This window comes from Rhinichthys klamathensis, unplaced genomic scaffold (assembly GCF_029890125.1).
Source record: "Rhinichthys klamathensis goyatoka isolate OS25496 unplaced genomic scaffold, OSU_Roscu_1.1 h1tg000329l_1, whole genome shotgun sequence".
Classification (NCBI taxonomy): Eukaryota; Metazoa; Chordata; class Actinopteri; order Cypriniformes; family Leuciscidae; genus Rhinichthys; species Rhinichthys klamathensis.
The window spans coordinates 2,203,152-2,275,240 of NW_026606844.1; the positions used below are offsets into that span (position 1 = coordinate 2,203,152).

At 40.0% G+C, this 72,089-nt stretch overlaps 4 protein-coding genes and 1 long non-coding RNA gene across 5 annotated transcripts in view; 2 read left to right on the forward strand and 3 right to left on the reverse strand.

The window, feature by feature from the left end:
* LOC130105811 (olfactory receptor 52E8-like) overlaps positions 1-166 on the forward strand; it is a 978-nt gene extending 812 nt beyond the window's left edge. The window contains exon 1 of the mRNA XM_056272003.1: positions 1-166. This exon is cut by the window's left edge and continues 812 nt beyond it. Within this exon, the coding sequence (XP_056127978.1) occupies positions 1-166 (166 nt within the window).
* A 22,175-nt stretch (positions 167-22,341) lies between these two features.
* Positions 22,342-23,328, reverse strand: or40a1 (odorant receptor, family 40, subfamily A, member 1). The gene has a single exon (XM_056272004.1). It carries the CDS (start codon positions 23,326-23,328, stop codon positions 22,342-22,344), a length of 987 nt encoding a protein of 328 aa, XP_056127979.1.
* A 5,867-nt stretch (positions 23,329-29,195) lies between these two features.
* Positions 29,196-29,510, reverse strand: LOC130105763 (uncharacterized). Its single transcript, XR_008809660.1, has 2 exons — positions 29,361-29,510; positions 29,196-29,237 (listed from the first exon to the last, which is right to left on the reverse strand). It is a non-coding gene; the product is annotated as an uncharacterized LOC130105763 (long non-coding RNA).
* A 13,534-nt stretch (positions 29,511-43,044) lies between these two features.
* On the reverse strand, positions 43,045-44,362 carry LOC130105825 (olfactory receptor 52E4-like). Its single transcript, XM_056272016.1, has 2 exons — positions 44,244-44,362; positions 43,045-44,139 (listed from the first exon to the last, which is right to left on the reverse strand). The coding sequence occupies exon 2, from the start codon at positions 44,128-44,130 to the stop codon at positions 43,186-43,188; it is 945 nt and encodes a 314-aa protein (XP_056127991.1). The 5' UTR covers positions 44,131-44,139; positions 44,244-44,362; the 3' UTR covers positions 43,045-43,185.
* Positions 44,363-66,848: 22,486 nt separating this feature from the next.
* Positions 66,849-67,787, forward strand: LOC130105824 (olfactory receptor 52J3-like). The gene has a single exon (XM_056272014.1). It carries the CDS (start codon positions 66,849-66,851, stop codon positions 67,785-67,787), a length of 939 nt encoding a protein of 312 aa, XP_056127989.1.
* Positions 67,788-72,089: the final 4,302 nt, after the last annotated feature.

Genomic DNA, 72,089 nt, shown 5'->3' on the forward strand with positions numbered 1-72,089 from the left:
TGCTCTGTCTCCCAATGTGAGAATCATCAGCACGTCTCTGGCATATGCTGTTCCACCAATGCTAAATCCCATCATTTATGTTTTAAACACAGCTGAAGTTAAGAACTTTATCCAGACAGTAATTAAAAAGAAGTCTGAATCCATTGCCCACAGTGTTTCAGATTGATTTCAAAAAGTTTTTTGTGCATCTTCTCAAATAAGTTGTTTATTGTGTTGGTCATTTTGTATTCATAGTTGTAATTAAGCTAGATACTGCAAACCTTTTTGAAATTAAAAAGAAAAAATAATGTCTGCAAGTAGGGCATGTCCTGTTTTTGTCATGCTGATTTGTACCATGCTGGTATGATTAACATTAATTTGGCTGTTTCATATGTATGTGTGCTACTGTACATGCTGTATTTTTCTGTCACATTGAAAGAAATGAATAACCTACTACTATAAAGTGTATAGTACATGTGATATACAGTATATCATAAAGCTGCTACTCTTAGTTTTTCATTTCCTTTCCTCTAAAAAAAGATGGTTCTTTAAAGGTTCTTTGCACGAAGTAACAGTTGAAGAGTTCTATTTAGAACCGTATAGTCTTGAAGAACCCTTTATATTCTGAAATGGTTCTTTGTGTTAGAGTTTAGGGTTATTTTTTCCACCGCCTTTTCTCTTTCAAAGCCACCTCATTACTGATTTTCTGGAGCTCAGCCATCCAATTACACAGACTGTCAACATACTCTCAACAGGTAAATCATTCCTTTCTTAAAATATCTATACATTTTAACTTTCAAATGGTAACTGGTTTCCTACCAATTATGTCTTTTTCTCTTTTTAGTTTAACAGAACATTTAACAGAACATGTAACTGTGAGCATGGGTTTTTCCAGTTAAGGATAGGCTACTTCTCTTCTCTTCTCTTCTCTTCTCTTCTCTTCTCTTCTCTTCTCTTCTCTTCTCTTCTCTTCTCTTCTCTTCTCTTCTCTTCTCTTCTCTTCTCTTCTCCACTAAGTAATGATTGAAATTATGATCTTAGATTTAAAAAAGAAAGATTGTTTTATGCATAAACATACCCAGTCACACAAAAGCATTAAACCTATTCCATGACTTTATATCACTTTTTCCTTTTAACATTGTAGCACATACTGTCCATTTTTGCTCATTTTGGCCTTCATAAACATAATTGTTTTTACATAGACAAATGGAAGAGACACACTGTGACTATAAACCCAATTGAGTATTTTAGATGCTGTCACATCACACAACCTCATCATCTGCAGAGAGAAACTTCCACTCACAATACACACAATAATGAATGTAAAGTCATCATAGAGGATTGAGAAAATATTCACTGGAACTTGGTCTTCATTACAGCTATATCATGTTCAATGTCAATTGTTAATTGTGTATTCAGTTAACAACTGTTAGAGCACTGTCATTTTTGCTACAATTTGTCATGTCAATTAAAAATAAGAGTACCTAATTGACACAACATGCTGTTTTTTTATGTAAACCCCAAATAGAGGCCACAATATATTTTATGACAAGGCAGATAGAGGAATAAAAACAATATTAATAATATATATAAAGATAATATTAATAATACTAATATTAATAAAATAAAGATACCAATATTAATGAAAATAAACTATTAATAAAAAGGTTATTTATTACACCATTAAGGTCCTACAGTATGAATGGTTCTTAATGGAACCTTGTAAAAAAGGGTTTTTGCACCAAAAAGGGTTCTGCTATTGTTACAAGCTGAAGAACCATAATTTGGTACTGTTTAGAACCATTTTTTCTTAAAAATAAAGTCTCTTGGTTTTAAAAGGGACTGTCAATCACCCGTTTTTCTGCAAATTGACAAGTACTGGAAAGTTCATATTTTTTTAATAAGTTTTTCTTGTACTGATAAGTATCTATTATTGCATATTGTTGACTTCTTTGCAGTTCAACATTCAATGTAACACCAATTTAGTTTTTAATGTCTTATTTTTCTCCTAAATTATAGCCTGAACCTGGCATCATTTAGTTGGGTCTATTTTGTGTTTTCGGTTATTTCATAGAACACAACTTTTTGTTTCTCCCTTGGATTAAACATCCTTCAAATTTATAAATAGCTTTTGATAACATGTAATTAAGAAACGTGAATGCATTCAAGGTTTAAAAAGTGTAATTGAAAATGAAAAAATAGATTTTTTTCATAGGCAAAATATATTCTGCAAAAATAATTTCCAGTATTTAAGATTACACTTTTAGATTTAAAAGGTTTTTAAGATAAAGTGAAAATATATAATAAACAGAAAAGTGTGTTCAAAATTGTTACTGATTGTATAGTGTAAAGGCTATTTGTCACATTTGTCACATTTTTTGTTGAAAAATAAATCACATAAAGGTGTTTATCTATTTCATGACGAAATACTCCCATTGGAAAAAAGATTAAATGGAAGTGGACCTAAGGTCTGGAGACTCTCTTAATAAATTATCCATGGAGATTATTTAGAATTCTCCAGATCCCTAAGCATCATTCAACTAATGATTTAATACAATTATGCACATTCCCCATGCTTGTTTTTAAGATGGCATTTTAAGCTAAACAATAGTCCTAAATCTTTGGACAGTATTAATGAAAATATAAACTATAAAAATAGGCCTACTTTGGAGGGCCACTTCCTGAAATTGGAATGTGTATACATGGTGGTTTAATAATGTAAACATTTAAAAAAAAAAAAAAAAATGCTTGACTATAAACTCTTGATTATAAATAAAAATACCTAATTTCATTCTTACTCTTTGTTCAGTATTATTGTGAACATCACTGATTCATTTTGCTGTAAGGCTTGATTTACAATGAATAGCAGGGGAATGGGTGAATGGCAGAAGCTGCCAATCAAGCAGGTACTGTGACACAATAACACACTAATGAGTCCTGTTTCCCCAAAGTCTTAATCTACCTGTTTTTTCCTCTTGATGAGCTGAAACCTTTTTGTGGATGAAGCCATAAAGAAACACAACCCCTCAGTATTCTCTAAGGATAGGGCACATCATTACAGCATTAAACTTTGAACTTTTTGACAGTGTTCTCTCACAAACACACGATTCAATGGAGTGAGTTTCTATTAAAGGAAAAATTGTCAAACAAACAAGAATCCCATTGCTATGGGGCCATAAATATACACATACATTATATATATATATATTATGTCATTCTTCCAGCATGCAAATGTCAGATCTGGGGTGCGTTTCCCGAAAGCATCGTTAGCCAACTATGGTCACAAGTTCCGTCGTTTCTAACATAACATAGTCCAACGATTTGGTGTTTCCCGAAACCACAGTTCAAACGAACATTCGCAAACTGCATCGCAAACTTGTGTGGTTGGAACGACAGCTCTTGACCTGTGGTTAGAAGCATAGTTCTACCAGAAACACTCGGGAGAGTAAATACTGTAACAATAAATACATTTATTGATAGCCCCGCAAGCAATAAAGTTATTTGGCGTAGGCCCCGTCCATAGCTCGCAATCCGAGGGTCCGGACTCTGCATTTCCTGCCTGAAGACGAAGGCAGGGGCACAGCCAACCCCCTGGGAGGTATAGGAAGGGACCATCCTGGTGGTGGTGGGGAGGATGGAGGGGAAGGGACCATCCTGGTGGTGGTGGGGAGGATGGAGGGGAAGGGACCATCCTGGTGGTGGTGGGGAGGATGGAGGGGGAGGAACCATCTTGGAGGTGGTGGGGAGGATGGAGGGGAAGGGACCATCCTGGTGGTGGTGGGGAGGATGGAGGGGAAGGAACCATCCTGGTGGTGGTGGGGAGGATGGAGGGGAAGGGACTATACTGGTGGTGGTGGGGAGGATGGAGGGGAAGGGACCATCCTGGTGGTGATGGGGAGGATGGAGGGGAAGGAACCATCTTGGAGGTGGTGGGGAGGATGGAGGGGAAGGGACCATCTTGGAGGTGGTGGGGAGGATGGAGGGGAAGGAACCATCCTGGTGGTGGTGGGGAGGATGGAGGGGAAGGGACCATCCTGGTGGTGGTGGGGAGGATGGAGGGGAAGGGACCATCCTGGTGGTGGTGGGGAGGATGGAGGGGAAGGAACCATCTTGGAGGTGGTGGGGAGGATGGAGGGGAAGGAACCATCTTGGAGGTGGTGGGGAGGATGGAGGGGAAGGGACCATCCTGGTGGTGGTGGGGAGGATGGAGGGGAAGGGACCATCCTGGTAGTCGTGGGGAGGATGGAGGGGAAGGAACCATCTTGGAGGTGGTGGGGAGGATGGAGGGGAAGGGACCATCCTGGTGGTGGTGGGGAGGATGGAGGGGAAGGAACCATCTTGGAGGTGGTGGGGAGGATGGAGGTAAATGAAAGCGTCAGCATCTGCGAACTCAAACATGTGTAAGTACCGGTCTTTTATACCGCAAGTATTAGGCACGATTGGATAGATGAGAAGGTAATAAGTGACGTAGCAATTGAGTCTTCCTGGCAGAACTTTCTTTGTCTATTAGGAAATAATCAGAAGATTCAATTGCAAAATGACAGATATGTTTATTGAGAGCTGGTCAGATGCTGGGAGAGTTAAGGTGTGTAAATGTCCGGTATGAAGCCTTTGGCAGCACAGGGACGCTGCGTGTAGAACCATGGAGTGCTGAACACGGGATAACACACGGAAAACGGATACAGGCAGGGAACAAACACGCAGGAAAAATCCACAACGATCTGACAAAGACAAGGCGACAACAGTAACACTAAAAAGGGTCGAATGCTGATCAGTTGCAGCTGGCGCGTTGATCAGAGCGGGCGTGCTGATCAGCTGCAATAATCAGCGACCACGCACACACGCACGCACACGCACACGCACACACACACACACACACACAACAAGACGAGAAAGGAGACAGCGAATTCATAAACCGTGACATTGTCTCTCTCACTGTCAAAAGAATATTTAAATAAGATACTTTTAGTTGTTATTATCTTGTTCTGAGTTATGTTGAATATGGAAATATAGCTATCTGTTGTGAATATGCGATAATTACGGGCTACTGATATTATTATTTATAAATGTATAATTAAACATGTACAGTTTGGTGTTGTTTTGTTTTTAAAAGATATCCTAATACAATAAATGCATTAATCTCTCAATTGGGTATTTATCATTAAAGATATAGAGATAGTAATCTAACGGTCAAAATGACCGCTTGTGGCAGTTCTTGTAGTTATGGAATTCTGGCACTTCTAGGGCCCTATTTTAACGATCTGAAACGCAAGTGTCAAAGCGCAAAGCGCAAGTAACTTTGTGGGCGGATCTAGGCGCTCTTGCTACTTTCCCGGCGGGATAAATGCCTCTTGCGCCTGGCGCAAATCTAAAAGGGGTTGGTCTGAAGTAGCTTCATTATTCATAGGTGTGGTTTGGGCGTAACGTGAAATAAACCAATCAGAGCGTCATCTCACATTCCCTTTAAGAGCAGGCGCGCTTGTTCTAAAGCGGATTCCTATTATAACGGCGGATTTGCCAGGCGCGCGCCAGGAGCGGTTCACAGCCGAGGAGAGCAACGTTCTCGTCAGGGCCGTAAAACACAGAGAAGTGACATTGAGGATGGAGAAACCCACCCAAATTAACTTCTGTTAAACAGGCGTATGCAGAGCCGGCCGAGCCACTAAGCGACCGTTGCAATTGCAAAGGGCCCCGTGGCCAGCAGAGGGCCCCCTAGAGTCACTGCTAGCTAGTGGGGGGGGGGGGGGGGGGGGGAATCGCACAACAAAAGTGACATAAAATAAATAAATAAAAAGAAATGGACCTACAGCGCTCTTTATCAGGCATCATGATAAGCACAGAGTTGTTATTTATTTAGTTCTGTATTATGGCAAATCAACCGGGAGCTCCCGGCCGCGAAGGCGCGCGCGTCTTGATCCAGACTGCCCCTATGATGTCACTCGTTGTCACTTGGTCAGAGTTAGCGACTCCGACGAATCGACGATGTCTGACAAGAAACGAAAATATCTTTCTGGCCAAGAAAAACGACAAAAAAGAGCCTGGAAGAAGAGAAGAAGCAAGAAGATAAAGGTACGTAAATCTGTAGGCTTAATTTTCCGATTTCTGTAATATGGATAATCTGCACTAAAAGTCTTATATTAACATTAGCCTAAATCGTGCTTGTATTAATTTTCTACAGTTGTTTAACTTACATGCTAATAACATGCTGCATACAATTGGTTTAGTATTAGGCCTATACCATTTGCTGTGGTGTTACTGTTAAAGCATTTTACACAACAAGAACAATATAAACCCAGTTTGGATTAAAGGGCTAACATTAGTTTACTCCTTATGTCCCCTTAGGAGCACTATTAAAGTAACGTTATATGCTGCTAGTAAGCAAAGCTCCAGCTGTTGGTGAGTATAAAGGGGCTGTAAAATGATAACCTTCTGCATTTTAAAAATTAAGTCTAACTTTATGTATAATTATTTTCTTTATTTGGATTGGATTTTAATAGTTATATTGAAATGTTACCTTATTCTTAATATTGTTACTATTGATCTTCTGTGTGGTGTTTTAGATGTTATTGTTAATTTTGTTTATTTGAAAAATCTATTATTTTATATAATATTATAGGCCTATTTAAATGTTATTCTATTTGCTCTATTTTATTTAAATTATATATATATATATATATATATATATATATATATATATATATATATATATATATATATATATATATATATATATATATATGTGCTGTAGTTTGTGACTCTTAAACTCTGGTGTCAATAAAAATGTATCTTCGTTCAGTGAAAATCACTTTATCTGTCTTTTTATTCAGCAAGTTAATCAGTGTGTGTGTGTGTGTGTGTGTGTGTGTCTTGCACTGCCATTCAGCTCAGTGGTATCATAATTTTCCTGTTAGACATCAAATATAGTATATACAGTATAATATAGTTATATAGTATGGTATAGTTATAAGGTAGTCATTGCTTTTCTTTAGGCCTTAAAACGGTCAAAGGGGCCTCCAACCAAATTTTGCTTAGGGCCCCCAAAGGTCTAGGGCCGGCTCTGGGCGTATGATAATTTGGGTAAATGTGTAAGCTACATCTATGCTTTTATAATAAATTGTCTATCTATCTATCTATCTATCTATCTATCTATCTATCTATCTATCTATCTATCTATCTATCTATCTATCTATCTATCTATATATCTATCTATCTATCTATCTATCTATTGTAATAATGTATGATTTGCAAAAATGAAAACTGCTGCTTAGATGAGAGAATCAAAGTGTATGCGCGTTGTGCACACGCTACATTGATTATGGCCAAGCATGCGCCCTTAAAACCCCCTGGGGTCGGCTATCGCACCGGCGCGATTGTCTCGCTTTTTTTCTTATCAGTGCAAAAGAGACTCAAAATACTCGGTTGATTTTGATCTTACATATAAGTGTGATACATCATTAGATCCTGTTAAGTTTCTTTTTTTTTTTTTGTGGATACTCACAATAAAAACAAAGTGTTGTGCTTTTCACCAAATAAAGATAAACAAACATGATGCGAGTTCTGCGTTCTCTCTGTCAGTGAAGTCCATTCTGAAACGCGTCCTAAGATTACATAACTGTAACTCCGCGATTACTTGTCACACAGGCACGAGAGATTTTTCTTTATGAAGCTTGAATTCTCTTCTTTTAAATGAAGTAATTTATATAAAAAACAAATATTCTCAGTTTATGCAATCTGTATGAAAAGAGAGTGCTGTCAGTATTTTTTTCCCCAGCTCATTACACTTCATTACGCGTTAATCTGACACGCCCACGGAGGACGCGTGCTATTCAAACGCAAATGTCGAGGCAAGCCATGACAATGCCCACATCAGCCGGTCCACCGCGGCGGTAAAATGTGTGGTGTATTTGCTGCCTTTTACCGCTAAGAGGCGCTACAATCATAGACTCTGAAACAGTGGCGGTTCTACATTGAATTACACCCAGGGTGAGACCCCCTTCAAGCGACCCCCCCCCCCAATAAAATCACATATCGTTCATTTGAAAAACACAGTTAAGAGAATCCAGTTATTTAACTATTGCTTTAATCTAACTTTCAGGGAACCATTAGCTCATCGGTTAGGCTACTGCCTCAAATTCTATGCATTATGCATTGTTAAACTATACTTTTTCACGAAATAGTGTTTTTAAAAGTGAAAGTGGCCGAGAGCTACTTATGTAGTAACACAATACTTAAATCTCTTAAATAATGTCTCATAACTCTCATATTAACAACTATCCAAACTGTTTTAGACCAAAATTTTGTAGGCCTATGTCATGCACCCTTAAATGTCAGAGAAAAGAACAGAATCAGAGATATTTTTTTTTTATAAAAAATTGTACTTTGCATATTATAGGCTACTGTAAAAACACATAATTATAGTTGATTTTAGTTAATCATAACTAGAGATGAAATGGTATGAAAATTTCATTTCATGAATAGTGACCAAAATGATCACGGTTAAACACAGAATCTTGTTCAAAAAGTAGGCCTACTAATACACAATGAAATCAATTCACCAAGTTAATAACATTAAAGATGATGGCCAGATTTTAAAAGAGTGTCTTTTATGTTATCTACTAACATGTAACGTTACACGTTCAAATAAAGTTTGGACAAAAAAGGTTTTATAAAAAGATAAACCTCACATAGTTCAGCCTTTAAATCATTTTTTATAAAAAATAATGATTTAAAAAAAGATAAATTACTGACATGTACAATGCACATCAGCTTATCTTTTATTATGAATAGTCAAATTCGGTCCGATTTTCCCGTGGCGTCTGTCGTTGCTATGCAACCATGCATGTGCTCTCCACAACGACAAAGAAGTTTTAGTAGCTAATGGATTACCACCACAGAAAAACGCTTGCTGTAGCTCTGCTACAAGATTTATTTACGGAGAAGAGAAAAACACCCACGTGTTTGGGTGCACCCCCATACTGAAAAGTGTAAAAAAAATTTCATCTCTCTGTCCCTGAAAAAAATGAGCGCGTCGCTTAAATTATGGACGCGCTTCCTGTGCGCCTACATTTGAAATAACGAACTCGAGCACGCAAAAGACGTGATATGTGAACGGCCCCTTGGTGAGCTACTCCAATCAGGAGACCCCCTTGACACACCTTCTCAGCAAGCAGGGGCGCCATTGCCAATAATTGAATTGAAATGATAGAAAAACCGCTTTGCGGAGCAGAGGATTTTTTTTTTAACTGCTCGTGCCGCCCCCCCATGTGACATGAAAAAATGCCGCCCCGGGCGACTGCCCGGTTCGCCCGTGCCTAAAACCGCTACTGCTCTGAAAAGTGTTCGTTTATTCCGGTTTATTCTCTCTAATGCGTAATCTGCTACCGCACCGCGGCTGATTCAGAGCGATTGAAAGCTGGTAGCAGATGAATTCAACAAGTGAAACGTAGTTAAAATAATTCATAATCACAATACTGAAATTAGGCTACTGAAATGTAATTGAATAAATAATGAAAACATTTCAACATAAAACATTACAATAAAAACATTTAGGCTACATCACTGAGGCTTTACAACTTTAACAGCGTACAGACGGTAGCTCAGTGATCAACGCAACAACACGAGCTTCGAGGAGCTTCAATCGAGCCGAGATCGAAACTTATGTAGCATACATGTTGTTAACCGATGTTGTCCTACAGCGTTTATATTTTACCACCTTGATGCTTAAATAAGTAACTGTTTATAACTGTTTACTTATTTAAAGTCAAGAGTTTTGTTTAATTATCATTACAACATAAATTTGCTACATTCCTGTAGAACCGCAGCCGCTGCACAAACGACAAAAACTGATGAAGGAAGATTGTCAGCCGATTGCATCAGAAAATGAAAATGAAGAAGCTCGTCTTTAGTCTGCTAAATTATTGTGTAATGTAAAAGAACACTAAAATTACTTAAGTTTGAAACCAAGTTCGAACATTTCAAGGTTTAAAATAAAGTGTCGGGACAGTTTTTTTAAATTTAAAACAGGGTTGCATCGGGTTTAGAGTTTATTTCTTTTGCGATGCAAAATAAGAAACACTAGGCTAATCTTATTCTTGCGACATTTTAAATTTGTATTGCCAAAGAAATTACAGCTAAATTAAACAATTAAAACAGTACAAAACGAAAATTGTCCAAAGAAACATAATTAAATTAAAAACATGCGTTTCTCTTTGCCTCTCTGGCGCTGGATCTCTTTTTAAGTTTATTTAGTCTCCCTCGCTGCGCGCGCCGGGTCTCTCTCGAAATTAAACATTTCAGGGTAAAAACACATCATACAGCTGATAATACTGTATATGTCGCTGCGTGTCAGCCATACAAATCACGAAAAAATTATTTAGCCTTTAATTGTTGCTTCAATAACACAGCATGCCTTGTTGAATTCACCTTACAATAACTTCAATTGAAATTTTGTGTGAAAAAAACTTTAAATAGGCTACAATAAATAAACTACAATATTTATAATTTAATAAGATATGGGGCCTACATTTAGACACAGATTTATCCTTACAATAATGTTGCCTGCTCATCAGCCTGGCTATCCGACACTCTCCATATGAAAGAGGAACATTAACACCTTTGTCCAGCAACTGTCCCTCCAACCCCCCACAGGCTATCGGAGTCTGAGGCTGACTTAACACAAAGAGAAGTCGCAATTCACACTTAAATCGCTATTCTAGACAGTGTTGATAATGAAGGAATTAAATGATTTAAGTTACATGTAGCCTAGTGATATTTCTGTCATAAAAGTTTATTACTAAATATTTCATTATTTCAATAATTGATGAAATAAAACTGGTTTGGGCCAGCTTTTTCCAAGCAAAACTAAATATAATCTGAAAAAACGCATGTTAATTTGTTGTCATGAACAAAATGTTCAACTCAATATTAAAGTCTACAGGGATCTTTGGATCCTTACAACCAGGCATGCAATTTGTGAATTAAGTTTTTATTTTTTGTATTATTCAAATAAATATCGAAACACGGTGCTTCGTGGTAATGCTGCTAAATTAAATAACATTTATAGAATAATTATGAACTTAAATGAAACAATATCGCAACATTTCGACAAATACATTATTTGATCTGTTTTTACATTTTAATTCAGGGCGATTTAGCCTACATTTAATTAGAGCGAGATTTTCACCCTTGTCTTGTCATTTTCTCATTGGGAAGCGCTTCCATTACATGTTTGAGTAGATCCTCTGTACCTCTCGTTTTCATATGGATTAGCCTACATAATCAGATAACATTTATTAGCCTAAATATTTAGACATTTAAAGGCTTTAGACATAGCCGATTTCTTATCGTGACTGAGCTGAAGTGGCTTTCGGTTCATTTTTGTGACACGCAGTTCCCGGAGACAGAGACGACAGATATACTGTTTTTGTCGTTAGCCTAATATGAATACAAGTTTACAGTTTTGAACGATGTAAGCTACTCTACTCTTATCTGTATGACCAAAAAATTACGGAGTCGCCTATTAAGTTATTTTAGCTGTAATAATGAGAAAAATAAATTAATCTAAATGAACGCGCCGCCGCGTTTGTCGAACACTAACTCACCATGCCAGAATAAAACCCGACTTTAGAAAAATGCATAGGGCCACTCGGCGTGGTGTGCCAAAACACTTAATTATAAACTTCAATATTTCATTCAAAATAATCTCAACACGCTTTGTGAAATTTTGAAAAGCCGTGCATGCATTAGGGCCACTGGAACTAATGAACAACTGAAACTCTGGTTTTGATTTTATTGTTTGTCGTTTAAACGTGCCTGTTGCATATCTCTATTTTATATATTTGATATTGGTGAAGTAGCCTATAGCATTGATTAGCTGTGGAGGGAGGGGTGTGGGGATTAAAATAATTCAGCAGAAGCAGGGATGTTTAGACCAGAAGGAAATCCCAATCCCCCCTGGCAAATCACACTTTACTTAAAACCATGTTTTTAAAAACTCTAGGTTGTAGGGAACAGACCTCTCTGCCATGAGCGCGCATGGTTTGGAGCACAATATCTGTCTCGCATGCACGCTCGCTCTAAATAGATTACGGGATATTTTAACTAATTTGCGGTATAACTAGTCGATCACGAGTGGCTCAACAGGTAGATCTATAGATAAACTATATCTTTTAGGAATTTGACCGACCGGGTTGACACTTCAGCGTGAGAAATCGGGGGTGTGGCGTGAGAGCGTGAGATTTGGGTCAATTGCGTGAGTCTCACGCTCAATGCGTGAGAGTTGGCAGCCCTGAAAAAAAAATATATAGTATATATATATATATATATATATATATATATACAGATGTAAAATCGTTCTGTTGGATACCTTTTTTTTTCCTTAGTGTAAAATGGAAATGCATGATAATTGTATTTTATAAATATAAGCAAAAAAACTGCATGGTGTAACAGAGTTTTAGAGCTAGACAAATCTAAATAAATATAAAACTTACAACAGACCATGTTTGTGCGGGATTTGAACCCGTGTCATGTTGATGATGAACCGTAAGTTCTACCGCTCGGCTATGAATTTTCTCACTGAGAAATACCCAAACGTCTGTTTCTGACATGAGCGAGAAAACGTTTTGTCTTTAGCCTGTGAGTGTAGGCCTATACTTTAGCCTTTTACAGTTTTAAAAGATTATATCTTATCTGTATGACCAACAATTACGGAGTAGGCTATAAATGTTTGTTGTAGGCTTATTTGGAAATTACCATAACTTGTAGTATTTCATCCTTAGGCTACAGACATTAGCCCCACTTACGTTTTGCTAAATGTCCCTTTGCGCCACCTGGCGGTCATTTCGCGAACGACTTTGAAATGCGACTGGTTTATTTTTACCGCGGTGGATGGCTAAAAATGGTATGTGGATGGCTAAAAGGTGTGACTAAAAATGTGCTTTTGGCTTTCATTTATATTTTGATTGTTTGTATATATATATATATATATATATATATACACTACCGTTCAAAAGTTTGGGGTCGGTACGATTTTAAATACTTTTAAAAGAATTCTCTTCTGCTAACCATGGCTGCGCTTTTTTGATTAAAAATACAACAAAAATCAGTTATAGTATTAAATATTATTCCAGTGTAAATCAGCTGTTTTCTGTGTGAATATATAGTAAAGTGTAATTTATTCCTGTGATCAAAGCTGAATTTTCAGCATCACCAGTGTCAGTGTCTTCAGTGTCTTCAGTGTCAAATTATCCTTCACAAATCAGTATAATATGAGGATTTGATGCTCAAGAAACATTTATTATTATTATCAATGTTGAAACAGTTGTTGGTCTGTCAGTTGTACAGTTTTTTTTTTTTTTTTAGGATTCTTTGATGAATAGGAAGTTCAAAATTCTTTTGTAACATTATAAATGTCTTTACTGTCACTTTCGATCAAATTAATTATTCCTTGATAAATAAAAGTATTGATTTCTTTCCTCCAAAAACTAAAAATTAAATTCTCACTGACCCCAAACTTTTGAACGGTAGTGTATATGTGTGTGTGTGTGTGTGTATAAATATTTATTTATTTCTATATATATTGTCCTTGCATTCTTTCTTGTGTGACACCCCTGAATGAAAGGCTCATTAGTATGCAGTCTGCTCAGGTGAGAACTGCCTAATTATTCATGAGGGGGTTGGGCCGTTCCGCCCATCCGCATATTGCCTTTGCAAACAAAAAAATGTTTTTCACAATTTAAAACAATCTATTGTTTTATGTGAATGATTAGGCAGAATGATTTTCAGATCAATTTAAAGCAAAAACTCTAGGCGACAACATCCACTAGTCAAAAGTCTTGTGGACAGATATTTAGTATGTTATTTGTGGCCTTATATTAGAAACTTTATTTTTTTAGTTTTTTCAATAACCACGCATAAACAATATTCCCTCAAAAATACAAACATGTACATACATGTTGCTCACATATTATGGTAGCCCTGTGTGTGCTATATAGAGTGTACTTTCACCTGTGCCATTAATATGTTTATAAGCAACTGAAAAAAGCAGAAATGTCAGAGCATGCCAAAACATCTCAAGGACCCCGAAAACACCTCAGACCCCAGAGGGTTAAAATAGCATTATGAACAACGCACAACGCGCCACTGACTTTAGACTAGGTTTTTTCTGGTCAGTGGCGCAATTGTTTTATAGAACAGCAAAATAGCATGAGGGAAAGTTTGCGCTGGAACACGCCTCCTCTTTGCGCTGAACCGCCCCGGGGAGCGCAAGTGTATTTCTTAGTTAACCGACGTGTGTCTGTGGAGGGAAAAGTCCGCTTTGCGCGGGTGCAAAATAGGAATGATACATGCGTCAGTGCACAAAGTAATTTGCGCCGGGTGCAAGATAGGGCCCCTAGTGTTAAAAGGGATATATTAAAATGCCAATAGGCACTCTTTAAATACACAGAATTAATAAAAATATTACAAACAACAGAACAGTGATCAGAAAAACCAACTGGAATTATTTTACATTCTCTAATCAGATTTGCTTGATAATTAGACACATAGAGCCTATCTAGTCTTGCCATAGAAATAAGATTATCTCTACTATGTGCCCAAGTATATTGTCTTTGGTTGTGATGCACATTCCTCCTAACATCACATAAATCAAATGCTCTTATCAATTGCGTGAGCGCTTCTTGTGAGGCAATATGTGGCTCTAAGTGATTTCTGTCTAATTTATCATTTTCAGTACAGGTAAAATCTCCACCGAGAAAGAATAATTCTTCTGAATTTAGGTCTTTCATAACACTAATTGTATAAAAAAAAACAATTCTTTCAGCCCCTTTTGTGGGGGCAAAAATATTTAAAAAAGTCATTATAGTGTTTTCAAACTTAGCTTTAACTTTTAAAAAACGGCCTTTAACTACTTCTATTTCACAAGAAATTGGTAGGGATTTCTTTGAAAACAGAACAGCTACTCCTCCACTATTAGTAGACAAATGACTCAAAACAATTTGTCCATCCCATTCTTTTTTCCAGTCTACCTCATTTAAGTCACTATGTGATTCCTGAACAAAAGTAACATCAAAATGTTTTTGTTTAATAAATTCAAACAAACACATTCTCTTCTGACTGTCTCTGGCACCATTTAAATTGAGAGTTCCAATTTTAAAATCTCTCATAAAAAATGATGTTTTAAAGTAATTAAAAGAACCAGTCAGCAAGGCAAAGACTTCAACCAAAAAAAATATGAATTTCAAAACTCTGGGCAAAATTATTTATTGAGGAATTCTGAATGAAATGACTGTCTGTCATGCAAACACGGAAATACAAATAAAAAAAAACCCATTGAACTCAAGTGTCATCATGAAACAAATAATACAAACACTGCGCTTTAACATCAGCAACATCCAATCAAATCACTCCTTGTGACTGCCTGCAGAGCATGAATTGCAAAACTCCGCACCAAAATTATTTACTATTTTAATTCCAAAACTCAACTGTCATGTAGGCTAAACCCGAAATTACAAATAGGCCTAAAAATCATTAAAATCACCAACTCAAGTCTTATTATGAAACAAACACAATGACTGCGCTTTAACAGCAACATCCAATCAAATCACTCCTCCTCGTAGCTGCATGCACGTGCTGTCACGTTACAGTTACAAAAAGTGGAGAGGAGGACTCAAGTGCAGCAACGGATGATTTATTAACAAAAGAAAACAAAACACAAAGCAAAAACCCACAAGGGGGAAAACACAATAAATGAGACACTAAACAAAACGGAAACTTGAAGAACAAACACTGACTCTGAACACGAAGACCATCACACGGAAACTGGGAAAACATATGACAACGATCCGACAAAGACTGCAAACAAGAGGAGACTTAAAAAGGGAACAAATCAAGAGGGAACAGGTGGAAGAACTCAAACACTAATCAGGTAACAAGGGGGAGGGATCAAACAATAACGAGAGCACATGGCCCAACATAACAAAGACACCCAAGTGCAATACAAGACAGGACAGACACGTGACATTACCCCCTCCCTACGGAGCAGCTACTAGACGCTCCATCAGGCGGGACGGGAGGGACAGACCAGGGTGGGACGTGAGGGACAAAGCGTTTAGTCCTGGGAGACCCGGGCGAAACACAAAGTCCATCGGGCGGCCAGGGCGACGCAGACGACCCCTCGGGCGGCCAGGGCGGTGAAGACCCCTCGGGCGGCCAGGGCGGTGACGACCCCTCGGGCGGCCAGGGCGGAGACGACCCCTCGGGCGGCCAGGGCGGAGACGACCCCTCGGGCGGCCAGGGCGGAGACGACACCGGCTCAGGAGCAGACACCGGCTCAGGAGCAGACACCGGCTCAGGAGCAGACACCGGCTCAGGAGCAGACACCGGCTCAGGAGCAGACACCGGCTCAGGAGCAGACACTGGCTCCGGCTCTGGAGCAGACACTGGCACTGGCTCCGGCTCTGGAGCAGACACTGGCACTGGCTCCGGCTCTGGAGCAGACACTGGCACTGGCTCCGGCTCTGGAGCAGACACTGGCACTGGCTCCGGCTCTGGAGCAGACACTGGCACTGGCTCCGGAACTGGCACAGACACTGGCACTGGCTCCGGCTCAGGAACAGGCTCTGGCTCAGGAACAGCCACCAGAACAGCAACGGCCACTAGGACAGACACAAACACAGAAACAAACATCGGCTCCGGCTCAGGAACAGCAGACACTGGCTCCGGCTCAGGAACAGTAGACACTGGCTCCGGCTCAGGAACAGCAGACACTGGCTCCGGCTCAGGAACAGCAGACACTGGCTCCGGCTCCGGAACAGCAGACACTGGCTCCGGCTCCGGCTCTGGAACAGCAGACACTAGCTCTGCCTCAGGTTCTGGAACAGCAGAGACTGGCATCTCCAAGATCCGAGCCAGACGCTCCAGATAGTCCGTCACAACCTTGGCGGCCACGCCAAAGGGGATCTCTGGCTCTGTCCCAGACTGGACAGACGTGACGTGACCCGTCTCTCGCTGGGCAGGCGTGACATGAACAGTCTCTCGCTGTGCAGACGGGACGTGAACAGTCTCTCGCTGGGCGGATGTGACGTGAACAGTCTCTCGCTGGGTAGACGGGACGTGAACAGTCTCTCGCTGGGCGGATGTGACGTGAACAGTCTCTCGCTGGGTAGACGGAAAGTGAACAGTCTCTCGCTGGGCAGACGGAACGTGAACAGTCTCTCGCTGGGCAGACGGGACGTGAACAGTCTCTCGCTGGGCAGACGGGCGTTTCCTCCTCCTTTTCCGTCCGTGACAGCGAGAAGTAGGCTCTAAGCTGTCCCTCACTGGCCCAGGATCGAAGGGGGGCCAGGATGGAGAGTGGTGTTGAACCTCTTCTCGACCCTCTCCTCCTCCTCTACGACATCCACGGGTCCCCGAGAACCTGTCCAGACGCTCCGACTCCTCCCTTTGATGAACCATAAAAGCGAGGGCCTGAAAAATATTCATTCTGCCGGATTTGTTAGAGGACGGAGTCATTCCGTCATGAAAGATAGTGGAAAACTGGGTCGATCCAAATGTAGCGATTGTGTAGTCTGGACAATCCAAGTCATCGTCATCCATGCAAGCGTCATCCTCCATCCAATCAAAATCATCGTCATCCATGCTGCTGAGTCCTCAAATGGTCGGATCGTTCTGTCACGTTACAGTTACAAAAAGTGGAGAGGAGGACTCAAGTGCAGCAACGGATGATTTATTAACAAAAGAAAACAAAACACAAAGCATAAACCCACAAGGGGGAAAACACAATAAATGAGACACTAAACAAAACGGAAACTTGAAGAACAAACACTGACTCTGAACACGAAGACCATCACACGGAAACTGGGAAAACATATGACAACGATCCGACAAAGACTGCAAACAAGAGGAGACTTAAAAAGGGAACAAATCAAGAGGGAACAGGTGGAAGAACTCAAACACTAATCAGGTAACAAGGGGGAGGGATCAAACAATAACGAGAGCACATGGCCCAAAATAACAAAGACACCCAAGTGCAATACAAGACAGGACAGACACGTGACACGTGCACTTTCCCTGGCCTCGTGGCTGCAACTTGCGCTCTCTTCATCTACTCTAACATAAAAAGGGAACAGAAAGGTTGTATTTCTTTGTGCGTATAGAACAACAGAAACAACAAAGGTGAAAATGCACTACGCTATACCTCCTCAGATTGGGTTGCGCTGGAGGCCCGGCGCTGACATATTTCGCGGAGGATTTCACTGCTGCCAACACTCTCGGCTTTCCCATTATGAATTTGTGGAATTCTCCACAGCTCATTTGTAAATTCATTTTTACTTTAATTTCGCTGCGGACCAGGTTAATTGAACATATGTTTCTAACATCAGTCCAGGCACCTTTCATGATGGAAAACACCCGCTCTGAGTAAGCATTGCTCACGGGAATGCTCAGGACGAAGGACAGCAGCTTAGAATACTGTGGGAATGCAGACCTGCTCTTTAGCTCTTGTGCCCAAAGCTCACCTACAGGGTGGCTGTGTGTCGCCAGTTTTGGCAAGACATCCTGCAGAGCACAATTCTTGTTATAGAGCTCATCCATGTCAAGATCCTCATCCATTTGAAGGGCGGATACAACTGTGGTCAATTGCTGGTAGCTTATGTCTTGCCTTTCCTTAAGGTTGAAACACTGGAGGTTGAACAGGTGCCCAGTTTCGGAGAAGTTGAACCATTTCTCCAGGCATTGCTCATAAAAGCTGATAAATTCTTCACGGAGCCTGTCAACCCTAAAAGTAACAGAGGACGCGAAGACACGGTCAACTTTTGCTCCGAAGAAAGCATCTTTTTTGCGCTGCTGGAGTTTGGTTCGAAGGCCGTTCATCAGCGCGTAGACTTCAACTGAGGTGAGATTGTCACTCTCAAGACTCAGCACAGCACCAGAGAAAATCTTTAGAACATTTTGCAAGAAGAAGAGAGTGACCTGCAGCTCGCTGGATTCATCTTCCTCTCCATGCTCGTTACCCCGGAGAGCATCCCAGATGACACGGGGGCACTCTTCGCCTCCCAGCGACAAGAAGTAGCTCTGCACAGCTGGCCAGGTGTTGATTACTCTGTCAATTGCAGGGAGCAGGCTCAACCAGCGTGTCGGGAGGTGGCGCAACAAGGTAAGGTAGTCCATGTCAGCAAATTCAAACATTTCTTTGAGGGTTGCGACTCTCTTGGCAGAACAGCTAAAATGATTAAATGATTTAATCACCATAGACTCTACATCTGTTTTCAGCACATTGCTGGCACGTTTTACTGCATTATGTATTATGTGAGCTGGGCAGTTTGCTGGCAGGATCTTGCTGTTGTGTTGTTTTAGATTTTGGTAAATGGAGTGCTTTCTGCCGTAATTCACTGCCGCATTGTCAGCTGAGAAGGCCGATACGTTATGGATGCTGAGTTTTTGTTCTTCTAGCTTCTGCAGTAAGGTGTCTGTGACAGCATCTGCGCTCTCGGCTGCCTGTTCAAAGAAATCCAGAACCCTGTTTTGGATACCTTGCTCGGGGGTCCAGAATCTTACTGAGATGGGGAATGTTTTCACATTGCCTTTATTAGAGGCATCAGTTGCAATAGAAAAATACATGTCCTTTGACTCAAGGCTCTGGGAGAAGTCAGACGCGAGCGGTGCCAGTATGGTTGTGACAAGTGCTTCTGCTTTTGTGCGACCGCAGCAGATGTGTTTAGCTATAGCCGAGTCAGAGTACAGTTTTGGCGTTAACTTTATAGCACAGTCAAGTGATCTGTATGACTGTTGGTGGGTCACACAGTGGAACACAGAGGTCAGCTCAGCAGCAGCTATTTTATTATACATAGAATAATCATCCCGTCTAAAGAAGGATGAGACCAAAGTGTTGGTCTGTACAGTTGTGCTGTTAGTTATATGTAGTTTGCTGCTAGCATGCAGCCTGACGTCACACTCCCCCCCATGCGAAATACCAAACTCCTTCCTACATACATTGCAAAACGCTTTGTTAGCATCACGTAAAACTGCAGTAATCCAGGGGTATTTCCCTACCCAGTCCTCCCGATACCTGCAGAGACGTTTTTGCTTTTTAGCTACGTGTTCATCGGGTCCCGGGACACCAGCCTGAGCCTCCATTTCAAGAATGAATGAATGAATGAAATTCGCGCCTTGCCGCCTACGTAGCCTACTGCAGCTCTCTACATTCTTTTACTGTCTATGGTTGCAATGAGCAGCCGACAGGAGCTGGCTGCAGGACGACCATGAGCAGTTTTTAATATTCTATCAGACTATAACTACTCGAGAGTCTGCTCTTGAGACTTTGTTCTAATTTTCGGGACAATTAGGGCAGGATTCGGGATTCGGGACAACTGCTTGGATTTCGGGACTGTCCCGAATTTTTCGGGACGTCTGGTCACCCTATCTGCGACAGACACAACTTCAGAACGATTACTCTGAGAGTTTGTCTGTACAGTAGCGTTTTCGTCAATTTTTTCAGGGCAAGCGCGTATCAGATGGCCAATTTTGCCACAGCCAAAGCATTTCATTATACTTTCAGACGTTGCATAAACTGTATAGTTAAAGTCCTCAACTTTAACATTAAAGGACAGGTTCAGCTCGTCAGCATTATTTTTCAGAATCATGTAGACCTGTCTCCGAAAAGATACGACGTGTTTCAGCAAGGGTGATTTACAGCTAAGAGCAATTTTCCTAATGGGAGAAACTATCTTACCAAAGGAAGACAATTCTTTAGCAATACTTGCATCAGAAACAAAAGGAGGAACATTTGACACAATAATCTTTCTAGATGGGCTACTAAGAGACAGTACATGTGTAAGCATCATCAATTACGACTCCCGTTTGAACAACCTCGTTGGCTTTTTCGATCGCGTTTAAAAATAAAACAACCGCGTTGTTCATTTTAGATGCAGAAACAATAGAGTTGTAACCAACTACATTACCAACCTCTAAAGCACATTCCTCTACACTAAATTTGCACAAAATCTTAATCCCATGACGCCGAGTTAGACCATCAGTATCCTACTCGTAACACCTGAAGCAGCCATGCTTCCCGGCAAAAATAAAGACGCCGGGAGGCGGGAGCAGACTCCCACAACTTTCTCTAAAGAAAACTACTCCCCTACACAAAATAACACAAAAAAAACATAAGCAAACAAACAAAACACAAAAAAGTTAGAAAACACATTCAGGCGTCACTCACCGCACGCTCTACTCACTCGCTCCGCAAACGCTCGCACATAGAGAGAGAGAGAGAGAGAGAGAGAGAGAGAGAGAGAGAGAGAGAGAGAGAGAGAGAGAGAGAGAGAGAGAGAGAGAGAGAGAGAGAGAGAGAGAGAGAGAGAGAGAGAGAGAGAGATTCATTGTCATTATAGTATACCCTGATTCGATAACATTGTTTGTTTGGTCGAACATGTGTTTTATGCATATTCAAATTAGTATACATATTTATTTTTTATTATATAGCCTATTGTAGGACAGTGAAAATGGACTATAGTACAGAATTGCATCAAAACATGATGCATGGTCTCCTTGCACAAACACCACAGCTCTAATGGCAACCACTTTAAGAAAACAATATTATTGTTTTGTGATACGTAAAGGATAACAGTCAGCTTCAGTTACCCAGATTAGCAGACTAATACAAAGCATTGCTAAACTACGTTGAATGCTATATCTGACCACTGAATGCCAACACTAAACAATCAGAATGAAGAATGTAATGTTCTTTGAGAATGTAGCATAAGGAATGTTTTTATGAGAGGACAAAGGCCTACTCATAAAAATTGTGAACACTTTTCATATCTAAACAGAGAATATAGCAGTCAGTGCAGGGACATTGTTTCTTGTCTTTCTCTGCCATCTAGTGGGAAAGCAAGAGTATTCATTTCCGTGATTTTTCAGTAAAATATGCAATGAATTGCATTTTATTTTTAGTACATTTTAAATGTATTGTTTTGTGCTCCATTCTGAATCCACAGACAATAACTTGCAAAAGATTACTGTATGAGAAGTACTTTTAATGTGTTTGTTTTTGCTGTGTTTAACTCATTTTAAAATCACAGTATTGCTAACTATTTTCTAAAGACAGTGGGTCTTACCTCTTTTCACAAAATTATGAAACACTCATTATTTTGATTTCCTTTAGTCTTCTGTAAATGACTGAATAAAAAATCTAGATATGTGATATTTATAAATGGCAATGGACTTGAATCAAGGGAATATGAAAAAGATCATTTATCCTTGGGAAACATTGCCATCCTCATCTGCTGGACATCAAATTAATTCTAACATAGGGCTGAAATCAAAGAAAACTAAACATTTTATACAATAGGATAAATAAAACTCTTATTAATCACTGGCCTCATTTTTAATGATCTGTTGTGCCACTTTTGACTTTCCCAGAAGCTTGACTATCTTGTCTCGTAGTTCGTCAGTCTTTAAGCTGTAGATGATTGGGTTCAGCATTGGGGGGAGGGTAACAGAAACAGTCAGAATTGCTGTGAAAAGATCCACATTCTGAATTAAACGCAGGTTCCCTAGTACATATGCCAGCATGACTGGCATGTAATAGAGCAGGACCAGCAGTAGGTGAGTGAAACAGGTGTGAAAGGCCTTCCAGCGCTGTGTTGTAGATGCAATCCGCATCACAGCAACTACTACAATCACATAGGTGAAAATAATAAAAATCAAGGGGCCTAGCAAAACGGTCAATGACTTAGCTGTACCCAGCTGACGATTGTAAGAGGTGTCTGCACAAGCCAAGTTGTATACTGGACTGTGTTCACAACAGCAGCTCTGTACCTCTCTGGAGGCACAATAAGGAAGCCTGGCAGCGAGGCTGATTTGGAAAATCTCCAGCAGAATAACTAGAGACCAAATCCCTCCTATTATAAGCAGCATCCTCAGGTTGGTGTTTATGGTAGAGTAAGGCAGGGGCCAGCAGATTGCAATCAGTCGGTCATATGCCAAAAGAGCAAGAGAGAAAGATTCCATGTCACCAAAAAAATGCATGAAGAACATTTGGGAGAAACATGCTCCAAATGAAACATGATTTTGATTGAACACAAAAACAGGCACCATTTGAGGAATTATAACACTATTCATTGAAATGTCAACAATAGCTAGATTACACACAGCAAGATACTTGGGATTCTGTAAACTGGAGTTCATTAGGACGACAATCAGAAGAACAAGATTTCCCAGCAAGGTGATGATGTAGATAATCGCCAAGGCCAAAATTAGATAGTTTGTGTTCGCCAAAGAGCGGAAGGCAGTTAGATAAAATCCCTTATTGAAAGAATCAGTTCCATTGCTGAAAGCAAATGAAAAATTCATTTGAACTCTTTCAAATCTGAAAAACAAAAAGTTAAAATGTTTTCAGCCCTAAAAAATTCGGTTTCAAATATAACATTTTATGAAAAGCCACTTTGAAAAGTCAATTAAATTTTTTGTCTTTCACTAGACACTCCCCTGTGAAGGCCTCCTTCCATTCCATTTACCTCTGTGATAAAACGTTATCAAAATGATTCCAGTTCGCATGGATCTGCGGAAACAACTAAAAATTCTGTATTATTCAGGCCAGACAAGTAATTTAGCGATGTCAATTTGTAAAGAAAGACAACGCGCCTGCGCACATACATATTCAAACGTGCATATCTATAGACTAAACACGTAAAATGGATATGCACGCCGTCACCGTTTTCACAGATTCACGTTTTTGAAGTTTACACGGAGATGATAGCGTTTTAAAAAAAAATCTAAACTTGCACCTTGGAACCTATTTCAAGTTTGCATTCTCATTGTCGTGCAAATGAACGGCCAGAACGCAATACAAGTTTTCTGCTTTCATTTAAAACGGTGTTTTTATTTTCTATTATATTGATTACACATCTTCATACAATCATAAGAAAAGTGATATTGTACTGTAACAGAAAACACACAGACAAAACCTGGCAAATGGAAGTTAAATGAACAAACAAATAAAATACCCACCGATCTCTCTTGAAATCTTGCTTTGAGTTTGGATTCAAATCGGGTTGTGTCAAAGGAAAAGAGATTTTTAAAGGCCTGCTAAAATGATGACCAGGGTCTAATGGGTCTAATTAACCACTGTTGTGCAAACAAAAATATAATTACCTTGTTTGAAGTTTTGTCATTAAACTAAATGTTTCTCTTGTGTATTTAATTAGTGTAATTATGCCCAAATAGATTTTGTTGGTCTTTATACTTTGACCCATAGAGACAAACAAATTAAAAACAAAATATTTTTTCTCTTAGTAACAAAGGAAAGATGTTGTCATCATTCAAGACAATAAAAACATATTATAAAAGCACAGGGCCGTGCAGAGACCTTTGGAGGGGCAGGTGCTCAAAGTATAAAAGGGGCACATGGAACAAGGCATTAAATAGCCGGTGCTCAAAATATCAATACAGTAATATATCGTGACGCATTCCTTGCTGATTCGCGTATCGATAAGGATGATTCTGTAGGCTATTGATATGGCAGCAAATGCTGTGATGCAGTTTTGGAAAAGAAACAGGGCCCGGTTCCCCAAAACGTTCTTATCGCTAAGTAGTTCTTAACCTATTCCTTAACCTCTCTCTTAACCTTATGGCTCGATTCCCGACACGTTCGTACGCTAAGTATATCTTCTGTAAGTCACACTTTCGTAAGGTTGGTCTGGACCATTCGTAAGCTCTCTCTTAGCGTTGTTTGAGCTCAAGACGCTAGTCGCCGCCACTGTGCAGCAGTCTTTAGAAATCAACGCAGCCCAGTACAAGTCAAACTATGGTATATTGACAATGTTGTGTCTCAACAATGATTTTTTATTTTATGGACATTTTAAGACTAATAATAAAATAGGTTCGCAATAGATACAGGCCTATTTATGAAGTTGACTTTATTTGGTATCAGAACTAATATGGTGGTAATTAGCCGAGGCTATTTCGTAATGTCATTAAAGAGTTTAAATTGGCCATCACTTTTGATAGGCTAATTAAAATCTGGCAAACAATTTGGCTCTAAATGGCTAAGATCTATAAATGGGTAAGCATGGTGGTGTCTAGTAACTGACCAACTATGTCACATTTTTTCAAAACTCTACACACAATTCCCAAAACTTCACACACAAAATGCAAAATGCCTCACATCTCCTTCAAAAATGTCATAAACACATGTAAGAATGAAACATTTGCATCAAATGGCAAACATTTATTTTATAATAGTGCATTTTTGGATATACCTTGTAAACATTGTTTTTATTGAGCGTCAGCGTCAGTTCTGGCAGGCCAGGTAGTCAAGCCGCTGCTTATGCTATTTACTATCAACACTGTCCCGTCAGCTGATCTGCTCCAGCTGAGCCGCATTAGCTGGTTAACTCCCCTCGCTGTTCAATGGCCAAAGCTCAAACAAGGCGCCCTATTTAAAGCTCATTCACCTTGCTCATACATGCTTGCTGCTCGCTTCTGCTGCCCGCCACCTCCCCAGCTCCTCCTTATGCATAACGTGGCATTTACTATGTCATGTTGCCTGCTCTGTTCACAGGGGGATATTCTAGCTCTCACAGTCTAAAACTGTGTGAGCGTTCCCTAATGCTGCTGCTGCTGTCCTCTGACTCTCTGCTATTTCATGGTGCTCATGAAAGGTCAGAGGACTCCCTGAACAGAGCCATACCGCCAAATTTCAATTCAGGAACATCAACCTGTTTGCAATCTATTCAAATAATTCTTAATTATTTTGTCTGTGTGTTCTTGACTTTATGGACCTGACAGAACTAAATCTAAAGCTCTTTGGTCATTCTTACACTTATATCTACATTTCAATACAATGTTCTACAGTGAAAGTAATCTTCTGAGAGGGGTAACAAGTACACTGTAATCACCAATGCAATGTAGAAACAGAAAATATTTATTAGGCCAAACATTACTGTTGTATACAGTAGCATACAACAAAACCATAAACATATGTAAACCAAAAGTATATTCTTTAGAATACAGTAAAGAACACAATTGAGTGTGGGGGGTCTCTGTGTTGGCATCCATTGTTCAAACAGGTAATCTGACCTTTGACCTATTATAGGCTTATACTACAGTAAAGCAGTGATTGGTTAGTGATCAGTAAAGCAAGGAGTGTGTGTGTGACCTGGTGAATAAGTGTAGCATTTCGATTGGTTGTGTTTGGAAAAGGAAAGCAAGTAAATTCCTGCTAGATTTTTGTGTTTTAGGTAGAGAATTGTATGTAGTGTTTTGAAAAAGTGTTTTATGCAATTGAAAACTGAGTCAAAGGCTGAGAAATAGCTTATGGTTTTGTAGATTTGGTGTGTAGGTTTGCACTTTGAGTGAGAGGTTTCAGGGCCGGAGTGGGACTTATTTTCAGCCCTGGAGTTTCATGCCTTAGACCGGCCCACTTTAGTTACCGACTGTCTATATTAAAATAATGTAATTAAAACCTCAGTATATAAGTCTGCAATTGTGCACTCTTCTGTACAGCCTTGTAATTCATTGTATTTTTCAAAAATATAATTTTCTATTTAGTGCAAAAGCCGTACACAGGGTTTTATAAATACAGAGGTCCCAAAAGTGATCTTGCCCGGGGGCATATTATTTTTCCACTGTCATTGTCAAATAACTTAGGCTATGTATATCTGTGTTAAATGGGAATCCATTGCAATAAAGTTATTCTCATTCTGGGCACAGTATTGCTTTACCTGCTCTCCTCTCTCATCTCCATCTCTCGTTCTTCTTCTCTCAGTATCTTTACCTGTAAATATCCCCTTCCCGAAGCTGAGCTTTGATTGATACAGTCTTTGCAAACTGATTATTTATGTCGGTCGTTTAAAACTTCTATCGTAAAACAGCTGTTTAGTTTTGCCACTTGCATCTTATCTCGTGAAGCTTCGCGTTGGGATTCGCGCGCGGCTCGCGCTTCTGTGAACATAAATCCTGCTTTGATCGGTCATCTCAAACATTTTGACATATCATAATTTGTTAATTTAATTAATATATTTTACTGATAACTTAAACTATGTTAAAATAAATATTACTGGAATAATTTGAGGAATGTTTCATTTGCATATAACGTGTTGTCTTTCTTAATGCCGTAATGCACCTTCGCGTGAAGTGGAAAATCGATTCCTGAGCAATCGATGCCAGCTAATTCAGCACCTTCACTTGGGACAGCGCCTTTGTAACGTCGAACGTAAGAGGCAGCGTGTTAAGAAGCTTCCTAATGCCGAGTTCAGACTGCACGATTTTCAAAATAATCGGGTCACTGTTGTTTTCACACTGCATGACTATCTGGGGTAACATTCAATTGCTGCTGTGTTCACACTGCACGATGGATCGGCGACAGGAGGTTTCACACTGCATGACTTTACAAAAGAAAGAATCGCCGACAACTTCTGCCTGGTCCGCAAACTACGTTTTACAACCAAACAAACGCGAGAAGTGATAGGAAATAACGGAAGATCACGCGTGCGTGAGACCGGAGTTCTCGCGCGACACTGAATTTGTTATTAAAAATGATAGGCTACAAATTGTCTGTGCACTGATTTGTAGCGAAAATGAAAAAAAATAATAAACAGTTTATGCAGGAAATGGTTGGGAGACGAGGGGAGCAAGGACTGTGTTTTGCAAAGAGAGTTGGGGGTAAATAAATAATTTTGCAAATGTCCTGCTGTTGCTGCTGGTCATGCAAATGTTTGTGCTTTGTTTCTGTTTGATATAATTGTAAATATAGGCCTATCTATTAAAATACTGATATTCTGGTCTATAACTCCTCCTCCTCCCTGTATCTTGCCCTCTCATTGGCTGTCGGTCATCGCCGATGTAGTTTTCAGTCAGAACACATTCACACAGCAGGATTGTGAATCGCCGACAGGTCCAGATATTTAGCATGCCAAATATCTCACGGGCGTCGGCGACTCGTCGGCGATTCTCTCAGATCGCGTCTTTGCTCATTCACACTGCGTAATTGTCACTCGCGTGAACGAGCACCGATTTGCCTGTGATTTCGGGCATTTGTCGGCGATTTCTCAAAACCTGTCGGCGAGCCAAAATCGGGGCTAAAATCGTGCAGTCTGAACTCGGCATAAGGGACACTTAAGCCTAGTTCACACTACATGATTTTAAGCCTGATTTGCAAATCGTTGAGCTCGCCGACAGGTCATGGTGTTATCGCGTGCAAATCGCGGGTGATTAGCGGGCGATGAACGCTCGCCAATCTGTTAGTATGAAAGAGCCAACAACGCATCAAAGACGCTCGCAGACGCCTCGCCGAGCCAAGAAAAATATCTAGCATGCTAGATATCCAGAGCTGTCGCACGACTCAAGCTCACGTGATGTCATGAGCTACAGCCAATCAGAGCAAGGTATGTTCGCGTGTTGTGTTCTTCTTCGTCTTCTTCGCTGGGTATTGGCGCGCGTGCTGTTTCGCGTCATTTCCGGTTCGTTTTATCGCGTGATTTTTCGTGACAAAATGTGGTTTGTAGACAAGATAGAATCATTGGGTGACAGAGTTGTTGTCAACTCGTGTAGTGCGTTTCCTCCTGTTGCGGATCAATCACGTTGTGTCGTGTGGTGTGAACTAGCTCAACAACTTGAACACTCCTGATTTCACAGAGAGCAAGTCATGTAGTGTGAACCGCACAGTTCAGCCCGACGTTTTAAAATCATGTAGTGTGAACTAGGCTTTAGGGGAACACACTTAGGAACTTAAACAACTTTGGTAAGATATATCTTTCGAGTCTTCTTAGCGCGCTAAGAGTGAGCGTTATCGGGGAACCGGGCCCAGAACAGAAAAGACAATTTTAAGTTTAAAAGTTAAAAAAATATTAATAACCTATTAATAATTAGAAATTGAAGTGTCTTAAGTTGCCCCAACCTGATGGCTTTTTCTTCTCTGTTATACAGAATAATTAAGAACAGCCGTTATAGTAAAAACTATAGTAAACGTTGTAGTAAAATCAACGTGGCCCATGTTTCGTAGAGTATAGTTTTATTTAATGTCAGCATTTGTGGCTATTTTGATGGCAAAAACTGAATTACAAAAATACAAGAGTTACATTAATATAATAAAAACAAAAACAAAGCAAACAGAATAAATACAGCAATTTCTTTTTACAGCAAATACAACAGATTTTTTACATTAATGTGATACCTGTTCTGGTAAAATCTTACTAAATTCCTTGAGTGAGTATGCTGCCTTTGCTGTTGTTGTTGTTTCTGCTGCTGATACTGGAGTTGATCTGAGATACTGTAGACATTAAAACAACAAACATATAGGAGATATATTAGCTGATTAAACAATTGTTATGTTACCATGACAAGGTGTAAAGATTGCTGAGAGTGTTTGGAACTGGCTCACTGACCTGCCAAGGCTGACTGCTCCAAGAAAATAAGAGGGATATGCTCACAGAGGCTGCTGCACACCAAGAGCTGCAGGTATAGAAAATAAGATACCAGATTCAAAAAAGTAAAATGATCTGAGAAAAAAAAAACATTAATGGGGGATAGGATGATGGTGGCCATGGCAGGGGTAAGAGTGAGACACAAACATCTATATAGACAGAGGTGTGTGTGTTTGTGTGTCTACAGTACACAATACTGTGATCATGATTTCAAGTTGCATTTTGATTGATTATATCTAATCAAAAATATAAATAAGGAAACTAAACTGTATGTGTGTGTTAATTCTGTTGGCACCTACTAAAAATCACAATGTAGCATTAATCTGATTTATTATTGAGTTTATTAACAGAGATATTATTGAGTTTACAGGCTATAGTGGTCTTTGCTGTTGTAGAAAGAAAATATTTTTGTCATATTTAAAATATTATATTTTAATCCTGTTCTGAATTGTTTTATTTTTATAATGATAATTCAGAGAATGAGAAAATTAGTATAAGCCTTATCAGTATTGTTGTGATAATTATTTTAAGGCACTCTACATTTTTTTAAAATAAATACTGTAATAATAATAATTTAGTCAAATGGCATAAAAAAGACAAGACCCCTCGACGCCTGTGAGTGAAACTTTTCTCTCTCAAACAGCAAGCTAACGTAACGTTACTTCAGGCTACACACAGCAATATATACAACATATCTGCATGCTGTCTTCACATCGTTCTAGTAAAATAATAATAATAAGTAAATAAACATCAAAATCACTTCACTGGGAATGAATCCACTTACCAGCTGCCGCGTTCGTGGTGTTGAAGATATCTTCCGGTAATTAAAAAATGCGCGTGTTGCGGCCATGGTTGCGGCCGTGCGGCGTGAGGAATAGGTCGGATGAGGTCGTCGTCAGGTGAAAGGTCATAATCTGGATCATTTTATTCAATCCTAAATTATTATTCATACATTTTACTAATATTTAGATTTGGCATAGGCAGGCATTCACAAAAGGGCCTTTAATAAAAAAAATTAAAAAAATTAATAAAGAGAGGAATTTTTTCTTTGACAAAATGGCACTTTGGGCACCAACAGGCAAAGGGGCAGGTGCTCATTTGTAAGTTGCAAGACGTTTTCTCCCTCGGGGTAATTTTTGTTTGTAGGCGACCGTTATTTTAGAACATAGCCTATCAGCTTGTTATTTCCATGGCGGCGCATCATGCTTCTCATGTAACACACCGCAGCCACAATAGTGCTGTATAAAGATGTATTGCTTTTATTTCATTTTTCCTTTTTTATTCAAAATATTCAGAAATTTGTTAACTATATCATGAACTTTCAAATGTTTTCATATATATTATTTTTAATATATTCTCAAATATGTGTACGTGAATGTGTTTTGGCATTTAAAAAAACTTATTGAACATGTTGTCAGGGTCCTGCCCTAACAGTCTTCTCTGTCTTGTCTCTGTTCAATGTTTCTTTGTTTGTCTTATGTCTGACCACATGGCTCTGTCTTTGTTTGTGTTGGCCATGTGTCCATGTAGTCCCACCTCCTTGTTTCCCCTTACCACGCCCCCTTGTTTAGTCCTTGTCTAGTCCTTGGCCGTTTCTCAATATGCGTTCATAGCTGTGTCCAAATGTGAAGGCTGCATCCTTCGAAGGCTGTATTTAAAGGCCGGTTGGCCGTATTTGAAGGCCGATTGCGTCACAGCGGCGCGACGAAGGACGTCCCAATTCAAAGGCTGCACCCTCCGAAGGTCGCATTTGAAGGCCGATTGCGTCACCGCGGCGCGATGAAGGCTGTCCCAATTCAATTCTGCATCCTCCGAAGGCCGTATTCGAAGGGCGTTTGTCATTGCGGCGCGACGAAGGCTACCCTGATTTAAAAGCGACGCCAAATGCACCCTTCGTTTCCCCGTGAAAGAGAGGATACATAAATGTATCCTAAGCGGTCTATCCTCCTACCCGATAAGTCATTGCGCTGGTGACGACAGCATTTCTATTTTAAAAAAAGGGCGGCCGAGAGCTCGGTAGTGGACGGCAAATTCACTAAAATGTAAGTATTATGTTTTCATTTACTCAAATAGCTAGAGAAACCAGAGTTAAAAGCCACAAGTTTTTCTTTCTTATTCATCTTAACTCATTCGTCACCATTGGCTTCATTTGTCATGTGGTTTGAGGCAAAACTTGTGCTAATATTAGTTTAATAATTGTTTCAGGGAACAAGGAACAGACAGCTAAATTTATTCAATTGCGGTCTGAAAATGACCATTTCTTTACGGGGCGAAAAACTCCGCCAGCGTAAGACAACAACCTATTTGTATTATAAAAAAATATAAATGGCAATGGGGCACTTTTATGTGTTTTTGTAGTGCTGTCCTGCAAGCTATGTCTACAAAGGTTTTAACCAAATTTGAGTATCCAGAAATATGATTTCTGAAGTATTTTGTATTCATATTTTGTAATGTTAAGGTTGCACTAATGTTAAGATTGCACTCCTGTCTTAATATTTTTCATAAGTGGTTCCCTTTTGTTTTGTTTTAGGAGAATTCTGGAGAAAATGGACCTGCTGGGGAAGGTGACTCCCAGGCAGGACAATATATATATATATATATATAAAGTAAGAAAGTTTGACAGATCTTTGTTTAAGTATTGTGTCGTTGTTGTTGTTGTTGTTGTTGTTAACAGGCATGCTTTATTTGCTCTGCCTTAGGACGGCAAGTGTCCTGGGACAGGTGAGGGAGTGAGTGGGAAACCCACTGCTGAAACTTGGCCCTGGTTTGTACTCATGGATGAGGTGTTGGGACAGAGCACTCCACCAACCGCACTGTCCTAATCACCTCCATCCCTGAGGACAGACCAGGGCCGAGTTCAGCAGTGTGCGACCAAGAAGAGGACGAGCCAGCAGCACCAGCAGGAGCACCAGCACCAGCATCAGCTCCAGCACCAGCATCAGCACCAGCACCAGCACCACAAAGATGTCGAGACAGAGAGGACGAGTTTTTGGACATGATTAGAGAAGACATGGGACTGCAGAGGCGAGGAGAGTAGGAAGAGGATGGACAGGCTGTTTTCTCTTATTGAAAGAATGATTGAGAATTTATTTATTTACATATATTCTTGTTTAACTTTTTTTCACTTATATTTTTTTAAAAGGAAAAAAAATAATTTCTGCACATTATTTCTTTATTATTCATTATTTCATTATTTTATGCAACTTTAAATGTGTAAATAAAAGAGAATTAATGGCTCTGGACATTGTTTATTTTTGTAATGGTCTCTGAGTGTTTGCAAGGTCGATACATTTAAACTATATACTTTTGTGTAGTTTAATGTAAAACAATGCGTAGTGTTGCTGTCCTGTGAGGGAAAAAAGTAGGCTACTTCACATTTGTACATGAATACTTAACGAAGTATGTAGCCTAGTTCCTTACATTCTACCACTCATTATTTTGAAAATTAAAGTAACAAAATATAGGTCTATTGTCACAATATTAACAAATTGTTGCTAACTACACTACAGCTGCGTCCCATATCAAAGTGCGCATCTGAAGCGCTCGGACCGGTCTAGCCTACGGATTGATCTTGTCGCCTAGCAACTGTGACTGACAGGCTGCCGATGACGAGCGGGAGTAACGTTTGCACTGGACTTTTTTATATTCAACTGGTTTTAAATATTCAAATAGGGTTGAAAATCTGTGTAAATATATTCACCATGGTCTATTTCTGTACATAATAAAAAGAATACACTATAGCCTACAAAATCGCATCAAGGTAGCCTGCGATATAAGTGAACATTTGAACACACTCACCTAAAGGATTATTAGGAACACCTGTTCAATTTCTTAATGCATATAATTTCTTAATGCAATTATCTAATCAACCAATCACATGGCAGTTGCTTCAATGCATTTAGGGTGTGGTCCTGGTCAGTTTTAATGATCAATATTATAATGTTCTTTATGTATCATATTTTTAAAATGAAAACAAATAGAGTCAGGGTTGTGTTTTATATTTTGTGTTGTTATAAATATATGCAGTGAAGATAATCAATTACGTTGCCTGAACCACATTTGTGTGGCCATTAATATGTTTAAGATTTTTTTTAATGAAAATGAAAAGGCAGAGGCAGAGTGGTGTTTTATAACATATTTTGTTTTATTGTAGCCTAAATATACATAAAGAGATAACCTGAGTAGCCAGAGCGAGCTGAGTGACGCTATCAAGAACGCCGCAGTTCCAGAATTATCGGACTTGCGTCCGACTCCTCCCGTCCTCGGGAGTTTGTTCTCCTGAGTCGAACTTGTCAAGTCCGAACTACCAAGGACTCAAGTCCGAAGTTTGCGTACTTGGTATTGAGAAACGGCCCTTGTTTGCCTAATTGTGTTCACCTGATCATCATGGCCCTCATTTATCAAAAGTGCGTACACCAAATTTCCAGCGTACACCTGGCGTACACCCAAAACCACGGTGACTTTGAGATTTATCAATATGAACGTTGGCGTACGGCACGCTCAAATCCTACGCCAGCTCAGGAGGTGGTGTACGCACGTTTTGAGTTAGTGCGGAAATGCGCAGAAAAACAATTCCTAACACCACAAAACGCACTGACAAACTAACTGATCAACTGCTCAAACTGACATAACTAAAAGATATGATATATTGATATATGACCAACAACAACAGTAATTATAAACTTCAGTGTTTATTTTTGTGCAACATGGACTTCAATGTTTAATTTGTGTGACTTTACCAAAGCATTTGATTTATAAGCATATGTATTCCTTCAGTTGCGAGCCTGTGCGCTTTACCCTGACGTTTCATGGTTAGGCCCGGCAGGTGCGCACGGACTGGGTTCGGTAACGAAAGGCTTTCAATGACCAAAAAATAATTCAGACTGACAAAATAATAAAAAAAACATTCTTCTTCTTTTAAATAATAATAATAATACAAATAATAATAATGACATTCTTCTTCTAAATAACAATAAGCGTCATTAATAATACAAAGCATACTAATAATACTAAGAATAATATTACAAATTGTCATGCAATTATTAATGTGAATGAATGGTACTCCACATCACATCATCATCATCACTATTGTACACCCCATACATGTAACGTGATTCGAAATTGAATGCTAATTCAAAAGACGTGCTGTAAAATATTGCATTGTGATAGGTCATTTCGGGCTCCACGTCAGAGAAGTTTCTCTTCTTTGCCGTCTTCCGTGTGTCCATGGCGTAAAATGAGGGCGTGGGGGAAGCATAGACAGTAAAAGAAATGGACAGAGCGATCTCATTGGAACTCAGTTGAGACAGTTGAAGCCCACTTTGAGCGATTTTTGAGAACTTCCGTTCCTGACGCGCAGACTCAGACCGACTCAAACTAAGCTTGATGACGTGAGCAACCTGTCTGACAGACGTTACTCTTCTAGTAGCTGTGCGTGAAAATTGCCAACGTTAATCTTGCAGAGACGGGGAACTTGAGCAAAGAGTTCTTTGGCGTGAGTGAGCAGGAGTAAGTATTCCGTTGCTTTTATGGACTCATTATCTATGGGCTTCTCCCTTGACGGGACGTGCCCCCGATTGCCTGCGAGCTTCTCCTGCTGTCTATACGGTAATTTCTGCACAGCGCGACAGAGAGTCGAGTGGTTATGACGCAATCGTTAGCTTATTTTTACTAAATCTGTTTCTACGGGGCCATAATGTAACATAGAAGGTAATGGAGCCCTTTATACATTGTCGTGTTTCTTTAGAAATAAATAATGGACAAATGGAGTCTTTAAACGCCTCAGATGTAAAGTTATTCGCTGTCAAAGTGACGCCAAAATGAATGGGATTCAATGGGAATGCTAACGCAAGTGAAGTTCTGCTACAACATGGCGGCACCCGGCGGGCTTCAACATCCGGTCGATGGATTACCCCCTTGGGGGGAAGCGGAGACTTGAATATATAGGGGCGTGTTATTCTAATGACGATCGTTTTCAGCCGCGGGATTTATCAAGGGCAGGTATTGCGTACACCTGGATTTCAAAGGTACGCACAGCTTCATAAATCAGGCGGTGAGAGGAGTGTAAGCATAATCTTACGCCAACATATACGCTTGTTTCTACGCAAGAATGATAAATGAGGGCCAATGTGCTGATCCTTTTATATTGTGCCTCTTTCCCACATGTCTTTGCTGGTTTGTTGTGTGTGTTATTGCTCATAGTCAGTGCTAGATTCAGTGGCCCTCATTTATCAAAAGTGCGTACACCAAATTTCCATGCGTACACTCAAAACCACGGTGACTTTGAGATTTATCAATATGGACGTTGGCGTACGGCACGCTCAAATCCTACGCCAGCTCAGGAGGTGGTATACGCACGTTTTGAGTTAGTGCGGAAATGCGCAGAAAAACAATTCCTAACACCACAAAACGCACTGACAAACTAAAAGATATATATATTATGACCCACAGTAAAAAAAAAACAAAAAAAAAACATAGTAATCATAAACTTCAGTGTTTATTTTTGTGCAACATGGACTTCACTTTTTAATTTGTGTGACTTCACCAAAGCATTTGATTTGTAAGCGTATTCCTTCAGTTGCGAGCCTGTGCGCTTTACCCTGACGTTTCAGGGTTATCCCCGGCAGGTGCGCACGGACTAGGTTCGGTAATGAAAGACTTTCAATGACCAAAAAATAATTCAGACTGACAAAATAATAAAAATTACATTCTTCTTCTTTTAAATAATAATAATAATAACGACATTAATCTTCTAAATAACAATAAGCGCCATTAATAATAAAAATCATAAATGGTAATGGTAAATGGTAATAATAAGAACAATATTACAAATTGTCATGCAATTATTAATGTGAATGAATGGTACTCCACATCACATCATCATCATCATCACCATTGTACACCTACATGTGAAGTGATTCGAAATTAAATGCTAATCATAGACTGTAAGATGCTAATTCAAAAGACGTGCTGTAAAATAATGCATTGTGATAGGTCATTTCGGCTCCACGTCAGAGAAGTTTCTCTTCTTTGCCGTCTTCCGTGTGTCCATGGCGTAAAATGGGGGCGTGGGGGAAGCGGAGACTTGAATATATAGGGGCGTGCTATTCTAATGACGATCGTTTTCAGCCATGGGATTTATCAAGGACAGGCATTGCGTACACCTGGATTTCAAAGGTACGCACAGCTTCATAAATCAGGCGGTGAGAGGAGTGTGTAAGCATAATCTAACGCCAACATATACGCTTGTTTCTACGCAAGAATGATAAATGAGGGCTAGTGTCTCTGTCAGTTCTACAGTAGCTTTGTAGGCTATTTATTTTCGTTTGATTTTTTTCAGTCTTTTCTTTGTTCCTGATTTTTAGTCAAGTCCTAGTCTGTCTTTTGCTCTAGTTTTCCAAAGATTTATTTTTGGTTTATCACTTGTTTTTGCTTTTGTTAACTAACCTTTTATTTATTTTCTCTTTAGCTTCCCTTCAAGGTTGTGGTCTTGTTTTACTACTTTGTTTACTAGTTAGTTATTCATTTATAGAATTTATTTTACTTTGCTATAGCTCCAGTTATATATAGTTTCTTATTTTGTTTTCTTTTTGCCAGTTTTTATTTTGCTCTTGTTTTTTATTATCTCTTGTTGTCTTGCCTTGTGTGTTGGTTCCTGCCTGCTCCCTGAGATTCTGGGATTCTAGGGAATCTAGCCTCCCTTCCTTCTGCCTGGCCGTTAGACTGGTTCAGAGTCTGTGTGCAGCAAGTATCAGATCTCTGCTTCATGGTTCTTGCCCTGTCTTCACCACAACCATCTGCTCGGCCTGGTCACGTCCTTAGGAGTTCTTTGACCTGTTGTCCTCTGGAGTTGGTTCCAGCAGTCACCCACAGCTGTACTGTCATTGTTTCCCATTGACCCTTCTGTTTGGACTGTACCTGCCTCACCCTATCTTGTATTGTCTTCTGTTAATAAATTTAACTCCCTTGCTCATTCTACGTCTGGGTCTCCCCATCTGAATCCTGACATGTTAGCTGATCTATAATGTGTGCGATGGGCGCCGCCATGTTAGCTTGCTCTGCACTCCAGAGAATCGATCTGTCAGATTTACATCACATAAATCCATCCACTTCTCCTGAAATACATGAAAGTAAGTGACTGGTAAACTATACAATGTGTATCTGATAAGAATAAAACACATCGTCAAATTATAGAAAGGATTATTATTGCTGCTTCCATAGACATCAGTGTGTATTTTACAAACTATAAATGTATTGTTTTGCTAGTACTTATGTGCATTTAAATGTCTGAAACCTAAAATAAACATTATGTGGTTGAAAACACTGAATAGTTGTCATATATTTCAAGTGCTGAGCGCAGGCTCAGCGCCAACCAACGCATGGAAGCCAATTTGAATTTAGCAGTTGATCACGTGATTCACTGGACGTTCTAATCACCCCCATGTGATATGCTCCAGGGGCCAGCCAAGACTGATCACACCAGTGTGATCGTACGTGTCAATAAAGAGCCCATCATATCTCCAATACTTTACCCACAACGCCGACAGTAGGCTATGCTTTAAAAGGCTGTTGGCACATAGCATACTTGTACCTTTCAAATAATAAAAGGTAAAAGAACGTAAAAAAGAACATTTCTGCAAATTATATTTGCATGAGTATATTTCAGATAATTTGATTTTTGAGCTTTATAAATGGTAAATGGACTGCATTATATAGCGCTTTCACAGACCCAATGGCCACCAAAGCGCTTTACAGTTTGCCTCACATTCACCCATTCATACACCGATGGCAGTTATTGTTATAAAAGGCCATATGTAATCAAAAATATCAAAAGAAAATTTAAATGTCAAATTTGCCCCAGTTATTGTTATGCTTATGAGGACTTATGTCAAATGAACACAAAAAAACATCAAAAAAAGCAGTTGTATACATCAAAGCCTAAGCATTGAGTCTACTGGCCTATAAATCGTAATAGTTTATATAAAGACAATAGTTAAAATAGTCCTTCAAATAGCCATAACAGATTTAACAACTAATAGTAATGTAAAAGTATTCTATCCTCTTAGTGAAACTTTTGATTCATCATGCATGTCCCTAAGAAACTCATTATATTGTTTTGAAAAACCTACAGTGATTCCCTATAGAGACCCCCAGAAACAAACATGATTAATATAAAGAAAGCACATTCATTAAACTAATGACTAATTACAGTTGCTACAGTATACAAAAGGTTGACATGCAAGACTAACATCTAACAAGTCTCCAGGTAATAAGTTGAGCTCCTGATGACACAGTATTTTGAGATCCAATAAGAGTAGAAGTCTGCTGTGACACAAGACAGTTTTTGCCTATACGGATTTATTATTATTATTATTTTGATACTATATATTTGGACAGAAATTCACACCAACCTTAAAACACTGCATGGCATAAATGTCTCTAATATCTGTTTGATCCATGTGTATTCTGGATTAATATGATGATTCATTATTTAATATAAAATAAAATTTAAAGCCAAATGGCAATAAATAAACTAACAAACATTTAAACCTCTGATGACAATGAATTCAGTAACCTAATAAAATAAAAACCATTGCTTGACCTTCACTGAATGATACTAAGGCCTACACCGGCAATTCCCCTGAATAAATTTCTTCAAGTAACACATCAAACCTGAGCTAGTTTATATCATATACAGTGCCCTCCACAATTATTGGCACCCCTGTTTAAGATGTGGTCGAGGACTTCTGAAAATTCTCCTTTTTTTTAAACAACATAGAACCCAAATGCAAAAAATGAGAAAAAATCCAACCTTTTAAGTACATTACTTTGGTGGTGAAAAAAAAAAAAATCACACATTTAGAAGAAAAAAAAAAACTTGAAATCATGTGTCCCACAATTATTGGCACCCCTAACGATTACGCTGAAAATTTTAATAGATTTTTTTTTATATATATATATATATATTTTTCTGTAGTTGCTAAAGTTGGTCAGGGTATCTAGGAACTTTTAATTAGTAATTCATGACTTCCTGTTTCCCTGGGGTATAAATATGACGTGACACTGAGGCCTAATTCTCTTACCCATTTGTCAAAATGGCAAAGACAAGAGAACACACCATTCAAGTAAGGCAGATGTGTGTCGACCTTCATAAGTCAGGCAATGGCTACAAGAAAATAGCCACTCGCCTTAACTTGCCCGTATCTACAGTCAGAGGAATCATTAAGAAGTTAAAACAACTGGAACAGTGACAAACAAGGCTGGAAGAGGTCCCAAGTTTATCTTGCCACAACGCACAGTGAGGAGGATGGTAAGAGAAGTAAAAAAAAGTCCTAAGCTCACTGTCACAGAATTGCATCAAAGAGTGGCATCTTAGGGTCACAAAGTCTCCAAAACAACCATCAGACATGCCAACAAGCTGTTTGGGAGGCATGCAAGGAAAAAGCCTTTTCTCACTAACACTCACAAACGTAAACGTCTGGAGTTTGCTAAGCGGCACTGGGACTTCAACTGGGATCGTGTGCTTTGGTCAGATGAGACTAAGATTGAGCTTTTTGGCAACAAACACTCTAAGTGGGTCTGGCGTAAAACAAAAGATGAGTATGCCGAAAAGCACCTCATGCCCACCGTGAAGTATGGTGGAGGATCTGTGATGCTGTGGGCCTGTTTCTCTTCCAAAGGCCCTGGGAACCTTGTTAGGGTGCATGGCATTATGAATGCTTTGAACTACCAGGACATTTTAAATAAAAACCTGATGGCCTCCGCCAGAAAGCTGAAGATGGGTCGTCATTGGGTCTTTCAGCAGGATAATGATCCAAAACATGTGGCAAAATCTACACAAAAATGGTTCAGCAGTCACAAACTCAAGGTCCTCCCATGGCCATCTCAGTCCCCAGACCTCAACCCAATCGAAAACCTGTGGGGCGAGCTAAAGAGGAGAGTGGATAAGAGAGGACCCAGGACACTGGATGATCTAGAAAGATTGTGCAAAGAAGAATGGTCAAAGATCCCTCTCTCTGTGTTCTCCAATCTTGTGAAATGTTATAATTAATAATAATGATAATTCATTACATTTATATAGCGCTTTTCTAGGCACTCAAAGCGCTTCACATGGAAGGGGGGATCTCCTCAACCACCACCAATGTGCAGCATCCACTTGGATGATGCGACGGCAGCCATAGTGCGCCAGAACGCTCACCACACACCAGCTTACTGGTGGAGAGGAGACAGAGTGATGAAGCCAATCAGTGTATATATATATATATATATATATATATATATATATATATATATGGGGATTATTAGGAGGCCATGATGGACAGAGGCCACTGGGCAAATTTGGCCAGGATGCCGGGGTTACACCCCTATATAACCCCTAAATAAGAGGAGATTAAGTGCTGTCTTGTTGGCAAAAGGGGGTTGTACAAAGTATTAACATCAGGGGTGCCAATAATTGTGGGACACATGATTTCAAGGTTTTTTTTCTTCTAAATGTGTGATTTTTTTTTTACCACCAAAGTAATGTACTTAAATAAAAGGTTGGATTTTTCTCTTTTTTTGCATTTGGGTTATATGTTGTTTAAAAAAAAAAGGAGAATTTTTAGAAGTCCTCGACCACATCTTAAACAGGGGTGCCAATAATTGTGGAGGGCACTGTATGTTGGTACACTTACACCCACAATTCTGCTTATGGTATAACATATTAACTGAAACTCAAATTCAAAAACCTCAAATAACACGGGTGTATACTTAATTTCATGTATAGGCCTATTACTTTTTTCACATAGCTTTTTCATTCTTGAGAGCAGAGAGCAAAACACACATTTTCTCCTGACATGGTCAAAGTATTAAAACAAAACCATTAAAGACATATAATGTTACAATAATAATAATATAATTTGTTGTGCAGATTTCCTCAAACTGGACCACTATAATCCTTCACATACTGTATTAAGCAGAATCTAGTCACTACTTTAGAAAAGAAAGGAATCCTTTTTTTTTCTGGTCTGTGCTACACTGTCCAGCTTTAGCTTCCTTTATTCCCTGAACATCTTACTGTGAGCTATTTCTGCACTTAGGATGTAAGGGTATAATTATATAAATGTTTTCCAGAGAAAATATCACCAGCATAAGGTATGTTTTTCAAGCTGGGACCACCATGCTGCTGATTTGCTGAGCCTGGTCCCCATCATGGCAAGCGGGAGTGCTGGTTGCAGCTCACCAGCTTAGTTTTGCTTGAGAATAGCATTAATATGCCGGACCACCGGCTGGACCAGCAGTATATCAGCATTACACCGGCTCTAACCAGCCTGAACCAATATGATTTCATGCTGGTTTAAGCTGGATTTTTTCAGCAAGGAAGGAATGAAAGACACGGCATATATAGTGGCTGAGTAAACAGCACTGTAGCATCACAGGATGAATGTTCCTACAAAGGATAAATGGTTTACAGAATGGATGATTGCAATGAAAAAAATGATATTATAAAATCTCACGATCTTAAAAAAAAGAATACTGTTTAAATCGATTTTGCTGTTATTTTTGCAGTTCTATGCATATTTGAATGGGTTAGTTGCTAAACTAATTCTTTGTTTAAAAATATTATAATGGTTTTGGGTAGCTAGAAAACAAATGGTTTCTTTCTTTCTCATAAAGATGGGATTTTAGGGACATCAAATTAGTAGATAATAGCAGTAAACAACGTGTAAGAGCTTGTAAAAAGATTACAGAAAACACAAATATAAACAGTATGCTGTGTGATAAAACTGCACATTTTAGAGTGGCCTTTTATTGTGGCCAGCCTAAGGCACACCTGAGCAATAATCATGCTATCTAATCAGCATCTTGATATGCCACACCTGTGAGGTGGATGTATTATCTCGGCAGAGGAGAAGTGCTCACTAACACAGATTTAGGCAGATTTGTGAACAATATTTGAGAGAAAGAGGCCTTTTGTGTACATAGAAAAAGTCTTAGATCTTTGAGTTCAGCTCATGAAAAATGGGGGAAAAAACAAAAGTGTTGTGTTTATAATTTTGTTCAGTGTATGTGTATGTATATATATATATATATATATATATATATATATATATTGTGTGTGTGTGTGTATATGTGTATAAACTGTACGTAGCCTATGTAACAATGCCACTGGTACTATTGCAAAAAGAAATTGGTTTAGGTTTCTTGTGGTCATAAATTAGAATTGCATCAAGTCCTTCTTTAATTATCAATCAAATTAATTCCAGTAGAAAAGAATATGTCAGGATTTGAGACAACCTGATAAATTGGTAGTTTGTGATTCTAAAAATGCAAAGAAATCCTACAGGTTTTACCACAGTAGAAATTTGATTTTTTTAACATTTTAAAAAGTAAACAAACTGCTGTTACTGAAATGGCTTATAAAGCAAGTGTGTGTAATTTGTATAAATACATGGGTATTACACTGGTGTTACAATGTAAACGTGGTTTATGAGAACATTTCCTGAGTCCTTGTAATTAAAATGGCTTTACAAACATGCTAAACAATGTTTTATTAAAAATGTAAAAATGCCAAAAGTTTTCTGCGATGGGTAATGTAGGGTAAGTGTAGCGGGATAGATTATACAGTTTGTACAGTTCAAAAACCATTACGCCTATGGAGAGAGAAAGATTTGACAGAAAGACAGATTCATATGTTACATTAATGCATATACAACTAAAAAGTTTTGTAAGTTTTATTCAAATGATATTTAGTATGACACCTTTCTAAAAAAAAATTTATTCCAGTATTCTCTCTAGTGTTATTTGTTCATGAAGCAAAAACTTTTTGCTTGAAAAATTTGATCCCTTTGACCCTGATTTCTTTAGTTCTCAGGCCATATATAACAGGATTCATCGTCGGTGGCAATATCATAGCAGCAACCGCAATGAATTTTCTTAAGTGAGGAGAAATATCTTTTATCCTGTATGAGATTATCGTGAAAAGACCCAAACACTCAAACAAGATAAAGACAACTAGATGTGTACCACATGTCTGCAGAGCTTTACTCCTCGTGTCAGAGCTTTTGTTGCGGAAGCAGGCTATGAGGATCCTTAGGTATGTGTACAAAATCAGACCCACTGTTACCACCTGACAGACAGCTGTCAACAACAGACCATAAACGTTATTAATGGTCGTGTCTGCACAGACCAGCTGAAGCAGCGAGGGATTGTCACAGTACGGATGGGTAAGGTAAGACCTACAGCGAGGCAAACGCAGGAGGAGAATGAAAAGCACGGCCATCAGTGTCAAATTAGAGAGCCAAACCAATGAGATGATCTTCATGATGTGAACGTTGCTCATAATGGTAGTGTATCTCATTGGCTGGCAGATAGCAACATATCTGTCATATGCCATGGCAGTCAAGATGAAGACCACAGATACGGCATATACATGTATAAAGAAAGCCTGAGTGATACAAATGGAGAACGACATGGTCCTGGTGTCAAAGAGGAGCTCCCGCATGATGTGAGGAAACAGGCAAGTCGAGCCTATGAGGTCATTAATAGGCAAATTTAACAGGAGAATGTACATTGGTTCATGAAGAGCCTTATTGGTAATGATAGTGAACAGGAGGAAGGAGTTGCAGAACAAAATTATTATATAATTCAGAGCGGCAAGGACAAACGCAACAATGGCCTTCTCAGGAGACAGATCAAAGCCCTGAAGAGACAGATCAGATGATACATTGTAGACATTGCTGGCTGAAGACATGATATCATTCTAAACAAAGAAGAAAAGAGCAAATATAGCAAATATATTACAGCTCGACCTATATGGAGTATAGTATACTATATGGATAAATGTGTAATATTTAAAATACTTACAACAGATTCTGTACATTTAGAAATGCTTTGCTCTTCTACATAAAAGACAGTGACAATTATGAGCTGTCGATAACATGGCAGTTGCTAACTGTCTGACAGATTGACCAAGCAGTCATGCAGCAACCTGACCTGTCCTAACTAGTGTGTATGCGCTTTCATCTTGGGGTTTTTATACTGTCTTTAAGTCATCTGTCTGTGTGGATTATAAACCTGAGGGGAAAACCCCACTAAGACAATGTCATTGTCAAGATGTTATATGGACATGGTCCCTGGAGCACAAGTTTTATCAGCTGACAGTATCAGTATTAACAATGAACATTTGTGCAGTTCTATCACCAACACATAATATTATGAACTGAATTATGAAAAAGAGGTCCACATCTTCTCAAGCACACTTATCTTCCAAAACCTTTGTCGAACTTAGGCTATGTGCTGTATCAGCTTAAATGCATGGGAAAGCATCCAGGAAGGGCTACAGGACAAATATGCTTAAAAGAAAAAGAAAAAAAGGTTAATTAACCCTGATTTTTTTTTCTGACATACACAAAAGTAAGTCAAGTCAAGTCATCTTCATTTATATAGCGCTTTTAACAATGGAGATTGTTTCAAAGCAGCTTTACAGAGATAAACATACAATTTACGGTAACAGAGATTGTTTTGGCTTTATAGTAGAGGTGGGCATAGATTATTTTTTTTAATCTAGATTAATCTAGATTAATATTGAAATTAATCTAGATTAATCTAGATTAAAATGGCTCATTTGAATTCTCCCAAAGGCATTCAGAATATGTGTGCTATACCCAAATAATGACTAAAAGTAAGTCTTTGAGAATAGTTTGCCTCGCGTAGGGATGGGCATTTCTGCCAAAAATGCCATTCGACAATCGAGGAGCAAAAGTCGAATATCGTATAAAAAAAATAAATAAAAAAAAACGCAATGACAGAAAGGGAGGCCAATTTCATCTTTAGCGATTTGTCATCAAACAAACTGTTTATTAATTGAACAAGTAACATGTTTTCGTCCTTTTTTTAACATAGTAGGCTAATTGGAAGAAGAAAAAAAACAACACGCACGACAGTCCGTTTTTGCATCGCCAATGCTCGTTAGACCAAAAAATAATGTAATCATATGTCATAAGAATTTTATGTGAACCTGCCTTGTTACTGCAATAGCCTCATTTTTAAACAAATTAGTTTCAATCAATGTAAACTATTCGTGTGATTATGCCACTGCGCAATACACGCGCAATACACACACAATGTATACCTGAATGAAATGAAATCGAATGTATCGTCCTGTGGAATCATTCATTCACAGACAGCTTACGAAGATGTTCAACTAATAAAGATATTCATCGCTGGCAAAAATATGATGCATTTGCAGATTTGCATTCACTAGACTAGACTGTAGATCGGCCACTTCATCCAACGCTCTTGATGCTCTTAAATCTTCCTGTTTCGACTCCGAGTGTGAATTGAAAGCGCTTCAGACGATTCAGTGCGCGAGGAACTGAACAGATCAACTGATTCGCGAACCGATTTAGACAGATCATCTGACAACTTGTTTGATGAAGTCTTTGAACAGAATCGACTCAAAAGAGTGATTCATTTGTAAATGAGCATCGCTCATGCCCATACAAAGGACACAGCGCGCTTGGAATAAACTAATTTAACAACGTATTGCATTAAAATAAAGTAACGAGAGGAACGTCGCCCAACGTAACAAAGTAAAAGTACACCTTGTGTCCCTGACAGGAAAATACCCTACTGCGCGATCTGTGACAGTAGGCGCGGCGTCATAGGCTACACATTAGAATTGCGCGAAAATATAACGATATTCGAAAAAGCTATTTATGATCCCAACCCAACTTTGATTAACGGCGATATTTTTTTTTATCGCCCGATAAGAGTCTCACGTTAACGCAGCACGTTAACGCCGATAACGGCCCAGCACTACTTTATAGCGATTTTTGAATAATGTTATTTCCAGCTAAAGTTGGTTTTGATTGATTCACTTCCAGCAAAATGATCATTTGTTATTACATTAGGGGCCACTAAGACGACGGCGTTCTCTCTAAACAGACTTTAAACGCGAAACCTGCGACCTGATGGCGTTCACATGCGCATTAAAAATTTATTCTATAGTTAAATTCGTTTAAATATGTGTGCGCAGGTTTGTAATTTCCCAACAAACCATGCTTAAAGAAACTACTTGTCTTGCCTATAAATTTGATACAGAATTTTATTTTATCACTTCGAGGTACGCGAACCGGATTTTCAACAACGCTTTATCTGTAGAGTGGGAAAGGGATCCTCCATAGGGAGAGGATAGTTGACACTTCAGCACTGCATTGTCATCGGGTCCAGGCGAATCTCCTTCGTCAGATCTGGATACGGCCTGGATCCGGCAGGCTGCAGGAAAACCTCGGGATAAACAAAGACACTAAAGTTAGCGTAGATGCCATTCTTCTAATGATGTAACGAGTACATCTGTATTTAAGGGAAGTGTTCCCAGTTCCGGCTGACCTAATCTATGCAGCCTAACATTGAATTATCGAAGTCTATAATGTATTATGTGTATGCTAGTGTGATGCAGAGTCAGAGACAGTCGGATCCATTTGCAGTGGTTTATTCAGGATAGTCAAACAGGCAGGAATCAGAAAACAGCATAGACAATGTAGCAGGCAGTCCAAGAGCATAAACGATACCAGGCAGAGATCAGGGCAGGCGGCAATATCCAAAATCCAAACGAGAACAGGCAAAGGTCAAGGCAGGCAGCAGACAAGGAGACGGGAGTCGATAAACAGTCACAGGTCAATACACGGGGAATCAAAAGACAGTAGATAAACGCTTGGTAATGTTAGCCGGGGCAGAACAAGACTTCGCAAAGTGTGTGAGTCAGAAAGCTGTTTATATAGAGGAGAGAAGTGGGAACACCTGTGCAGATAATTAGACCTAGGTACGGGGCCTCTGGGAAATGCAGTTCAATACTCTGGTGAAGGTGTTCTAGGATGAGCGGAGAGAGCCACAGAGGTGCGATCTATGACAGAGCCCCCCTCCTGCGAGCGGCTCCGGAAGCGAGGACCAGTGCGGCGCGGAGGTCTTCCACGGGGTCTGGGGGCAGGTCTTGTGGGGTGGTTTTGATGAAACTCGGTGGTAAGTGCGGGATCCAGTATATCCTGTGATTTAACCCAGGATCTTTCTTCTGGACCATACCCCTCCCAGTCGATCAGGTACTGTAGCTCCCTGCCTCGGCGTCTTGAGTCGAGAATCTCCTTTACACGGTAAGCCTCCTCGCCCTCGATGATGATAGGAGGGGAGCTTGCCTCCGCAGCCTCGTCCTGGTCCCTCTCTCCACTCGGAACTCCGGCAGGTTTGAGCAATGAAACATGAAAAGTGGGAGATATGCGGTAAGTGGATGGCAATGCTAGACGGTATGAGACTGGTGTAATTTGTCTAAGAATCTTAAATGGACCCACGTACCTAGGACTTAGCTTCTTGCTGGGAAGACGAAGACGGAGGTCCCTGGATGACAGCCATACCCATTGTCCCGGAAGGTAGTTAGGTCCCCCTCTCCGGTGACGATCAGCCTGTTCTCTGACTCTGCGAACTGCTCGTTGAAGGTGTACGTGAGCATTATTCCAGGTCTCCTCACTTCTCTGTAGCCAAGCGTTAATGGCCGGGAGATCCGTGGGTTCTCCAGACCAGGGAAACAGAGGGGGTTGATAACCTAGCACACATTGGAAGGGGGTGAGGCCAGTAGAAGGTTTGCGCAATGAATTCTGGGCATACTCGGCCCACATGAGGAAACGGCTCCAATCCTGCTGATTTTGATGACAGTATGTACGTAGGAAGCGGGTGAGCTCCTGATTTAACCTCTCTACTTGCCCGTTGGACTGTGGGTGATAGCCAGACGTCAAACTGACATTAATGTTCAGCTGACCACATAACGCACGCCAAACCCGAGAGGTGAACTGGGGACCCCTATCTGATACGATATCCTCAGGTAATCCGTACAGTCTGAAAACCTGTTGCACTAAAGCCTCTGCTGTTTCTAAAGCTGTGGGTAGTTTGGCCAACGGAATGAATCTGCAAGCCTTCGAGAATCGATCAACCACGGTCACAATTGTCGTATAATTCTGTGAGGGAGGTAGATCAGTTATAAAGTCAATAGCAATGTGCGACCATGGACGTTGTGGTACAGGAAGTGGTTGAAGTAATCCGGCCGGTCTCTGATGGGATGATTTGGAAATGTTACAAGTGGTGCACTGATGCACGAAGGTTATCACGTCGGCCTGAAGTGTCGACCACCAGAAACGATTCATTACAAGATGGGTAGTAGCTGTGATCCCAGGATGCCCTGCGCTGGGAGTATTGTGCACCCATTGTAATACTCGTGTGCGTAGACAGGTAGGCACGTAGGTACGATCTGGAGGGCATTCAGGCGGTGATTGTTCCTCACTCTGTGCGGATGAAATTTCGGTCATTATGTCCCACTGTACCGGAGCAAGAATAAGTGTCGTAGGAAGTATAGGATCAGATGAAAGAGGGCTAGAGGAGCTGTCAAACTGACGAGACAAAGAGTCGGCCTTGCCATTCTTGGAGCCTGGGCGATAGGTTACCTTGAAATCAAATCTGGTGAAGAAGAGGGACCACCTGGCCTGTCTGGGGTTCAGTCTTTTGGCAGCCTTAATGTATTCTAAGTTACGGTGGTCAGTTAGTACCGTGAAGGGCAGATGAGCTCCCTCCAACCAATGCCGCCATTCTTCCAATGCTGCCTTCATTGCCAGAAGTTCCCTGTCACCTACATCATAGTTGCGTTCAGCTGGAGTAAGTTTGCGAGAATAATAGGCGCAGGGGAAAAGTTTCGCTGGATTACCATGCCGTTGTGACAATATAGCCCCGATTCCTGTATTGGAAGCGTCTACTTCCACAATAAACTCTCGTTCAGGATCTGGGTGGTGCAGAATGGGGGCTGTAGTGAATTTCTCCTTGAGCTGTTGAAATGCTGCAATACTCTTGGATGACCACTTTAACCGATGTCCTCCACCTTGAAGTAGGGATGTGAGAGGTGCTGCGGTGATGCTGAAGTTTCTAATGAACCGACGATAGAAGTTCGCAAAGCCCAGGAAACGTTGTAATTCTTTCACATTGGTGGGCTGTGGCCAATTTACAACTGCTCGTACCTTGCCGCTGTCCATGGTTACCCCCTCAGCACTAATGATGTAACCCAAGAAGGTAATCTGTGTTTGGTGAAACTCACACTTTTGTAATTTGGCGTACAGTTGGTTCTCAATGAGGCGTTGCAGCACTGCTCTTACATCTCTCACGTGATCTTCAAAAGTCTCAGAATAGATAAGTATATCATCAATGTAGACGATGAGGTTCTGATTGAGCATGTCTCGGAAGACCTCGTTGACAAAGGACTGGAATACGGAAGGACTGTTGGCCAGCCCGAACGGCATAACGTAATATTCATAGTGCCCAGTAGTGGTTGAAAAAGCTGTTTTCCACTCGTCTCCCTCTCTGATCCGAATGAGATTATAGGCGTTTCGCAGATCCAACTTTGTGAAGTACTTTGCGGTACGTAGCTGTTCGAGGGCAGCTGGAACTAAAGGCAAAGGATAGCGAAACTTAACGGTGATCTCATTGAGGCTGCGGTAATCAATACAAGGACGCAATCCTCCATCCTTCTTTTTCACGAAGAAGAATCCGGCTGAAGCAGGTGAGGTGGATGGTTTTATGAATCCTCTGGAAAGCTGTTCCTCTACGTAAGTTTTCATGGCTTCGGATTCGGGCTTTGAGAGAGGAAAAATTCTTCCTCGTGTGGGAGTGGCTCCTGGGATGAGATCAATAGCACAATCATGGGATCGATGAGGAGGAAGTTGAGTGGCTCGGCTCTCACTGAAGGCTAGAGAAAGATCGTGATACTGAACAGGAATCTTCGGCAGATCGGGACTCTCAGAGTGAATGGAATTTGGAGTGATTTTGGTAAGAGAGTGCAGACATTCTTCTTGACAGGCTTTAGACCATTGGGTTATCTGCTTCTCGGTCCATGAAATTACGGGATTGTGCTTCTCCAGCCAGGGTAAACCAAGAATGATGGGGTGTCGTGGGGATTCAATCGTGAATAGTTGAATGAGTTCAGCATGAAGAGTACTGGTGTGTAAGATGACTTCTTGAGAGATGTATTGGATCTCTCCTGTTCCCAACGGGCGCCCGTCTAACGCTGCCACAGCCACCCGAGATTTACATGGAAGAAGAGAAAGATGATGAGTTCTCGCGAAAGACAGATCAATGAAATTACCTGCAGCTCCAGAGTCTATTAAAGCGGTGGTATTAACCGTCTCATTATCAAAACACATAGTAACATCAAGTTCAAAGGATTTTGAAGAACTGAAATGAGAACTCACCGCAGCAGAATCTCGGGAGATGGGTCGCTTAGGACAGGTTGCCCTCATGTGCCCGGATTGTCCACAGTACAAGCATAAGTGATTGCGTAATCTTCTCTCTCTCTCTTCGGGCGTTAGGCGAGTGTAGCCGATCTGCATGGGTTCGGTTTCTTGACTAACGGCTGGATATTCAGTGACTCTGTGCATCTGCGGAGCTCGCCGAGCTCGCATCAAATTGTCAAGACGAATGGACAGATCCATGAGCTGATTGAGTGATTTCCCCTCATCCCGACATGCCAATTCCCCCTGTAGATCAACATTGAGACCCTTGCGATAGAGTAATTTCAGCGGACCATCCTCCCAGCCAGTTTGTGCGGCTAGTGTGCGGAACGAGAGAGTGTAATCTGCAGCCGAAGATCCGCCCTGATGTAGCGAAAGCAGAAGTTCGCCCGGTTCCTTTCCACCGGTGGGATGTTCGAACACCTCTCTGAACTGTTGAAGGAAACTGGTATATGATGGAAATGATAGATGACCACCCTCCCAAAGTGCCGTTGCCCACTCCAGAGCTCTTCCGGTCAGCAGTGAGCAAATGAATGATACGCGACTCTCGTCAGTGCGGTAAAACTGTGGTTGTTGATTGATAAAGATTGAGCATTGCAACAGAAATCCTTTACATCTGGAGGGACATCCATCATATTTGTCTGGAAGGGATAGCCGAGGATTGTTGGATGGATTACTCACACTTGGAATAGGTGGATCCGAAGCTGCCGCGACAGTAGCTGGTGCAGCGGTACGTGCGGTGAGTGTCTGCATGGAACTCACAAGCTGTTCGGTAAGCGCAGTCAACTTGACGAGTTGTTGCTGGTGTGAAGCTAGAACAGACGCTTGAGATGTAACCTCAGACGTAAGACGATACATAGCTGCTGGATCCTGTGTTGGCGAAGTCTTCTGTGATGCAGAGTCAGAGACAGTCGGATCCATTTGCAGTGGTTTATTCAGGATAGTCAAACAGGCAGGAATCAGAAAACAGCATAGACAATGTAGCAGGCAGTCCAAGAGCATAAACGATACCAGGCAGAGATCAGGGCAGGCGGCAATATCCAAAATCCAAACGAGAACAGGCAAAGGTCAAGGCAGGCAGCAGACAAGGAGACGGGAGTCGATAAACAGTCACAGGTCAATACACGGGGAATCAAAAGACAGTAGATAAACGCTTGGTAATGTTAGCCGGGGCAGAACAAGACTTCGCAAAGTGTGTGAGTCAGAAAGCTGTTTATATAGAGGAGAGAAGTGGGAACACCTGTGCAGATAATTAGACCTAGGTACGGGGCCTCTGGGAAATGCAGTTCAATACTCTGGTGAAGGTGTTCTAGGATGAGCGGAGAGAGCCACAGAGGTGCGATCTATGACAGCTAGGTCAAAGAGATGTGTTTTTAGTCTAGCTTTGAACTGACAGAGTGTGTCTGCTTCCCGGACAATGGTAGGAAGACTATTCCAAAGTTTTGGTGCTAAATAAGAAAAGGATCTACCGCCAGCAGTCGATTTTGATATTCTAGGTATTATCAACTGGCCGGAATTTTGAGATCGCAATAGACGTGAAGGACTATAATGTTTTAAAAGCTCGCTCAAGTACTGCGGAGCTAAGCCATTTAGTGCTTTGTAAGTAAACAACAATATTTTAAAATTTATACGATGTTTAATAGGCAGCCAATGCAGTGTTGACAGAACCGGGCTTATATGGTCAAATTTCCTGGTTCTGGTAAGAACTCGAGCTGCTGCGTTTTGAACTAGCTGTAGTTTATTTATTAAGCGTGCAGGGCAACCACCCAGTAGAGCATTACAATAATTGATGTCATGAACGCATTAACTAATTGTTCTGCATTTGTTAATGAGAGCATATGGCGTAATTTAGATATGTTTTTAAGATGGAAAAATGCGGTTTTACAGATACTAGACACGTGACTTTCAAATGAGAGATTGGTATCAAAGAGCACACCCAGGTTCCTAACCGACGACGAAGACTTAACAGAGCAGCCATCAAGTGTTAGACAGTATTCTAGTGTGGCAGGAAGGGCGTTTCTGTCTTTCTTCATCATTGTGATCGATGGCCAGCCTAGCCAATCATATGTGCTCCTGGGCTTTAAAACAGTCACGCAGTTACCGCTAGTCAGGCGTCACAGTCGAATTGTTGCGTCACTAATACGCGCCCGTTATTGCCTCCTGGGAACTGGACGTGAGCACCCGAACCGGTAAGAGTATGCACTGTTAGTTGTTTTTTTAGCTCCTGGAGTGTATGTAGTTATGAGAAGTGTGTTCTTTTAATGTACCTTTTAGAAACACCGTTTTGCTCTGGAGAGCGTGCTGCTGTCTTCTGCGGCACAAGCTCGCTACAATTGTTATTGTTTGCGTGTACTGGATGTGGACGCTGGAGGAGGTAGGGAGAGTTTGCTAATCTCTCGCTAATCGGCTCTGTTGAAATGCGTGTTTTTGAAGTGCTAGTTTGTATTTAAGGATGTGTCCTAATCCATACCCTTTCTCAGTGGTGAGAACCTGAGTTCCCCTCCAGAGAAAGCTACGTTTCACTTTCCTCGGCGATCGGTATGTATTAGTTTTACGTGCCTGCATTAAGTTAGAGAATTTATCTAGCAGTAGAGAATTTATCTAGCAGAGTAACAATCCTGTTGTTTATAGGGCCCTGTTATAGGTCCGTAAAGGACTGTAACTACATTCCAGTCGGGGTGCTCCGCGTTCAATTCCGGCCGCAGTGCTGTCCTGTTTCGGTCCTGTTTCGATCCTGTTTCGGTCCGTTTTCGATCCTGTTTTGGTCTGTTTTCGATCCTGTTTTGGTCTGTTTCGATCCTGTTTCGACCCTGTTAACTGTCAACTGATTCCATTGCAATTTGGGACTTTCAGTTGATATTTTCTTTAGTTTCTTTTTGGCTTTCATGTAGTTTTCATTTTCTTTTGAACTGATATTAGCTGCAAGGATTGGTGGTGGAATCTGAACTGTAATCCTTGCTCTTTTCTCATTCTAATTTATTTTGATGTTTCTATATGCTTTCTCATTTGTATTTGAATTTGCTCCTGAAGTTGAATTATCTATTTTTCAATTATTTCTCTGAAATAAGTTCATTTCTTTAGATTGCTTTATTTTGCTCCCAACTGCTTGATTTTTTTTTTTTTTTATTAATAATTTTGACTGGAGTTTGGTTTGTTTTCTTTATTTATTTATTTATATATTTTGCTGCCGTTGACATTTGGGTTTAGTTTCAACTAACTGTTTATTCCAATTTATTAATATTATTATTTTGGTTTCCTTGATTTGAGCGCTAATAATCCTCCCAGCTATCGAAGTGATTCTTTTTATCTGATTATTTATTTCTGTATCTGATGTATACCCTTTTTGTGTGTTAGCAGGGCCTGAGCACCGGGGGCAGAGGATTCTTACTTGGGTGACGGTATCCTTCTCACCGTGTGCAGTGCTTGGTGTTAACATCTGTGTGTGTGTGTGTGTGTGTGTGCGTGTGCACAGTGAAGTGCAGTGGTCCTGCACCTGCGGGTGGCATGCTACGACTCTCTGCCTCTGTGTCTCTCGTCCCTGTCTAGACCTGGTCCTAAACCTTTAGGGGTTCATTGAATTTGGACAAAGTGCTTTATATCCTTTTTATACTGTTCTCTTTTAAGAATTGTTAATAAAACTCAATTTTGTACGACGACCCATGTCTCTGACTCTATTAGGTGACTCGAACCTGTGTGTGCCTTTTGTTGGGGCTTACTCTAATTCTTTGGGTGAAATTCCCAGAGTGGCGTAGTCGGAGTATGAATGATACAATCCTATTAATTATAAATCTTTAAGAAACCCCTCCTCTTACTGCCCTCGTGTCGCCCGCCACACTAGGTTATTACGTGTGGAAGTTTTTTGTCCAATAATTAGAATCTCTGTTTTTTCAGAATTTAGTTTTAGGAAATTACTAGTCATCCAATTTTTTATATCGGCTATGCATTCCGTTAATTTTGTGAATTGGTAAGTTTCGTCGGGGCGTGAAGAAATATACAGCTGAGTATCATCGGCATAACAGTGAAAACTAATTCCATGTTCCCTAATGATATCTCCTAATGGTAGCATGTACAGAGTGAACAGCAACGGTCCTAGTACTGAGCCTTGTGGTACGCCATACTGAACTTGTGATCGAAAAGACATATCTTCATTTATTGCTACAAACTGATAACGGTCAGATAAGTATGATTTAAACCATGCTAGTGCAACTCCACTAATGCCAACATAATTTCCGAGTCTATTTAAAAGAATGTTGTGGTCAATAGTATCAAATGCAGCACTAAGATCGAGTAACACTAATAGAGAGATACAACCACGATCAGATGATAAGAGCAAATCATTTGTGACTCTGATGAGAGCGGTCTCGGTACTATGGTACGGTCTGAATCCTGACTGAAAATCCTCGCAGATATCATTTCTTTCTAGAAAGGAGCACAGTTGTGAGGATACTGCTTTTTCTAATATCTTTGATAGAAAAGGCAGATTCGAGATTGGCCTGTAATTGACTAATTTTGTATGATCAAGTTGCGGTTTTTTAACAAGCGGTTTTATCATAGCCAGCTTAAAGGTTTTTGGTACGTATCCTAGAGACAAAGACGAATTAATGATAGTAAGAAGAGGATCTATGACCTCTGGAAGCATCTCTTTCAGTAGCTTAGTCGGTATAGGGTCTAACATACATGTTGTCGATTTAGATGATTTAACGAGTTTAGAAAATTCGCCCTCTCCTATGGCAACAAATGAATCAAATTTTTCCTCAGGGACACTACAATGCACTCCCTGATGCGATACTGTGGTAGACGGTTGCATAGTTATAATTTTGTCCCTGATATTATCAATCTTATAAGTAAAGAAGTTCATAAAGTCATCACTGCTGTGTTGCTTGCACACTTCTGGGGTTGAAGCTTTCTTTTTCGTTAGTTTAGCTACTGTTTCAAATAAATACCTAGGATTATATTTATTTTCTTCTAATAGGGTTGAAAAATAAGCAGATCTAGCAGCTTTTAAAGCCTCTCTGTAAGCAATCGAGCTCTCTTTCCATGAAATCCGAAATACCTCTAGTTTGGTTTTCTTCCAGTTGCGCTCCATTTTTCTGGCTGCTCTCTTAAGGGCCTGGGTGTGCTCGTTGTACCACGGTGTTGGACTATTTTCTTTAATCTTCTTTAAGCGCAGTGGAGCAACTGCGTCTAAAGTGCTGGAAAAGAGAGAGTTAAAAGTTTCTGTTGCAATATCGAGTTCTTCTAAGCTATCTGGGATGCTGAGATGATGAAACTGATTAGGAAGATTATTGAGAAAGCAATCTTTAGTGGCAGAAGTTATAGGTCTAACGTATTTATAACACGGAGTCGGCTTTGCAGCCTTGGCTAAATGTAATTTACATGAGACTAGATAATGATCTGAGATGTCATCGCTCTGCTGCAGAATTTCAACGGCATCAATATCTATTCCATGTGATAGTATTAGATCTAGAGTATGATTACGACAATGAGTTTACAATATCTTTAAATGCCAATCCCAATGCATCTTTTTCATTATCTACATGTATATTAAAATCACCAACAATTAGTACTTTACCTGCAGCCAATACTAATTCTGATAGAAAGTCCGCAAATTCTTTGATAAAATCTTTATGGTGCCCTGGTGGCCTGTACACAGTAGCCAGCAGAATTCTCAAATGTGATTTATCGTTTACACTATATATTTTTACATTAAGAACCAACACTTCAAAAGAAGTATATTTAAAACTAGATTTCTTAGTGGTTTTGAAAATATTACTATAAATTACATCAACACCTCCCCCTTTGCCTTTCAGACGAGGTTCATGTTTATAACTGTAATCTTGTGGGGTTGACTCATTTAAAGTAATATAATCGTTTGGTTTTAGCCAGGTTTCTGTCAAACACAGCACATCTAGATTATAATCTGAAATCATATCATTAACTATGAGTGATTTTGGAGTAAGGGATCGAATATTCAGCAACCCAAGCTTTATCATTTGCTCATCTGTATTATATCTGTTTTTTATTTGTTGAACATCAATTAAATTTTTAACCTGACGTTTTTTGGATTTCCAAATTCGGGGAACAGACACAGTCTCTATATGATGATATCTAGGTGAAAGAGGCTCTATGTGATGGGATTTATCTGACCTTGGTGACGTGAGGCCGCTAGCAGACGGTCGGTTTAGCCAGTCTGTCTGCTTCCTGACCTGAGCCCCAGATTGTCATGTTTTAGCTCTAAGACTATGAGCCAAATTACTAGAGAGAAGAGCAGCACCAGCCCAGGAGGGATGAATACCATCTCTTTTCAACAGGTCAGGCTTGCCCCAAAAACTTTTCCAATTGTCTATGAATTCTACATTATTTTGCGGACACCACTCAGACAGCCAGCGATTCAGTGAGGCCAATCTACTAACTATCTCATCACTCCTGCGAACAGGAAGAGGGCCAGAGCAAATTACAGTGCCTGACATCATACTTGCGAGTTCACACACCTCTTTAATATTAATTTTGGTGATCTCCGACTGGCGGAGTCGAACATCATTAGTGCCGACATGAATAATGATCTTAGAGAATTTACGATTAGCATTAGCCAGCACTTTTAAATTTGCTTTGATGTCAGGCGCTCTGGCTCCCGGCAAACATGTGACTATGGTGGCTGGTGTCTCTATTTTCACGTTCCGTGTGATCGAATCACCAATTACAAGGGCACAATCAACAGAATTCTCAGTGGGTGTTTCACTGAGTGGGGCAAATCGATTTGTTATGGGAATCGGAACGGAAGAGTGGTTCTTTGATCCGCGACTAGAACGATCTCTGACAGTCACCCATCTGCCCTGCTGCACGGGCTCTACTTCAGCCGGAACCGTATCATGTAAAGAGTTCACTATGCTAGGCGCATCCAAAACACTATCTAAAGATCTAGCATTCTTACCATCCTCAATTAAAGTTTGGATGCGTGTCTCTAGTTCTGAAATCTTCTCCTTGCATTTATCACATATAAATCCTATATTGCCATCGGAGAAGGCTATACTAAACATATGACATGTGACACAGGTGACAATAACAGGACAAGACATTACTCACCGTGTTTGTTGACTGATTCTTACTTACCTGGACTTATGAACTCAAAGGCGCGGGCGCGCGAGAGAAAATAAATAAATAAATCGCACGGGGTGCGCGTTAACAGGCTAACGTTAGCGAGTTAGCGTGCTGTGTTAACAATAACGGAAGCTAGAGATGTAAGGTTAATCTCAGATGTTGGGTAAGCTGTATTTAGTAGTATAAACAACTAGAAATGATAGTAAATGATAAATGATGGCTCAAAACAGAAAGAAATACGAGGCTCAGGCGGAGCTTACAACCTCGAAGCAAACAAACACACAGCAGGCAGCGAGGCAGACAGGAGCAATCGATCAGCGATCCAGACAGGAGCCTAAAGACTAAAGACTCATAACTCCAAAAACATAGCAAGGATAGTCAAAAGGTAGGTGTTGTTTGATAGAAAACGTTTTAAATTTTTTATTATAATTTTACATAATCTTTGTTTTTTGATTTGCAATAACTGCAATAGGTAAACTAAAAAGGTAGGAAGAAATTTCTATTTTAGTGAAGTTCCCCTACAGGTGAGCTGCATCTGGATCAAATGTTGTGGTGATAGCATAAAATAATCAAAAGTTACAGCATTTGGAACCAATGTAGCCTTTTTGTTTAGACTTTGACACCCACTAATGGGTATTTTTAAAATTGTTCCACCTCCGTGAGGAATATATAGTTATCGACGCAATGGATTATGTCGATTTGGGACTCATTTCAATTGGGAGCATCCACTGTAAGTAATGATATGCCACTTTCTACGATCTGTGCATGTTTCATGAAGTTATGGGAGAAAATTCCAAGCGAAAGCTATATATATTTGTTTTTAGTTAGTGCCTGTGCGCCTGTGGAATTTTTTTAGTCATAACTCCAAGAGGAATATCGGTTTCACTTTATTTTGATGGTCCCTTTAACACATTCTGTTGACTATAAGTAACATTGCACCAACATGTTGTAACAGAATGAAAAATCTCTAACAGTTATTTTTGTAATGAAAGAATGGAATGGTGTAGAAACACTAGAAGCCATTAGAGGGCGCAATAAAGGCTCACCTGTTTGGCATCTAAGGGGAAAGCTGACATGAAGAAGTAAGTCAGTTTGGGTAGTGGGAGCTTATGTTTTTTTGTGTGAAATGAAAGACTCAGGCTGTGTCCGAAATCTCCACTCAAACCACTACTCCCTAACCCCTATGTAGGGGGTAGTGAGTAGAGCACTATATAGTGACTCACCAGCATAATAGAAACACCACTTTTGGACACTACTCGATCGTCTCTCGGCGCCGTTGATTAAACGCGCCATCATCTGTCAGCTGGTGCCGAGCCAGCTCTGGGCTAAATAGATTTTTTTTTTTATAAATACATTACATTATATTGAGCTTATTTCTCCAAAATTGTAAAATTAAAAGTCATTTCTGGCCGTTTCTGTTATAATGCGTTACTCCACACATGATTATAACTTATAAACATAAATAAAATTAATACACATATTTCATATATTTTCATTTTCGCGCCACACCGTTTTCTCTTGCCTGTAGACATTAGGAAAAAAAAAACAGATCTACGTTATCAAATATCTTGCTCATAATACTCTTAATAAAACAGCTTTTAGACTCTGTGGAGATGCCACTCAATATTTATCTTTTTTGTTTGTTTGTTCTCGTGATTCAGAAGATTTTGCGGATTAGCAAAAGAAACAGGATTTCTAGACACAGAAAACGACGTGCTGTTCTTGCTACGCTAGCGAGACGTCGGAATTGTAAGTTAAAGATGAAGATGATGCTGATAGGTCTTTTACGATCAGCGCAATGCATGATGGTATGTAGGGCTTGGGTTAGTGACCATCGGTTGTACACTACTTTTCAAAATGCATTTTGGGATACATTGAGTGGACTATATAGGGTATAATAATCATCACTATACATTCGGACAGCACTACAAAATGGCGAGCTCACTATATAGTCCACTATATAGTGAGTAGTGGGAGATTTCAGACACAGCAAATGTTTTTCTAGTCTTTCATTTGAATAATTATTAGAAAGTGCCAGCATTGGGGGAATAAAATACCTAAAAAAAATGAAAAGTCGGTAGAATGTTTGCTTAAGTTGGCTGGACTTCCATCATGTGCTACTAAACCTCTACAAATGATCCAGAATGCTGCAGCTCGTCTGGTCTTCAACGAGCCCAAAAGGTCCCACGTCACTCCTCTGTTCATCTCTCTGCACTGGCTACCACTCGCTGCTCGCATCAAGTTCAAGGTGTTGACACTTGCTTACAGATTGACCACAGGATCAGCTCCCTCCTACTTCCACTCACTACTACAAGTCTACATCCCTACCAGAAGCCTACGATCAGTCAATGAGCGACGGCTAGTGGTACCATCACAGAGAGCCTCAAAATCACTCTCCAGAACATTCTCATTCACGGTACCATGCTGGTGGAATGATCTGCCCACCCTCATCCGGAATGCAGAATCCCTGACAGCATTCAAAAGACAACTGAAAACTCATCTCTTCCGTGAGCACTTAGCATAAAAAAAAAAAAAAATTCTTTCCTTTTCCTTTAAATCCTTGCTTATCTGGCTTATGCTACTCCGAGCAATGTCTGAACTTTGTATTTTGAGCACTTCTTGCGTTGTTTTTGTCTCTTCACGATGACTCGCTTGGTTTAGTCCTCAGTTGTAAGTCGCTTTGGATAAAAGCGTCTGCTAAATGACTAAATGTAAATGTAAGTTTATTAAACAGTTTTTTTTATCTGTGTGATAAACCCTCATTAGTAGCTAAATCGAAAAACAAAAATAGAAAAGTTACAATGTCATCTAACTCTCATTAGAGTGTTAGTAGAGTATTAGTAGACTGGTAGGGTCAGGGTTAGAATAAGTTGACATGTACTTACAAAGTTACATGTCTTGCCCCCAATGAGGAGGGTCTCAGAGCTACGGTTGTTCCCTGCCGGTGTGCCACTTCAGGGCACCGAAGTGGTTGCTCGAAAAACAACAGAGGCCAGTCTCGAGAGACTGGTTCCCTTAGTAGATTTTCTGGCAGCGTGGAAGCTACTACCAAATATATCTCGATGGGTCCTGTGCACAGTCGAAAAGGGTTACACTATTCAGTTCGGGTCTCGATCCCCCAGATTTATGGGGGTCCTACACACAGTGGTGGGCCCCGAGCAGGCTCTGGTTATGGTACAGGTGGTAAAAACTTTGCTGGGAAAAGGGGCCATAAAACATGTACCTCCCCCGACAGAGAAAACGTGAGAATAGCCACTTTATTATGCAGATATGCAGACCCATAATCAACACGCTGCCTCAGCAAGCGCACAATCTGAGCCATAGATTCTTATTGTAGAGATGCAGACCCATAATCTACGCGCTGCCTCGGCAAACGCGAGATCTGAGCCAATAGATTCTTATTGCAAACCCGTAATCTACGCGCTGCCTCGGCAAACTCGAGATCCGAGCCACAACTCTTATGCAGCCCCGTAATCTACACGCTGCCATGGCACACGCGAGATCCCTGATCGAGTCACAGAATCTTTATTGCAGACCCGTAATCTACGCGCTGCCTCGGCAAACGCGAGATCCGAGCCAATTCTTTATTGACTTTCTTCCCTCGAAGAAAGCCAACAAGAGCAGAGCTAAAACTCTTGATAGTGCATATGTTACACGTCGGGAATTTATGAATGAACACTGTCAGCCCCAATTTACTAGAGCTGACCGTGCATGCTCTACTCCCAAACAAACAACACATGAATCGCGTGTGTCCCCACTCGTAATGAAGCGAGGGCAGGGACGAACACACGATCCAAGGCTGTTTGCTCTCCATACTCCTGTGTAATATATATATATATATATATATATATATATATATATATATATATATATGCTTGTGGACAAACAACAATAAATAGACAGAGACAGAATCACACAGATCCCTTGCTGAAGGCACAGAAGCTAGCGCGGTCTGTTTTCAGGTGTGCTGTATAGTTTCCTGGTCGATGACGTCACCCGCCTATGATGTCTCGTCTCTCCATTGGACTGATTATACACGTGCTTCACAACGCAATCACGCAGGAGCGTTCCCACAGCGTCTCGACGCAGCTCGAGTTCCCTTGAAAGGGAACCCTGGTTCCTATCCCATGGTCCCTTGCTGGGAGCTATTTGTCGTCGCAAGATGCTTACGATGGATGCTTCCCTCACGGGATGGGGAGCGATCCTAGAGGGTCACTCAACTGAAGGGGTCCTATCATACACCCGGTGCAATGTTGCAAATGTTTTTTTGCTAGTTTCAGCCCGACGCAGTTATCATTTTCACGTCCTGCACCACGTTTTTTAAATAGCAAATGCATTTGCACCCATTTGTGCGCCAATGGGCGTGCTGGTCTGAAAACAAGGTGTGTTCAGGCGCATAGTTGGCGTGTTGCTATTTTGAGGCAACTGAAATAGACTGCGCCATTGACCAGGACATCTCAATTCTCTAATTGCATCGCGAGGAGGCGAGGATCGAGGAGTGAGGAGGCTTCCAGAGGAGCTATGAGCGAGGATGCACAGTTGCATGCTTTGCGGAAGTGTTTTATCGACTAAACGTGACGCACGTATCAATTCTCCTCCCCCTTCACGTCGGTCACAATCATTTTAATTTATACTTTACCTTTGCAGTTTATATAAACCACACATCTCACATATTTCAACAGGGTATCTTGCTTTATTATTATTTATTACTAATTTCTTAAATTACCAAAATTCTACAACATAAGGGCAGATCCTTTGAGCGCAGGTGATGACGCTGTGAAGTGACGCTCGAGTGATCAAGTATTCCAAAGTATAAAAAAACTTTCATTCGATTCCTCCGTCCTCATTTTCTTTCCTTGCAGCCTTCCCTCGCATCCTGCAGGGGGTGGAGCTGAGACGCGAGGAAAGGAAACGAGGAAAGGAAACGAGGATGCACAAATAAGAAATGAGAAGCACCCCCTAAGTGTGCTTGCCCCATTGCGCTTTAGCCCAAGCGATTAGACCGTTAAAATAGGGCCCATGGTCTGTGAAGGGGACATAATGTTCATGGCACATCAACTGTCTGGAAATGATGGCTGTCTTTCTTTCTCTCAAGAATTTCCTCTCAGACCTCAGGGGCCACCATGTGCGTACGCTCAGACAACACAGCGGTGATCGCCTACATAAATCACCAGGGGGGTTTTCACTCAGGGCAGCTTACATCCACTGTGCCAAAATGGAGGCTCCACCCCAGTAACCACCAACGGTTAGTTGACAGGTATGAGGGTGTTCGGCCAGGCTCAAGTGGATCTGTTTGCGTCTCGAGAGACGTCTCACTGTCCACTTTGGTTCTCCCTCATGCATCCAGCTCCTCTCGGACTGGATGCTATGGCCCAGACGAGGCCGAGGCCACGTCTGTACGCTTTCCCCCCAATCGCTCTGCTCCCAGGAATTCTGGAGAGAGTTCACCGGGACAATGTCCATCTCACCTTGATCGCCCCGCAGTGGCCAGCCAGAGTGTGCTTCTCAGATCTTGTGTCTCTCCTCGACGGCTCTCTTTGGGAGATTCCGGTCAGGAGGGACTTTCTGTCCTAGGCAGGGGGGCTCAATACTTCACCTCTACCCCGAACTATGGAAGCTGTGGGTTTGGCCTCTGAGGGGTTTCCAGCTCATAGATTCTAGTCTCTCAACTGAGGTTGTTAAGACCATCCTTCACTCTAGAGCTCCCTCCACAAGGAAACTGTATGCCTTAAAGTGGAGTTTTCACTACCTGGTGCAGTGGTCATCAGGTGGACCCAGTTAACTGCCCTGTTGGTACAGTGTTGCAGTTCCTGCAAGAGTGATTCACTGCAGGGTTATCTCCGTCCACTATAAAGGTCTATGTGTCTTACCACATTCGTTTGGGTGATATGTCTTTAGGGAGAGACCCTTTGGTAACAAGCTAGTAAAGATAGGAGATTTGCAAGCTCTGTCGGTTGTCCCTTCGTGCTTGGACTTTACACCCGGCATGGTAAAGGCGTTCCTTCACCCTAGGCCAGATCTATTGTTTTGCAGGCCTTCTGTCCTCCTCCATTTCAGGATTCAGACCAGGAAAGAAATAACCTGCTATGTCCGATTCAGGCATTAGATGCCTATATCCACAGAGCTGCCCAGTGGTGTAAATCTGATCAACTGTTCATCTGTTTTGGGCCTCCTAACAAGGGGTCCCCAGCATCTACGCAGATGATGAGCAAGTGGATAGTTGAGGCTGAGTCACCGGACTTCCTTTCCATTTGGTAGTCTGAGCCCACTCTACTAGAAGTATGGCTGCCTCTAAGGCTCTATTGTCAGGAGTTTCACTACAAGATGTTTGTGATGCGGCAGGCTGGTCCTCACCGCACACATTCGTGAGGTTTTTACTACCTGGACACCAGGTGCTCGGGTGCTCTTGTCTTAACTCTTTAGGCGCCAAGTTTTTTTTTTTTTTAAATGCTGGATTTTGACATCAAAATTTCAAAAGCTTGTGGCTTGAAATGGCTTAAAGATAGAGATCTACTGTAAATTAGAAAAATGTTGGGGATGACTGAAAGTTTATGTGGGGTGTAAATATACTCATCTAATTTGCATATTATGATGTCATCAGGGGGCGGGCCTCTTGAATTTCATAATATTCAGGAAATAGTAGATATTGAACTGATGTTTGAACTTATTTGCATGTTTTATTTTTATTTTTATTTTTTAATCCTCATTCCAAATGATGAGAAAAGAGGAAACCAACAATAACAGGAGAAAGTACTAAATTATTACTATACTATATAGTAGTAAAACGCATGTGAACAGTAGCCTACTTTTTGATCAGTTCATCAGTAATATTCAGTAAATAGTAGATATTGAATTGATCTTGGAATTTATTTACATGCTTTTTTTAATTTATTTTTTATCCTCATTCCAAATGATCGGAAAAGAGGAAACCAACAATAAAATAGGAGAAAGTACTAAATTATTACTATATTACAATACTTTAGTAGTAAAACACATGTGAACAGTAGCCTAATTTTTGATCAGTTCATCAGTAATATTCAGGAAAAGACCACGTCCACCCCTGCCACCCCCATCCCCGTTGGGCAAATGGTCAAAATGATCTGTTTGTGCTTCGTGAACACTCGTGCCTTGCGCGGCAAAGATGTACCGGGAGAAGCGCGCGCGGCACCATTGCGCGGCAAAGTTGTACCGGAAGAGGCGCGGGCGGCACCATTGCACGGCAAAGATGTACCGGGAGAAGCGCGATCATTAGACGGCCGATTGTCATTTACAAAAGGCAAATATTCCCCTTCAGAGTCAGAATCGGCGAATAACATTTGCAACACATCCTCACGGTACAAGTTTTTATTAGCCATTTGACGATTTTCTCTCACAAATCTCACAATTTACTCAGACGCTCTGAACTAAACTGCTTCCGCATCAATGACACGATCGCTCACTTGCTCTGCTATTTCCTCCAACACTTTGAATAGGAACATGACGTCATTTTGATCTTGAATCGAAGTATTACATGTCTGCCATCTAGTGGTAGGGAATACAAATGAGATATTACACCATATTAGGATCTACAGCCTGTTTTATTAAGTATGACGTTTTGTCGCAATTTTGCGACTTTGGCGCTTTAGGGGTTAATGCTCTCTTCATGATTTCACACTAGACAGACAATTGCCATTATGGCGGCGTGGGTATAGATGTTCCCACAGCGTTAATCGATGCAGCGCGAGTACACTTGAAAGGGAACGCCTCGGTTACAACTGTAACCTTGGTTCCCTGAAGAGGGAACGAGATACTGCGTCGCCCTGCCATATCTCCTGCGTGCCTGTGAACGACTTGCTTCAGCCTATTAGAAGCTACCGTTACACTGTTTGGGCATGCTTTATAGTTTCCTGGTTCATGACGTTACCTACCTCTGACGTCTCGTCACACCATTGGACTGATTTCACACGTGCTTCATGACGCAATCACACACAGCGTTCCCACAGCGTCAATCTACGCAACGTCTTGTTGCCTCTACAGGGAACCAAGGTTACATTCATACTCGTAACCGATATACATGAAATCTGAAATTTGTTAGAGTGTTCTCATAGTTATTATTTTGGAATAAGTGTAAAAAAAAATGCTTAAAACACTAACTTTATTAGATTTATAGGCCGGGTTTAATAAACAATTACATTTATCACATTCATGTAAAAACACAAAATTGATTATTATTTTTTTTGATAGTATAAGCATTGTTTATTTATTTTACAGAAAATGGGAGTAACTGGAACATAAATTTTCATTGGATTAAAAACATTTTAAAAACACTGAGGACTTTGCTTCCTTATTTATTAAACTACTGTAAAATGAATTATATGTGGAAATAATGCACCTAGCAACGCCATAATCAAGAAATTAAGAAATAAAAGTATATTTCTAAATATTATAATTATTTAATGTTTTAAATTGATGCATTTGAAAATATTTCATACATTATTTGTTTGCATACACTAGGCTATCTGCACTATATCTTAATGGGCAGCAGAGGGCAATATGCTCAAAGTGATTCAGGACAAACTGCAACTTGGATCACTTTGTGTCATGACTGTGAAATTGTAATCTGTAGAGGCTATGTCACTTAGTTTTGATGTAATGTGTGCATGCTAAATAACATCACCTATTTCCATAGTAAACATACAGTAAACAGAGCACAATTATAAATCAGATGACAATGGATGACATCCACAAAGAGCTTTTCACCAGCACTGAAGCATGATAAAACGCCTCCTTTATTTTGACTACATTTGTTTATTTGGTTTGGTTATTTAATGTGCTGTTGTTAGAAATCTACAGTTGCCTTTTTTCGAGGGAATATAGGTGCAACAAAGCTAAATGAAAAAATGACAGCTCAAATTCAGACAGCAACATAGCTTCAAAGGTGTGTTGAGATTAGGATTAAATCTATCATTTTAATTATAGTTTTTTATATAAAAAATGTAAATGTACTATCATATATTCAACCTTTTTAATACTGGTTTAATATTTGTAAACAGGGCGTCAATAGGCAACATTCACTATGTATCTAAATGGATCAATATTTCCACTTGTCTTGACTTTGCACTCTTTGGAAATCCCTCAAACGAGCATTTATCCAGCATTCATGCTTGGAATGACAACATACTTGTTTATCTTACTCTGCAATCTAACAATTGTTGTCACCATTTGCTTGAACAGGAATCTTCATAAACCAATGTACATACTGTTGCTTAACATGCCTATCAATGATGCTATGGGTGCCACAAGCCTTTTTCCTCAGCTGCTGTATAGTATATGGTCTCAGGACAGATCAATATCCTACCCTGCATGTTTGCTTCAAGGCTTTATTGTACACTTATATGGTGGGGCATCATATGTTATTCTTACTGCTATGGCCTATGACAGGTATATCGCTATCTGTTGCCCGTTGAGATATGGAGCCATTTTGACAACCAATAACTTGGTGAAAATCATAACTGGGATGTGGCTTTTTCATTTTAGTGTCATAATTGTACTTTTCTCTCTTCTTCTGCCTCATCAGGTTTGCCAGACATACATGGCAGATCTTGTCTGTTATAATCCATCTATAATGAAACTTATGTGTGAAGATACAATAGTTAACAATATCTATGGATTGTTTACCATTGTTTTATACCACGGCCTTTCACTTTCTGTTGTGGCATTTACATACATTAATATACTCATCAGTTGTGTTACTAATAAGCAGTCCGATGCAAAGATTAAGGCACTTCAGACATGTGGTACTCATTTGGTCGTCTTCCTTTTCTTAGAGTTTAACACTCTTTTTCCTCTTCTTTCACATCGATCTGATAGTGTTCCAGCTCACCTACGCAGGGTGTTTTCTATATCAGTTCTTGTGTTCCCTCCCCTTGTGAATCCACTCATTTATGGTTTTAAAACTAAAGAGATCAGACAGAAAATTCTCACCTGTTTTAAGAGGAAGATAATCAGTGTCTGAACTATTATTCTTTTTTTATACTGTCTTCCTTTTTCAGAGATGTGAGTTGTTTTCAATCACCTATATGTTTATTTATAGACAGTTGTCAAACATGCAACATTATTTAAAATCTCACGAAAATAAATAGTTCAGTCATGAAACTCTATTCACATTCTGATTGGTTCAACCAATTGATTTTGTGTATTCATTACCATTTCCCTTTATAACCACACCCAAAGGATACACTATCTGTGCTATGCACAGTCTACCTCTAGTTGAAACAGCATGTTTCCATTAATTTTATGTTTTGAGCAATTAGCAGAAGCAATTCATACTTGCTCTGCAGCAGCAGCGCAGCTGCAGTCCTGCGTTTTTCCTCTTTGTCGCCATCTCTGTTCGAAATCTGCAATTGCAGTCATTCGCGGAATTATCAACTTTACGTGAGTTGTACTTCAACACCCTCGACACGGCACAGCGCGGATGAACACAATGTTTGAGGAGACTGTGAGGCTGTCAGTCACCGCGCCGGTGTGGATACTGTCATTCAGAAATGATTATTCTTTTTGGAAGTATGACCAACATAAGAATTTTCACCGGAAAATGTCATCTGAACTTGTAAGAAACATCCACCTTTGTTCTGGTTCTGACATTGCAGTAAATCGCGCTGATTAAATCTAACAATCGCTTATAAGTTATTATATCATGCAAAAACGTGCAAATTATACTCTGTTCTCAAATTGTTAATGTTAACAACGTCAGCATTGCGTGACTACATGTAATGTCCTTCCGATATGTATCCTTGTTTTCGCATGGGCCGGCTGCAGTCTCTTCTTTCTGTCGCCACTCCGAAGTCCGAACGAAGTCTTTTGCATTTTACAGCGGGTGAATCTGTTGTCACTGGTGATTGTCGTTTTAACCTTTCTGGATCCGCCATCAAATTGATAAGTTTAATTATATCAAGTGCTGTGAGAAAAGGCTATAAATCTCCACCTCCAGCATCCTCACACGCAACATACTAGCCGAGACTCCTTCTTTATGTGTACAGATGTGACGTAATGACGCAGAGACATGCTCGAATCTCCCGCGGAAATCCACCAGTACCACTAGAATTAAAAACATTATTACAAGCTTACCGCTTTGAATCGAGCTAAGGCAAGCAGAGAGTTTTGAACACTGGCTGGTTATCTATTTTCTCAAATATGTATTTTGGATAATTTTTAACCCAAAAAAAGCTACGGACTGCAGCTTTAATAAAATGTTTTACAAACTATCCCAGAGTTGTCATGACTGAAATATCACTTTTTCATGGGCATTAACTATTAAAATGTAACTACTTTAATCAATAATCTCCTGACATGCTACAATGTCTGTCTTCTATATTATGCTATGCAATTTGTTTTATATGTCATGGAGAATCTAACTTGCTGTTGAAAAAAATATATATATTTTTTTTTTCAGGTTGTAAGAGTGATTATATGTTGCATATGTTAGAATAAAAGGATTGGATATTTTGGAAAGAGACAAAACTTCCAATTTCTAATAAGATTAAAATAATTTAGCATACATAAAAAAATGTCTGTTTATAATAATTTACAAAAAAGCGTTTAGATTGTTTATACTGGTTTTATGTTTATAAACATAGGCTTGTGTAAAAATTATGTGTAAAACATTTTTGACATTATTATTATTATTATATTTTAGACTTCCTTTTTACAGATGTGAGTTGTTTTTAGTCACTATACATTCATTTTTATTTATTTATAGTCAGTAGTCAGTTTGAAAAGTAGTCAAAAGTCCTCAAATTCCTTTCTCTATAATGCTTTTTTTAAATGTACTTATAGACTTTTTCAAATAAATAAAAAGTAAAAGTATAAAGTATATATTTTGTCATATAACAAAATTATTAATAAAATGATACAGGCCTAGATTTCTGGAGAGGATTTAATACTGTTTTTTTTTACAAGTTTACATTTTCTTTTGAAATATATTATATATAATTTTATACATTTGAAAAAAAAGTCATTTCCAAGGCAGAACAATTTATTGTGTTTGATAAAAACAGACAAGTATTTGTTCACAAACATAATAACAATGTTTGACATAAACAAATAGCAATATATTTCTGAATAGGCTAATATCCATATATTTTTTTTACACAAAAGCAGCCCACTTCTGCATAAATATGACCCAAAACATCATCATATGTTCACAAAAATCTTAAAAGTAGACAAAGAGAACCCAATCAAACAAATGATACAAAAAATATACTTTGTCAATTATTTATTGAGAAAATGATCCAACTGTCAGGCCAGTGTGAGCCAGGGCTTTAAACGGGCCGGGCCGGGCCGGGCTAAAAACCCCGGGCTAGTAGCACCGAGCCCAAAATCTGTTGCGTTTCCACTGTCGGGCCAGAAGCTCTGCAGCCTGCTCTGCTAACCCATCATTTCACCAACAAATGGAAGTTTTATCAGAAAACTAATCTGAAAGAAATCACCGGAAACAGCGTGATCGCAAAACAAACATGGTAAAAGCGACCCGTTTGCTGCCATTTTTGTTGTTTACTTGAATATTTAAAACCCAAGCATCGATGTTTTACCACAGGTTTACATTACAAAAATTATACATTGATAATGTAGCCTATTAATTTGTGTCAAAATTCCACATTAGTCACACAGAAATAAAATGGTAAGCCATAGTAGGTCTATTTCACAAAAGAAAGGAAAGAATGCTAATTTCTACAAACATGCCACCAAGAGCTTTTGCACTCTCTCCCAGTAGGCTACAGTTATAGGCCTATTTTCAGTCAAAGAAACAGAGGAAGCTCCCGAAAAAAAAGTTGCTTTATTTTATGATAGTCCGGTAGGCTATAAAGAGACGAGAAGTAAAATAAAAACATGATTGTGATAACCTTTATGGTCTGATTTCTTCAAGAGTTCATATTATGGTAATGGTAGCATGCATAGTCTTTAGCATCGCGTACATTTTTACGTTATACGGTGATCAGAATCCACATCGGATCACAAACAGAAGGCATTCAAACATTAAAGTGAGTTTTGAGGTAAATTATTTTAGAAGTCTTTAATGCTGACCGAATCATCCGGCGCTGCTGTCTCGATCACAGGTAAACTCCGCCTCTGTTCGTACACCCTTCTCTAGCCCGAGTTCCACTTTGGACCAAGGTATTCGTCGGGCCAAAAAACCATGGCCGTAGGCCTCGAAGAAGCCCTGAAGGCCCAATCAAGCCCCGGAAGTGACAGTGGAAACGCGACTGGCCCTGGCATGCACTAGCACGCTCGCTTTTTGCCCCACAGTGGAAACGTAGCTATGGTCTTCCTATTCTTGGAGTTTAAAGGTACAATATGTATGAATTTTGTAATAAAATATCCAAAAATCACTTGCACAGTGTGATATATTTCCTGCAGTTGTGTACTTACAATATCCTAAAAGTCTCCAAAGATTTTTTATTTCAGAGAAATTCCAATTTTAAATAAGTGGCCGTCCCGGAAAAAAATGTCGCCTGTCAATGACGCAATATCCGCGCTTTCCTCGGTTTCCGCTTGTACTGCCATAGCCATGACGTAACCATGACGACAGACTTGGACAACTAGTGCGTAACGTTTAGCAGTTGTTGTTTCGTTCAAACATTATGGACCATGGGCAAGCAGACTTTGGGAAAAAAAGGAGAACTAAAATGAGGATCAATATCGGCGTGGCGTTTTCGAGATGCCGAGAGCTCCACGTCCGCGACTAACTTGGAGCAACACCGCTCTTGCATATACTTTATTAGACAGGTGAGCAAATGTAAAACAAAAGGATGTATCTGTGTTACCTTGCAACACATGCAACTGTCAATATAATATCACTTATAAACGTGACAGATCAATCATTATGCATATGTTGATTCACCTCAAAAACTATCAAGTGATCGTTTATGCTGATGAAAATTCACAGTTATGTTGCTCTTTGTACTTTGGTAATGCTTTTTATCACTTGTGTTTTGACCGAGATTATGGCAGTGCAATTAAATACAATCGGATATGTGTTGTTAAACAATATTTAGCCATTACTTGCAAATGTTCCTTCAAATTTACTTTGAGTACGATTGGTTTGAACACGTAAAACAACTGAAAACCAAGTGTGCAATATCTAGGGCCCTATGAAATCAGTTTTATTTTTTCCCAAATTCCGTTTTTTCCGTTTTAATTTTGGGGAATTAATTTTTTTTTACCCTTTACTGTTATTTTAGTCATAAAAAGAGTGTGCTTTTAAAGTTAATGATTAAAATGTATACAAATAAAATAGGAATGACAGACTTAAATTACA

Excerpts from the sequence above, each read along its gene's own strand:
- or40a1 (XM_056272004.1), bottom strand. The coding sequence starts at position 23,328 with ATGAATTTTTCATTTGCTTTCAGCAATGGAACTGATTCTTTCAATAAG.
- LOC130105825 (XM_056272016.1), bottom strand. The coding sequence starts at position 44,130 with ATGTCTTCAGCCAGCAATGTCTACAATGTATCATCTGATCTGTCTCTT.
- LOC130105824 (XM_056272014.1), top strand. The coding sequence starts at position 66,849 with ATGTATCTAAATGGATCAATATTTCCACTTGTCTTGACTTTGCACTCT.